Raw genomic sequence first — 69,300 nt, 5'->3', positions numbered from 1 at the left:
TTAGGGCATGTACAACGGCAATAATTACGCCGTCTGTATACCGTATATTTTGCAAAAACGTCCCTGGCAAGCTTGGAGACGGGCGGGGTCGTCGTCTCACGAGGCGACGACTGCGACTCGTGCTCCCAAGCTCACGCGACAGCAGATGCAGCGTTGTACGGGCGTCGTCTCTAGGCTACACGCGCTCGGGATCCAGTTGCGGCCGTGCCTGGTGGCTCAGAGCACCGGAGCTGTCACCGGTGCTCGCCGGCGACGGCGCCATGTGCTCACTGGCGACGGCACCATGAGCATCGGAGCGCGCGATGATGGAACAATGCTAGGGTGTGGCACTGGCAAGGAAGAGCAAGGATGTGTCATTGCGGTGGGGTCCCAACCTTCACGGGTGGCGGCAATGGCTTGGTGGCGACGGATTCCTCCACACCTTCATCTGGCACCATCGATTTATCCTCATTCGACATCAATAGGGATGCACTGTAGCAGCCCGATTTCTCCTCATCTTTAGTGGCTTCGTGCAACCACCTTGCTCTCTTGGATCGATTCTAGTGGCAGCACGACTAGGAAGGGAATGGAGAACCCAAGCAAGGGAGGAGAATCCGTGCTGGAATTATGTGTATAGCTTACCTTGCGTGTATGGCTTTATTTCTGCACATATATTACAGAGTAATGTCATGAGAAGTGAGAATGATTTTGTTAGTGATGTTCTTTTGCAAAAAGTTTATATGCCTGTCTTGCATGAACTAGAGATGAACTGAATAAACACTCGGTTCTCGGTCCTAAAATATATGTGAAAGGGAATTCTTGTTGTTCTAGTAAACAAAATACTTGCACATATTACTTGTTGTGGTCTTATTTCTAGTGTACTGAACACTTGCACATATAAATAGCAACACAATGGTATACAAAATAATATTCATGAATGATCTTGACTACATGCAAGTATTAAACCGTTCGCAGACGACCCCTGTTTGTGGGTTGTACGATCAGTCTCTCTAGCTATTTGTACATCGGATTCAAGGCTCTTGTAGACGGTCTCCCGTCTGTGGGTTGTGCATGCCTTTAGCGTAGAGGTATCACATAAAAGCTTCATAACTTTGAAAACAGAAACCCCAATTTCGTGCACTATATTTCATCAAATCCATTCAACTAGCTGAATCTGTGGACGGCGCTTTTCCTAGCACATAGACATTATGTAAGAGCACGACAAAAAATTTAAAACCCAAGCCCGCTTCCGTGTAGTGTTTCCTTCATAATACCGCTCTAATTCAGTGCCTGCTTCTAAAAAGACAACTTCGTTGTATCATATCTTTAGTTCTCCCTAAAATTTACTTCCTATCACATCGGATATTTAGACACATGCATAGAGTATTAAATATAGACTAAAAATAACTAATTGCACAGATTACGATTAATTTACGAGACGGATTTTTAAAACCTAATTAGTCTATGATTTGACAATATGGTGCTACAGTAACATGTGTTAATAATGGATTAATTAGGCTTAATAAATTCGCCTCGCAGATTACTGAGGACTTCTATAATTTATTTTTATTATACTATCCGAACACTCCCATATGACACCCCGATATGACACCGATATAATGGCCCCCGTTCGGCTTACGGGACCACACCAGAGGTACTTTTGCACGTCTGTCATCCGATTACAAGTAATCATTTTCTTTCACATAATTCTCGCAAGGAGCACCTCATCACAATGCACTATAGTAAGCATTCATGTTCCTTCACAAATCGATACCCGTGTATCTCTAAAAACTCGACGTGCAAAGACAACACTCCGGCAATCTACTGTGATCAAATTCGGAATTGCTATCTGTTGCCGTGTGTTCTTTTGTGGCAAGCACACGGTTTTTTTTTTTTCTGCTTTTCTAGCGATAGAGGGGCTGGGAGCCACTGCTACTGTTTGTATTTTGGAAGGTCGCGCCGGTATCCGATGGGTCGCGTGGCTCCCTCTGTCCCAGAGCTCCGAAAAGGGAGGAAAAAAGAACATCTCCATTTCCCCCACTCGCTCCCTCTCTCCCGCTCGTCAGTGGGAGTGTGCGTGCGGGGCTACAAGCGCCGCTAGGGTTTCCGCGAGCACATCGCCGCCCGGCCGGCGGGCGATCTGTGGGCTCGATCCGGCGCCCGCCCTGACTCAGGTTCGCGGGGCGAGGACATGGAGTCGTCGCTTGCGGAAGCTGCGGGGCTTCGCGCTTGCAGCGCCACGAGCAGCGGGTGGACCGGGACCGGGACCGCTGCCGGGGCCACTCCACCGCCGCCCGCCCGCCACGGCGGCGGACGAGCTCCTCGCGGCTACCACAGGTGTGTGGACCTTGCCTCTCCCTTTCGCTTCGTGGGCCGAGCGAGCGAGCCGGGTGGGTGGGTCAGTCTGTTGCGGGTGTGGAGATCTCGCGGGGGAGCTCCGGTTCCGCTTCTGGTTTTCCGCAGCAGCCATCACGGGTTGATGGATTCCGCGTGATTGGTTTTGATGGCCGGTGTTCGTAGTTCGGTTGTTGGTGTGTGAGAGTGTGGAGCATCGTCGCCGTGGGATTGCATAAGAAATTCTAGTGTCCGGATCTGTGCTCAATTTCACAACACACGATTGGACGTCGTTGGGATTCCACGGGGAGGAATGAGCTTTGCTTTGGGGTTGTTTCCTGGTGCGGTGGGAATCGTCCGCTCACATTGGTTAGCATAGTCTGAGAGAGAATTTCCTTTGATCTGCTAGTGCGTGATTCAGCTCAACTTCTGTGGTTACTTGGCAGAGTCATGTTTGCTTTGGTTTTCATTGGGAAGCATTTTCTCCTGTTCAATGAGGGTGGTAATCGAGTGATTATCATGCATCGATGCTTGTGTGCGGTGTCGCTTTGGTGGGAGATGCATTTATGCATTTGGCAGGTCTTTCTGCACTAGTGTTGTGGGGGCAGCATCAGAACTCGTGATACTTCTGAATTCCTTACAGTAAATGAAAGTGGCATTTTGCCCAATTGGGACCTTGTCTAATCTAGTTGGATCTGACAAATGGGTGCCCCATTCCCAATCAGTTTGTCCAGAAGTCTTCAATTGTTCAAAATTGAACTATTTTGTGTGGGTGTCTTTAAACAAAAAGCAGTGATAACCTAGTCCTGCTGTTTACCAGCTGTATAGCTTCATCAGAATACCAATAATAGATGATGTTAAAACTTCTCTTGGTTCAAGTTCTGGGTCTGCTTCCTGCTAGTTTTGTTCTGAATTGTTGCTTTCTTTGACAGGATATGACAGATATGAGGAGCTGTTACGATAACTTGCTTTCTGTTGCCGCAGCAATTGTAAATAGTGCATATGGTAATTTTCCTGTCTAAAGCCCCCCATCTTCCCGAGACCCTTAATTAAGTCCATTTTTCCCCTTATATATGTCCAATGGCATTTCATGGAAATATTAGTTATTGGCTATGTTTTCTTTTATGTTTATTACTTAGGTTTGCACGTTGTTTTTTTAATATAAAATAGCAATCGCCCATCTCTCTAAAGATCACGCTGAACGTATTTAGAAACATATTTCTCCTAATGATTTACTTAATCAAGCAGGAAATGCAAATCTTAAACACCTTAATTTCACCTAGCTGATATTGTGTTTGTGTAACCTCACTTCATTTGTATTTGTGAAATATTAACGTATAGATGGCGTTATATGCAGAGTTCTCTGGAGCACTTCAAGAAATGGGAACTTGTTGCTTAAAAGAGTTATTACACCAAATAAGGATGGAATAAATGGTAATTATGTCATGTCTTGTTTTTTTTCTTTGTGAACATGCTTGTTTTGGTAATTGATGGCAATGCATGTGCATCATTATAATGCTTATTCTAGATTATGATAGATTATTGTCATTAAACTCATTAGAAGGGCAGGCCTGGTGCAGCGGTGAGAAGCTGTCTCACTGAGTCACCAGGTCGCGGGTTTGAAGCAGCCTCTCCGCAAATTTTGCGGGGGAAGGCTTGCCTCGGTTTTTTCCTTTCCCAGACTCCCACTCATGTGGGAGCCTTCGGCACTAGGTCTGTCCTTTTTTTTATTGTCATTAAACTCATTATCCTGAGGGTTTCAAAGCTATTAACTTGATGTTCAGAAGTCTTATACCAATGCCTGTATGGGGTCTCATGTCTATATAAGTTTTGGAGTCTCTTTTACAAATTTCTAGTCCTTTTGTAAAGTGGTGCAATTACTCTAGAAAAGGCATTTGGGTTTGGATGATACTGTTAATCCTCTTGTGATTGCTTGTCACAAAAAGGAAAAAAAATGCCATGTTACAAAACTTAGTTGAATAACCTCATGGTCTTGGATCTGCCGTTAGGCTCTTCAAGGAGGATGAGAGTGAGTTAACCAAAAATAAAATTGCACTGGACATCTTCACTTCTAGTCACTAGACTGTCTTATTAAGAAAAAAAAGAAGACAAAGAAATATAACAAAGAAATATTTGACTTTGTTTTTCTGTAGTAAAAATTGTATTCTATTAATTGTGATTGTGCCAGCACACACCTAGGACCTTCCATGTTCTAAAATGTAGCTAATAATGGCATAAATGATCCTGTGATTTCAAATAGATGTTCCCCATCTCTTTGTTTTGTAGACTAACTCTTAAATATTAAGTCTTAAGTCACCATAGTGACCATTTGTCTTTATACACAAAACCAACTCTTAAGTCTTACCTTCTATTTTTGCAGACTCTGTGAGGGTGATCATGTAAGACTGTACCTTTTTCTGTACTAGGTAACAGAAACCGACTTTCTATGTCCCAGTTTGTGAATCCTGGTTATTTTTGTGAAATGTTGCCAAAACTTCTTGTTCAAGTTCCAATTTGCATGCTTAATGATATCGATATTACTCTAATGAATACAGAAAATGGCATCGGATTTCCTGGATAACTACATTGTCCTGGCCGTTGGAAGAGTTGGCTTAAGTACTGATTTGATTTCCGAGAGAGCCGAGTTTGTGCAGGAGGTAGATAAAAGAAGCCACCTGATGGATCTTCTTCATGCACAAAGAGATACAGGAAATGTAATAATTCACTATCAGTTTTTTGTTCTCATAGTTTATATTTGTGTATTCATTTTCTTGTATCTTTTCTGTTGTACTAAACTCTCACGCTTGTCCTTGTGGAAACCAAGAGGGGTGCTAGATTGTGATTCTTGCATCTTTTAACTGTATGTTGCATATACTATTGTAGTAGAATAGTAGGAGCTCACATCTTTTAACTGTATGTTGCATATACTATACAAGAAAGCTGTGTTTAGTATCCATTTCTTGATTGCAGATCTATAAGTAGTAAATTGCAATCAGCAATAATGTAAATTGCAAGTATCGGGCACCGCAATTATAGTTCTGAGCGTATGCAATATGCTAGTGTTGAACCATCTAAATATTGATCTTGGTTAGTCCCTATGCTTCTTTCGTTTGCCTATATTTGTTACACCATTTGTAGGTGCTTACTACATCCAATCTATATATTTATCCCTCAAATTTTGAAGCTAGGAAATAAAGCTTCACTTGTGTGTGTGGTTAATGGAGGAGAATGGATAATACTTTATCTATATTCATGACAAGCAGCCAACTCCAACAGTGTATGATGTCATCAAGTTCAATTATTTGGCTTGGTTTTTACTATTCTTCTTGTTGGTTTGTAAATAAATATGAGCATCCTGTCAACTATCGACTGTGTTTGATATTCTGTATTTTGTAAGATAACATTCATAAGATTTTTTTTACTTCAGAAGATAAATATGTCAGATATTTTCTTGTCTGTTCTGCTTGAAGCTAAAACAACAACATTTTGGTGTGTTCGGTATATTAGTCTTTGTCTGTCCATCCATTTTCTCATCTTGATGCTTCAGCTGATCTGGCTTTGCTTGGTTTTGTGCAGCTTCTGTTTCCAACTGCAGATGCTGCACGGCCATTCTCCATGCTTGGCCTTGGTGACATTTTAATACCTGGTTAGTAATAAAAATTTCTCTCCTTGTGCTATGTTATATTCTACTTTGCTGTGATACAGACTTTAACCCTTATTGAATGGTAATATAAGCCTCTGTAGGAGTGTCAAGTGCCAACTTTGTTCTACATGATTAGGTTATCTATACAAAACTGCTATATTGGAACATTGTTAGAATGTCATTTACTGATATTTGGGTAACTGTACTTATCACTCTATCTGTACTACTTGGAGTTTCATAATTGCAATCACCGATAATATAAATTGCAGATATTAGGCACTGCAATTGTAGTTCTTAGCATATGTAATTTTAGATCTAGGCATAATTTAATTTAAGGTTTGTAACATCTTTCATTACATAAATTACATAAATATGTTGGCTACTTAAATTTTGCTTCTATCTGCTGATCATCGTGAATTGCTGCATATCTTTGATCACCGTGTCCTTCGTTTGCTGCAAAGATCTTGACATTCTTATTGTAGCATTTGGTCTTTATGTGGAACAAACAATTTCTGTGCTTTGTGTTTATGAAGACTTGCTCTATTGCTGATTTCATCGCCATGTCTTGGTCTGTGATGATTGTTTGAGGGTGTTTTCCTCCCATTGCTTGAAGGAAAGTTTGAAATACCCACTTAAAAGTGTCCACTGTCTCATCATGCAGGAAAGCACATCCGAAAAAGCAACTTTGCCCATGTCCGGTGATTCCAACAAATGGTGCAAAAGGTAAGTTATATCGGTTGGTCATATATGTCGTGTCAAAACTTACACATTCTCCATAATCTGCATAATATTTCATAGAAGAACAGTCTGTCCAGAACAAGTTTCTCACTCTCTTGTCCTCTTCTAAATCAAACTTGTAAAAGAAAGACAGATCCTCAGTTTGTTTCTTTCTAAAATAATTCAGTACTTATGTCATATCTGATCCTCTAACTTCTCTGTTCAGCCTTGTCCTGTAGTTGCTGATATCTTTCTTTTTCATCGGTATAGCTGTAAGCCCTCCTCTAAGATACGATAGAATAGAAACCATCTTCCTAGTCGGGATATTGTTATCGTTCAGAGTCTTGATAAGTCCTTTTTCCATGTCTGTCATATACTTGTGACCAGAAAATAGTTGATCCCTATCTTCAGGGCATAGCTCATGATTATGCTCCAAATCAAGAGTTTTAACCTTCCATACACCTCCTTCTTCTTTCACCATCATAACACAAGGACAATCTGACTTCTGCTGAACATTTGTTTTCCTTCTTACCGATTTCTTTCCAACATCCTTGTCTACTTCAGCTTCTTCTTGCTCTAAACACTTTGGTTCCTTTTCTTTTCCTTGACGAGTGCATCTCATTGTCACTTTGACTACATCATTATTTCTCTTCTTACTTTGAGTTCTTGTCGTATGTGTTATGACAACTTGAAATCCGGCTAGGAACGCATAGAAGTGGAAGAAATGGTGAGCATCATCCCTACTTTTAAATTCCATCGATAGCTGTGGGGTGTACTTGCTGTTGATTGGTGCATTGTTGCCCTCAGATGCTGCAACCTGCTTATTTTTGATGAATTCTTCAATCTCTTCCTCCGTTAGTTCCTGGCTGCCATTTACATGTTCATTATCATCTGTTACTGTTGATGTAATATCTGAACTTGTTGGTTCTCCTGTTATGATCCTCAAGTCAGTTTCTTCCATTGTTGGTTCGTCATCTTGATTTTCATGCTGCACCTGTAAATATATTAGCAGCAGTCTCAGTTTCTAAGTAATGCGATTTATAATAAAATATATATTTTTTCAGTGTGGACTGAAATAGTTGAAGAGATCATTTTGATGTACCTCATCAATGTCCATGTTATTGAATACATCAGTTTGTCAATGGTATTATTGAATTTCAGATCTATCATCATCAGCTATGCTTGTCGTTGCTCCATCATTATCAGCGACGATTGCCATTTCTCCATCCTGTTTTTGCAAAGATAAGTTTTACTTTGATGCCAGTACATATTTGTATTGCTTATAAATGTAATCAAATTGGCTCAGCTGTCTGTATGTACCTCATACGACAGCCTTGACTCTGATATTGACCAGTCAGTTTGTGGTCCAAAGATTCCATCTAGATCTTCAAGTCTCATATTCTGTTTTATTTGTTTGATAATGAGAATGGTTACCATTTATAATATAACAAAACTAGTCTGACAACCAAATATAATATAGTTTTACCTCGTTCCTGTCATTTCTAAGTATCATCTTTGTTAATGATCCTTGCATCTCTTCATGTTGCTGCACAGTTTATAATGAAGCATTGAAATTAAAGTACTATTATGCTGAAATTACATTGCACATATGTGTGTAATTTACATATGTCTGAATTGTAATTTTTGTGTACTGGTATTATAAAATTTTACCTGCGTATTCCAGTCAGTTTGATCATCTTCCTGAGAGTTCCTTATCTGTTCCATCATAAGTTCAGTGTAGCCTCCCTGCATTGAAATATATTCTAGTTGAAAAACAACCTTATTATGTTGGCATTTTTTGATTCTAAGCAATGATTTTGCTCACCTTTTTATATCTGTAGGCATTTGAAAGGTCACTGGAACAATTTGTGCCTGCAAATATTTGGTAAGGAGCTGACTGCACTTCCTTAATTGCTTCTTGTGATTTCACTGATGTTGGATAATCATCACATCTACTTGTTGTGACATACATATTATTCTACTTCATAAAAAAGCAAGCATGTGAGTACTTACATAGTTTTTCATTGCATCATTGAATTATGTTTCTTACCTCAAGTAGTTGATCAAACTCGACTGGTGATTGTATTAGTTGCATAAGGGAAACAATTGAAACCTGCAAGAAAATGAAGAAGCCATTAGTTCTCATTTATTTATTGTTTGTGTCAACTGTTTTGAATTAGGAGTAATTTTACATCATTGTTGCTTTCTTCTTGGCGAATCATATCCTCATAATTATGAATCTGATATTGTGCCTCTGACATTTCCTGTAGCCTTGTTCTTCTTTCTAGATTCATGTTCTGTTAAAACATCCAGATTTCATATTTTGCCAGTTAGAAGGTTTGTCATAATTACATATTCTATGCATCTAACACACAGTAGGGCTATTGTAAGTAGTTAGAATCAGCTATAAATAGGAAGCATAGTTTGTAGTGTTATTCATGCTACCATCATTGGCTTGCATATTTGTTTTTGAACACAATAAATGTATAGCACTAAAGGAATTACTAACTAAACTTGCAGAAGCTGTGGCGGATGCTAACAAAGCAATTGAACTTGATCCTACGATGCATAAAGCCTACTACCGGAAATGGTTAGTGGCACTCTTCTTTTTTCAATAAAAGTTATACATGAACACTCCCATAATTTCATCTGCTACATTTTTGTCTATGTACTAAGGTTTACTCGTCTATTGAAGGAATGTGAAGAGCGCATCGCTGGTGAGCAAAATAAACTTAGCTAGTGTTAACAAGAAATAACAGTGTGCATGTGGTGACCGAGGGGGGTAAATTGGGAATGCAATGTGGCGCATGCTATTTTCTGATGATATTTGTCCACTTAGCTGCCTTGCCTGAGAAATGTTTGCAGCAGCCTTGTGTACTGGAGAATAATTATGTTTGTTGTGATTGTGTCAGCCCACACCAAAATTTTGTCCTTGTCCTTTCATAGAAAAAAAATTGTCTCTTGTGATTTGTGGTAACACATCTTTCAACTTTGTTACTTGTGATTTGTGCCGACACACATCTCATTTTTGTCCTTGTCATTTGTGCTAACACATGTTGAAGTTTATCAATTGTGATTTGTGGCAACACACACCTCTTTTATGTCTTTGTAACACCCCCTTTCCTCTTTTTATTGTGATTTTTGCCTGCCCAAGCCAAGTTTTTATCCTTGTTTTCCATAAAAAAATTGTTTCTTGTCATGTTAATTGTGAATGTTTTTGCTCTCAGCGGTGAAGCTAGAAGATTGACATGGTCCACTCAGGTGTGTATAGCCTTGGGTAAGTCTTTTTGAGTTAGAGTGAGACGTGCACATTTTTGTACTGACCCTGAGATATCATTCAGCTATATATTAGGTCTTGATTCTGTACATATACTGTAGAATAGTAGGAGCTCTCATATATTTTAACTGTGTGTTGCATATAGTGTACAAGAAGGCTACGTTTAGTATCCATTTCTTCATTGTATATTTATAAGTAGTAAATTGCATACTTCATTTTCAACAATTATGGTGCCCAACATGTGCAATATGTAGTCCTGATGAGAAATAATATTGCTCTAACGTGGTTCAGTTACATGGTAGCCTGCTTACTTTTGGTAGCCTCATCTTGTCTTCAGTAGCTCATGTGTTGTTCTTGTTCCGAGCTTAAATGTAGATCATCAGTTACATGGTAGAACATGTCGTGGGTACAAGCTCATTTGGGATTCTCTTCCAGGTATGGTGTGCTTGGTTGTGGGGGCTCTTCTTTTGTAGGTGCAACATATATTGAATTCGTGGGGCCTGAATTATTTATGATTTGTGGCAACACATTTCAGTATTTTGTCTATCATACTATAGATTTGCTGAGGCACTTATGGATTTGTTGGTGAGGCACTTATGGATTTGCTGGACCATAGCCTTTACAGCCATAAGGGAAGTGTTTCTCTACGACCTCGTGAGGTTTGTAGCTTTTGCTGGAATCTAAAAATGTTGCTTTAGCGACGAGGAAACCTATTTTGTTTGGCTTCCTTTCATCCTTCAACCTAACATATCTAGATGAAGTAATATGTAGATGAAGTAATTGGTGTGATAGGAAGATAATCTCTCTTCTTGCCTCGTCGTCAAATGTTAGATGCATTAGGTACATTAGTCTTCTGATTAGTGTGAACATAGGATAACAGGACCAGGGTAATATATCAGGCACCTGTGATATGGGGTTTTGCATATATAAACCCATGTCTTTATCTAAAAAAATGAACCTGATCCAGTTGGTACTTATTGTCTTTCAGTTATGAAGCAGATGACATGGCTAAAGATTTCATGCCTCTTTATTCACTAAGAGGTAATCACTCTCCATTCTATGTTGATGTTGCTTTTCATACTTGTTTTCTGTTACTAAGGTGTAAGTCAACTTATAGCTAGCACCTTGCCTTGACAAGGGTCAGATAGAGAATATAAATTTATTTATGATTTCTGATTCCTGAATTTGGTTCCTAAGTTCCTTAATTTGCGAATTTGTATTTCTGATTTCTGAATTTGGTTGCAGCAAATACTAGTAATCTTGGATTACATCTTTACGAGGAAGTCGGTGTGCTTACCTTGGGCTGTTGAGGTTAGTGGTTCCCCTTCAATCTGTTGGTTGGTTGCCCCTTTCCTCTGGTCTGCTTGCCCCCACGCAGAGGAGATCTTCATCTTTGATCTGCTGGTTGTTTTCTTCCTTCCCCTGCTCTGATCTGATCTCATCTCGACGCAGAGCAGTGCTTTGCTTGCCCCCACGAAGAGATCTGATCTCCATGGAGGGCAGAGGCTTCCCCCTGTTTGCCCGGCTTGTTTCCCAAGTATATAGATTGCTATTTTTGGGCTTATGTGCTGACATGTCTTTAGTGGGCCTCTCTGTCTTCTTAGTTATTAGGCTCTGGGCTGAACTACTCTTCGCTGATATTAGGCCTCTCTGTCTTCTTAGTTAGTGGGCCTCTCTGGCATATCTTTATTGGGCTAAACAATAATTGTGGGCCTTGTTTGCCTGATGAAATTTGTGTGTTGCGTTATCTTAAAACACACGTTTTTTTCCAGTGTTTCAATTTATGTGTTTTTTAGGCATCTAACAACCATATGCTAACTAGAGCAAAAACATATGGTTTTTCCTATGTTGAAATCTGTGTATTTTACATACAGCCAACAACCATGTGTTGGCTTATGTTAAAACACACGTGTATACAGTAGACAGACTCGATCAAATTTCATAAACAAGCGTACTCCACGATATAGAGTTGGAATGCTATTTATCAGAAAAGTTTATAATACAAGATTAAAAAGGAAGAAAGGGGGGGGGGGGGGGGGGGGGGGGGGGAGGCGGGCGCGAGAAGGAGAGAGAGAGAGAGCAATCCCAAAACTCACCATCCATTTGTCCGTTTCCTGCGTGAGCATGTGCTCGAAACGCCCCCACCTCACTCTCCCCTCTTTAAGTAACCCCACTCCTGACTCCCCCTTCTTCCCCACCAGGCCGCCACCACCACCACCGGCAGCAGCACCTCTGCCGTCCCCGCTTCCTCTCCCACTCGCCGTCACCGAAACCCCACCGCCACCAGCCAACCAGATCAAGGCGACGCAGCCCGGGAGGCGCGATGCTGGAGGAGACGATCCCCGCGATGCTGAGCGCGGTCCACGGGTGGTTCACCCCCGCCGTGCTCTTCGTCGTCCTCAACATCGTCATCGGCACCATCGCGGTCACCTCCAAGGCCGCCGCCGCCTCGGCGACCGGCGGCGACGAGGAGGGCGTCGCCGCCGCTGCGGGCGCGGGATGGGAGACGCAGCACCGGCGGCTGGCCCGCGTGCCGTCCATAGCGTTCGAGCGGCTGCGGTCGTTCAACGGCCGCTTCGCCGCGGCGGCGCCCGAGCCCGCCGAGGCCGGGGTGGTGGATCTCGATCTGGGGTACAAGCAGCACTCCGCGGCGGCGGCGACGGAGAAGGAGGGTCCCGTCGTCGTGGTCGAGCCGGAGCACGAGCCTGAGCCCGAGCACGCGGCGCACATGGAGCGGAGCAGGTCGGAGGCGGCGGCGGCGGCGGAGGCGGAGCTGCCGCGGCTCCCGGCGCGCCTGCACAAGTCGGCCAGCGACAAGTCGGCGTTCGCGCACTTCGGCGCCGAGGAGGTGGAGGAGACCGTGCGCGCGGTTGAGGCGCGGCGCCCGGCCACGACGAGGGAGACCAGCCGCGGCAGGCGGCGGTTCCCCGTGGCAGAGCCGGAGCCGGCGTCCGAGTTCGAGTCCGAGTCCGATTCGTCGTCGTCGGAGGAGGAGGGCATCAGCGGCGGCGAGGTGGACGCGCGCGCGGACGACTTCATCAACCGGTTCCGCCACCAGCTGAAGCTGCAGCGCATCGACTCCTTCATCCGCCACAGGGAGACGGTCCGCCGCGGCCAGGCCCAGGCGGCGGCCCGGGGCGTCTAGTCTCGTGCCAGCCGAGGGAGCGAGATGCTGCAAGAGTCCGTGAAGAGAGGTAGGAATGGATGAAGAGAAGATGCAGAGAAGGCATGCTGGGGGATCGGGAGGGAAGGAGATGGTAATTCCTGCCCGTCTTCTTAGTTTTTTTTTCCCGGTTTGCTGTTTCCTGGTGCGAGCATGTCGTAGCTCCTGCATGCGCTTTTTTGGATACAAGAACCTTGCGCAATGTGGCAATGCCATCGCATCGCATCATATAAGTTCATAATATGCGAATCGATAAAAGGAAACCCGTAGCTGTAAATTATGGCTCTGTTTGCTACCATTTCTGCTCCATGTTCTTTACTGTTTTTCTTTTCTTTTTTTTGATTGAGACTATATGCTCATGCTTGATAGTAACGATGCCATGATCACAGTCACAGGCAGCGATTCTCTTCTCTTTAACGTCTGCTCTGTTTGGAACAGAGGAATGAATGCCGCAGCGAATGTTGGTGCTCTGCTCTTAGCAACACGAACAATGCGTAGTAGCTGGAACAATCCCGCAAATCCGCAATGCTGATTAACCCTGTATTTCTCTGCGAACGGCACTGTTCGATTGCGCTGGAGCGCCACTGGCGATTAAGATAAGACACGGGGCGATTACCGCCTACGTACTAGTCAGCAGGCATGAGCATCAGAGCACAAGCTGATCCCTTTGAGATTCCTCTAGAAACCTGTGTGAGGCGCATGGAGTACGGACAAGCGCCGAGGCCGAGCATCGAATCGGCGATCGCGGGAGCTCTCCAGTTTATTACCGCGGCGGGCACGCGCTGGCATCTGGAGCTGTCCCCCTGCCACGTCGTGTTCGGTCGCTCTCACATGCATGCCCACCGGCCGCGCCGCACGGCCGCATTGCTCGCTGCTGGCGACTGCTGAGTGGTGACACGGCACCACCTGCTCTGCCCCTGCCCGCTCGGTTACGCCCGCCCGTGGCCCGGATAATAATCTGCCATCCTTGCCACCACCTCATGCTCGACCTCCACGTTTGGTGCTGCTCGGCGCACCATTGTATTGCCATCGGTTGTGTGGCGACCCTTGCCGTGGGAGTGGTTGCCGGCGGACACGCTCGGCGGTGAGCACGGCAACGGCGCCGTCTCGAGCAGAGGAACACGGGAAGGGAAGAGACGTTTAGGGAACGAGTCTGTCTACCAAATAACCATGTGTTTTATGTAGTTTCAACACATTAATTTTTTTGCATCGAATTAAGATCCAACAGCCTCCAGCATTCTTCTACCTACAACATTCTTCTACCTCCAGGCAATCACAAGATCACAAGGAACAATTTTTACAATTTTTTTCTAAAAATCCGTCACGTCGACTCCACGTCCCGCGGTTCTCCGACGTATCAATACAGGCCTCGCTCCGCGATGCCGATGCACGCCATCGATGGCGATGGTAGCGTCCATCCCACGTCAGAGTAGTGCAAACTTCATACACGGACGAATCTGGATGAAAAGAGAGAGGGAGTGAGAGGAAAAATTCATGCGTTTTTTTTACTAAAACACATGTGTGTTGTATATCATTTTTGTTAGGGAATTTAGTTTGTTATTTTCGCTGACCACCCGACCACCCTCACAGCAGTCTTAAGGTTCAAGAATTCGTGGGCCTTGGCCCGATAAAACCTTGCGGCCCACGTACCGTCTTACATGCCCTTTCGAGTGAAAGCTCAAATTAACTAACGGTAACTATAAGCAGTCTGTGGCATCCCCTCGCCCTTAAGCAGCATCGTGTCCTCGCGATGTAGACGGAACAGAAGTAGCTGTAGCTCCCATTGCGCCCAGTGTGTTGGGCAGGACTGCCGCTGCACCAGAGCTTCAGACACCACGTGTCGTCCGACCAGTTGACGTCTGGTACCCAACACTCGAGCCGGAGGCAAACTAATAAAAAGAGTCAGCAGATTGAGTTCATCAACTGCCTTTTTCAGTCGAGAACATGGCGTTGGTTTGGTTCATCTTCAGTGCTCGCAATCCTTTCATCCTTCCTATGCAAACATGAGAAGAAGAGCAGGGCACACAGATAGGCTACCTGTCGCTGCATCTCCCTCTGAAAGACAGCTGTTTTGTAGCCTTGCGGGCGGACGGTGGGTGGTTCTTCTATCGCGTTTGTGTCGCCGTGCGTGCGTTTGTTAGATGTGGACGCTGATCTTTGTGTTTGCCCACTAATGTGATGTGCGGTGCACATGCGACCTGACCTTCGGCATCGGATTCTCTCGCCGGAACGAAATGGAACAGGACGAGGATTTTTTTTCCTTTTCTTTTTGACTAAGACAGAGTAGACATGATGCTTTTCTGATGAAGTGGCGCCTTTTCATGACGGCCTTTTTGTTCTGACCAACTACATATCACCGTAACTCTCACTTGGTAACCAGAAATGTACTACCAGATTTTTTTATGTGTAAGGTCCCGTTTGGTTTCTAGGGAATTTTGGAAATCTAGAGAAAAAAGATCTCCGAATTCTAAAATCTTGTCTAAACATATTAGATTTTATTGAATTTTAACATATAGAGATACAGGATCTAATGAAATGTGCTAGACTTTTTAATCGACACTCCAAAAAGCCTATGAGGAACAGAAGTAAAAAAATGCCCACCGTGGATGCACATCCGTGTCCGTGATGCTCGAGAAGACATCCATTGTCCGTCCCCAGATAGCCCGTGGGATGTTTGGTTCGTTGGCTGCGCCTATTCGTCTGGTTCATTTGTGCTTGTTTGGCTTATAAGTCGTACTTTTTCAGTCAACGAATAGTACTTTTCTCTCACACTAAATTAGCAAACAGCACTTTCAGCCATGGCTTATTAGCTAAACAAGATCAAACGAACATAGCGAACATGAAGCAGCCACACAAAAAAAAAGGTAGATGTTTGGTTCATGCCTCAGATGTGGCGATCATACTTTTTTTTAGCACAAAACTCGCCACAAGTGATTGCAACAGCCAACAGGTGACTGAGGTTACGAGTGGGAAGGAGGGTTTTGGGGGATTGGAGGTGTTACTGCTATGTCTATGTATGGGCATAGCCGGGGCGGCGGCCGGACAAGCAGTAGGTGGCGTCGTGGTGGTCTAGCAAGGGGACAGCGGGGCCAACTGGCCGAGGAAGTGGCAGTTGCAGGGAGCGGAGGCAAAGGAAACAACCCCCGCTACCGCTAGCTAGCATGGGCATGGCAGAGGACTGCGGTGGCCAATCCGGCGGCAGATGGGTGGGGGTGAACAACAGCACTAGTACAGCAGGACGACATCCAATGCAAGAATGTCGGCAAGCAAACAACCAAAATCAACCTGGGCCGCGTTTAGTTGCTGGCCGGAATCGGCGCCGTCGGAAAGAGAGCCACTGTAGCGCACTGTAGTGTTTTGTTTTTATTTGATAATAATTGTCCAATCGTTGACTAATTAGGCTCAAAACGTTCGTCTCGCAAAGTACAGCTAAACTGTGCAATTAGTTTTTTATTTCGTCAACATTTAGTACTCCATGCATGTACTATAAGTTTGATGTGACGGGGAATCTTCTTTTTGCATAGTGTCAAAGTTGAGAATTTGGTGGAACTAAACATGGCCCTGGCGATGATGGTGAGGCGGGTGCAGTATCGTCGCAGAGGAACTAGGAGCGTTTAGTTGCTTCTCCTAAACTTTATTCGTTGTCCTATCGAATATTTAATATACGCATAGAATATTAAATATAGACTAATTATAAAACTAATTACATAGTTTGTGACTAATTTATGAGACGAATGTTTTAAACCTAATTAGTCTATGATTTGATAATGTGGTGCTACAGTAAACATGTGCTAATGATGAATTAATTAGCCTTAATAAATTTACCTTGTGGAGTACTGACAAATTCTATAATTTATTTTTTTATTAGTATCCGAACACCACCTACCTCCTAGACACCCACCTTCTAAATTTTAGTCACGTATTCAAACAGCTCCTAAGTCCCTTCGTCCTCATTTCCGTCGCGGTGGCGCTAACTCCGGCGCCTTCGTGAGGTATGTGAGGGTTGGGTCCTCCAGATCTGGTTCTCTAGATATGGAGGATTTGTACAGGAGTCCGCGGTTGTCTGCTGCTTCTGCTGCCTGTGAAGGAGCTTGTGATGGCAGTGGCAACCTCTTTTGTTGAAGGAGAAGGGATAGCTTCTGGTGTGGCGAGTGGACCTGGGTCTCTTCTACGGCGCTCTCCGGCGACGTGCCATGGTCCTGACCCAGGTGGGCGTGGGGTGTGTCCCCGGCCCATGGACGATAACTGACAATTTTTTCCTGTTCTTGGTAACGGGATTCTCTGTTGCGGCTCCTTTTAAAGCCAAGGCGAGATGGCGCTCCTCCTGGTCTATGTTTGGTGTCGCTCGTCACCTTGCTCCGTCCTTGGCTCCGGCGATGGTGCTCGGCGATGTGCGACGACTGCGGCAAGCACAACGACCTCCTTGGACTTTGTCGTCATTTTCTTTTCGTCCTGTTCGTTTGCGTACTTTTTCAATCAACCAACATTATTTTTCTCTTACACTAAATCAGCCAACGATACTTTCAGTCATGCGCCCTGTTCGTTTGGTCGTAAATAATCGCAAATTTACAGCCAGAACAGTATTTTTCTCTCACACCAAACCAGCCAGCAGTAATAATCCACGATCGTATACGATCGTTTCAGCTCCAGACAAATAGGCTGATGCTTATCAGCCAAGCGAACAGAGCATTCTCTCAATGCGTGTGTGCTGGGACAGCTGTCCCTTCTCAGCCTGTTCGCTTGTTGGTTTCAGCCAGCCCAAATCAGCCAGCCAACAGTATTTTTCTCTCACAACAAACCAGCACCAGCCAGCCCAAACCAGCCCAGAAACCAACCAACGAACAGACCGTCTGTATCCTTCTAGTACCTGCCTATATTTGTATGTATGCGTGTGTACGTGTTCTCCATAAGTCTTAATACAGGTATGTTTAATAAAAAAAAACCAAAATCAAAATACGAGCTGGGAGTTGAACTCGAGCTGTCCGAATCGTTCTTTGACCGTAAAATCCTTTCGGCCTTTTTTGCCAGGAATTGAGAGGGATGAGAAATGATTTAATAATAAAATGAGAAGAACTTTCTATATATTGGTTTTAATTTATGGGATCTAAACAAGCCCTTCAAGATATTACTCCTCCTATATCTTGTAAGGTTTACAAGGTACGTGATTCAAATATTATAAATCTTTGCTCGACAATTTAGCCAAAAATAACTATTATAATACGAATTCGATAGAATTAGAGTTATAATCAAATGTACTACCCAATGATCATAAAATCATAAATAAACAATATAATATATGAGTTATTACTCCTCCGATCTTGTAAGGTTTACAAGGTATGCAAATATATTAAGATTAAAATATTATACCCTTTCAAAAAAAAGAATAAAATATTATAACCCTTTGGTCAACAATTTCTATTATAAAACAAACTCGATACAGTTAGATTTATAATCAAGTATACTACCTAATAATCATAAATCATAAACAATATAATATATAGAATGAATGAATTGTTAAAACGTAACCTGGGAGACTGTACTATGCCATACTGCATTACAAACTAAACCAAAGATAGTATTGAAGTACCTCCCTATTCTAACATAATATTGAGTCAAGCATTTTAAGTTTGATCAAATTTATTAAAAGAATATCTCTATCTATCATATTTATACAACAGTGTTAATCACTAATGCATGCGTGGTTTAACATAGAAAGAATCAAGCTCATCGGTAGGATATGAAAGACTACCTTTTGATTTCATAAATATCAGATATTTGTATATAACTTAATCAAACTTGAAGTGTTTAATTAAAATTAAAATTATAATTGTGTTCTATACTTCTACTCCGAAAGGTACTGGATTCCACATCATCATGGCCTCGCACCAGGGTTGGAGCCGATGTACAACAAAGAGTCCAAGATTCATCATTGTGCCTGGTCGAAAGAGCTACTCCACTTCTGACTGGTTGCTGCTGTTCCATTTGTGGCTCTGGTTGGTGCTACGCAGCTGCAGCCTGGAAGCAGCAAGCACGGCCGAGCAGCAAGCATTGTCCTTGATCTGCTATATTCTATGGCGCCACCCGACATGTTCTTAGAAGAGGGAGGAAGCCGAGCATTTATTTTTTTTTTCTTTTGAAAAAGGAAGGGTTCTACGATAAGATCCTCTAAGTACATTGGAAGTGAATAACAAATGTTTATGAACCATATGGATCAGACCTTTTCATAATATGAACCCAGCCTTTTTTTAAAACTGTTTTTCAGTAAAGGCCAGATACGCCTTTTAGCTTGCTAATGATGCGCTGATGCAAAGCGGTCGTTGCCATCTCACTTTCAGGTCCTGAGTTCACAAAGATTTTCAGAATACATAAACATAGACTAAGGGTTGTTTGGTTCCACTCTTAAAGTTTAGTGACCCCTCTAAAGTTTAATGACCTTATGTTTGGTTATAGTGACTAAAGACCACTAAAGCAGCTGACCTATGTACACTTTAGTTACTTTTAGTTACCTCTTGGTGATTAAAAACCACTGAACTTTAGTAGTCCCTAAACTTTAGCGGAGGTATTTGACATTTTAGTAGCTAAATAAAAGTGACTAAAGTTTAATCACTAAATTTTAGGAGAGGTGAACCGAACAGCCCTGAGACGATCAGTTTTGATCTGAGGCCCTGTTTAGTTCCACTCCAAAATACTAAATTTTTCAAGATTCTCCGTCACATCGAATCTTTAGATGCATGCATGAAGCATTAAATATAAATAAAAAATAAAACTAATTATACAGTTTAGACGAAATTGACGAGACGAATCTTTTAAGCCTAATTAGACTATGATTGAACACTAATTACCAAATAACAATGAAAGTGCTACAGTGGTATTTCGTCAAAAATTTTGTCATCTAAACGGTACCTGAAACCGGCATGGTTCGGCCATCGGCACGTGCGGGATGTCCTGCAACGCAAACCTGTTCGCTTGTTGATTTCTGAGTTAATAAATCTAATTGATGCTAATTAATTGTGAGAGAAAAATACTCGGCCTGTTCGCTGGTTGGTTTTTGGGCTGGTTTGAACTGGCTGGTGCTGGTTTGCTGTGAGAGGAAAACACTATTAACTGATTAATTTAGGCTGACTGAAATCAACGAGCGAACAGGTTGACTATGTCATAATTAATAAGCTGTGACCGAGACGAACGAGGGAGACTGGATAGGAGCAGCGGTTACAGTGCAGCGCAGGGCTAGGTGCCACTAGTCTCCCCTGCCTTGCCTGCCTGCCGGTGTCTTCAAAGCAGAGCAGCAGACGGCCACTCTTTCCTGGCTTCCTGCCGCTGCACCAATAGAGTACGAGTACCTCGTGCTTGGAATAGTCGAAGTGACGGACGATGGATGGGGATGGGGATGGGCACGTCCGCGTCCTTTGTTGCATTCAAGATAAGTTGGGTCCAGTTTAGTTCCCCAAATATTTTGCAAAATTTTTCACATTCCCCGTCACATCGAATCTTTGGACGTATGCATGAAGCATTAAATATAAATAAAAAATAAAACTAATTACACAGTTTAGACGAAATCCACGAGACGAATCTTTTAAGCCTAATTAGACTATGATTGGACACTATTTGCCAAATAACAACGAAACTGCTACAGTGCTTCATTTTGCAAAATGAAATCATCTAAACAGGCCCTTGATTCTCGTAAATTTTCTGTATGTATAAAAAAAAATCTGTGTTTCAAAGGGGCTTTAAAATAGATTTCCTACTTCAAACTTTTTGAAGGCGAGTATTTCAATGAATCAGTGATGGTGGATTATCGGTGTCGACGATGGTTAGGGCGGCAAAAGTTTTGAGGGCAACGATGGAGACCCCATTTTTTTCGTAGGAGGTCATATTCCCTTGTTGCCTTATCTATGAATAAAAATCTAGTCTGCTTTCTATGACAGATGACGACAGATCTTTTGCGTGCTGTTCTTTCTAGAAAATGTTGGCTGTGCTCGCTGCAGCTGAAACCGCAGCTTTTTTTTTTTGGCTGCTCCGACAGTAACTCATGAGAGGAGTTTCTGCATCTGTAGCTGCAGATAAGCTGCGGCCAGCACGGCCAAGTAAGGCTCGTTCCCTTTGGTTAGGATTGAAGCTAGATAATATTCCAACTAATCAATGTAATATAAAAAAAAACTCGACAGGGGGTTAAGACTGTCCCCACAACATTACAAATAAGAAGAAGGACCTTCTCACCCGGCCGAAAAAACCCCCGAACCCCGCCTCCACCCTTACACGGTGGCTTTCCGTCGTCCAAGTGAGAATTGGACCGGTGCCCCAGTGCTTTGGTTAGGGGGTGGGTCACCTAACCATTTGAGCTAGGCGCCCTTCGGCAATCAATGTAATATAAATAAGCCTAATCATTCTGAACCGTTCCAAAGTTTACGAATGAGCCTAAAATACTAAAATAGACAGTCGGCCTATTCGCTGGTTGATTTCTGGGCTGATAAGCTCGGCTGATGCTGGTTCGTTGTGAGAGGAAAACACTGTTGACTGGCTGAAACCAACAAGCGAACATGCTGAGTGATACTTTGGTCTTTGGTGGATGCACTCTTCCGTTACGTTTGAACCCTCTTGCGGGCTCTCTGTCATCTCTCGCCTCGGCCTGTAGTTATTATATTGTGATAGAGACCTTTTGGTCTTATTATAGGAGAGAATTCCTTATTTGACACTGGGAAAATGAGTCGTTCCTTTCTTGGCCTTGAAATTTTCTTCGTTCCCTATTTGACACTCACTTCAACTTTCGTTCCTAATTTGACACTGCCGTAAAATCCGTTAGCTAACGGTGTTAACTGGCCGTTAAAAAGACGTTTTTGCCCCTAGAAAAAAAAGACGAAGCAAATTTGAGAGGAAAAAAAAACCTGCACCCGCCTCTGATGCATGCGCCCAGCTACAAAAAAAAGGCGTATGTTTTTTTTTCCTCTCAAATTTGCTTCGCCGCTTTTTTTCTAGGGGCAAAAACGTCTTTTTAACGGCCAGTTAACACCGTTAGCTAACGGATTTGACGGCAGTGTCAAATTATGAACGAAAGTTGAAGTGAGTGTCAAATAGGGAACGAAGAAAATTTCAGGGCCAAGAAAGGAACGACTCATTTTCCCAGTGTCAAATAAGGAATTCTCCCTTATTATAATGCCATGTTCGTTTGAAATTATCAGCCCGGCCTGTTAGTCATAGTACAGTATTTTTCTCTAACAATAAAATAGTATTAGCCAATTTATTAGCCGCAAAAACTATGGAACGCAAAAATCTTTACTTGATTTTATACACTTGCTTCTCGGTCATCTCTCTCTGATACTTTTTGGTCCGTGAGGCTCGTTGGGCTTGCCATGATAGGAACAAGCCCGTTCATTTTCTTTCCTGTCTGAAACCATGGGCCGGCCCATCACTCGGATCCAAAGCCCACTAAAACCCCTGCGGGTTGGGATTGATGGCCATCGCCGCGGACGGATCCATCTGGCTCCGGTCGTCACAAGTCAGTCAGTGCATCGCGGCGGCGACAAGGAGACGAGACGACGAGGCAGGCAGAGCGGGCGGCGACTACAGCGGCTGCAGATCTCGCGGAATGGTGAGCCCTCGACTGCCTTCTCCTGCGTAGAGCTTCGGAGCCCGCTGTGCTGACCCAGGGGATTCGTGTCGCAGGCGGCGAAGGCGATCTCGAGCCCCGTGCCGGTGGAGTGGTACCCGACGCTGGCCGTCGTCATGGTATCCGTAGGTCTCATGTTCACCGCCTCCTTCTTCATGTGAGTGCCCCTTCGTCCGCCATCTGTTACTGCCCCTTGTACCTTGCGATTTGGCGGATCAGTCCTGGTGCCCTGATCTGATCTGATGCGTTTAGCCGCACTCGCCTGGTGCCCTGATTTGATGTGTTTAGCCGTTGAGTTTTATCGGTAGGATGTCGAATTGACCTGTCCGCTCGTTCGGATTGGAGATCTCGTCTGTTGCCCTGATCTGATGTGTTTAGCTGCCGAGTTTTAGTGGTAGCATCCCTGTCCCTGTTCTATGCCGCTAGGGGAAAACTCTATTCATGGCGGGGCAGTCATGGATTACTATTAGTCGCCATGGATGTTCTGGAATGTTGGATGACAGTAACACAGGGGTTGGTGCTTACTGTTTTCATGAATTGGAGTGTGGGTTTAGGTTTGATGAGAGCATTCTTGTCTGTGGGATTTTGGGGTGATTTTGAAGTTGCAGCAGCGACCAGTGGAATGTGATGCAATTGAGTCCTTGCTATCGTGTAGGTCATTTTGGAGTTTGTTAGCATTTAACTCTATGCTGTGTGTTGCAGGGGGATTTCCTTTTTGACCTGTTAATTTTTTTATACTGGGCTTGTAAGTTGTTTGCTGAAATAGAACATGCACCATATAGCTTTTTAACTTGAGTTAACTATTTACTGGAGAAAAGCACACATACCTTGCCTGACTAGGCATACACAAACTGCTGCCTGGTTTGCTGGTTTCATGGACCTTGATTAACCTCAGTGTCAGTGGTGCTGACTCTGACCAACTGTTCAACAAACTTTTTGTGAATGCAACTGACTATTTGTTTCTTTCTTTTTTATGTGTGAATTCAATAATTCATTGCCTAACCGAATTATCATTTCCAGTCTAACAGTTGTACTAACAAATTTATAAAGATAATGTCTAGCACTTTCAGTACAAGAAGGCTCTATTGATTAAAGTCCCGAATTTAATCTTGTGGTTGCTTTCAGTTACATGAAGATCTCCTTGTATATTATTGTACTTGTTTAAAATCCCAAATTTAATCTTATGGTGTTTTCTTTGGTCAAATATCACATGCTGGCATACACATCCTATATTGTGCACTTCTGCTTTGATTTTGGTCTTTGATTTACATTTCAATTTCATTGCAATGTATTTCCATCAATTTGTGCTCAAGTGCCTACAGTTTTGAGCCCTGAAATCCTGGTCAAGATTGCAGTAACCTAGTAGCAAGTTGCAGGTTCTTTTGTCCAATATGCGCTTGTTATGGTGGTTGTAGTGCATATGACAATGGAAGGGTGGAAGCAGATGGTAGGGGTCAAACGGCATGGCGAGGTCAAACCTAGTTGCAACGAAACTTTCTTCCCCATCTCCTTACATCAGGCCTTATATAGAGCAGGTCCCCAATACATTTGCCCTTAATTTGAGCTACTACCAACCTAGTAAACCGAAACCAAATCTCCTAACAAACCAATCTTCCATGTAATTCGATCTCCTAACTACCAAGCACTCCAATCCTCAAACAAACTAATTCGAAGATAACTCATGGCGGCGATCCTGCTGCTTCTCTGGCTTTCTTGTGATGCTTCTGTTGAGTGCAGCGCTATATGCCACTAAAGGAAATAACCAGGCATACTCCCTCCGTCCCTAAATAATTGTCGTTTTTTGTTTCCAGTGCCGTAAGTTTGACTAGATTTATAGAAAATGTGTGCAACATTTGTATATCCAAATAAATTTATTATGAAAATAGATTCAACGATCTATCTAATGATATTAATTATGTAGTAAATATTAATATATTTTTTATATAAAATTAGTCAAGTTATTTCTTGGGAAGCGAGAACGACTAGTTATTTAGGGACGGAGGGAGTATGTTATAGGAATTGGCATTTTACTGCTAGCATTTACTGATCTGTTTGGAAATTGTTTGCCAATATGGAATCTGGTTATCTGCCCCTGGACATAACAAATTGTTCCAAAGAAGCAATGGCATGAATTATAAGGGGGTGTTTAGATGCTTTTGGAATGGCAAAACTTTTGCCCCTAATCTTTTGCTGCAAAACTTTTGCCATTCAAACTTTTGGCATTTGGTGTTTAGATGCATGGTAAAACTTAAGCCATATGCAGACACAGCACGCTGCCCCTAAGACGTTTTTTGCCTAGTTTTGGGCCTCTTGGGTCCCAAATGCCCAAAGTTTTGCAGCCCAAGTTTTGCTGTTTTTGCCTATGGTGTTTATATCCATTTTGCCAAAAGATGGGATAAAACAGTAAAAGTTTTGGCCAAAATGGGGAACTAAACAGGCCCTAAATACCATGAGATGAATGCAGAACAAAGCCATATGCTTCAAATTCCATAGATAGACTAGTAGAGCTGTAGTAGAGCTTTAATGAGAGCAAAGTATCCACAATTTGTTGCTAATGTTTTTTCTGTTTCAGTTATGAAGCAACTTCATCCAGGCGGAGCCGTAGCGTGCCAAAGGAGATCGCAACGGCAGCTGTTGCTTCTGTTTTCCTGGTATAAACCTTATGCAGAACATTTTGGTTCTACAATTCTGCAGAAGTGTTGGGTCTCTATTCCATCCTTAGCTTTTGGTTGTTTTATACAATTCAGAAAGGTGATCAATTCATGCCTAAGTTATCTTTGATTGTTCCACAGGGCTTTGGGTCTCTGTTCGTGCTCCTTGCAAGTGGTGTTTATGTCTGATGACTGGCTATGGGCCGTGTGCTTGTGTTCTGCATCCCTAGTTGTAGACTTGTAGGATATGCCAGATCCTCAAAGTTCGTGTTGTCCTAACGAATATGGAGCCTTTGAACTTATTCTAGAACAATGTATGAGAGCAACCGAGTTAAGCAATGTTCAGACGTTTTCTTCCAGGTCTGCATTATATCATTCAATCTAAATCCCAGTTGCCTGAATTTCTATGTATTACAGCTCAATATTGCTGCTTATTTATTATGTATTACAACATATTTTGCTGTTTTATGCCTTGCATTGTGACTGAAGAATGATCTGGATAGGACATGTGCTATAAGCATTGAACATACGATGCTATGACACGATGATTTCGTCCAAAGACAAATCCAATCAGTACTCAAACACTGCCCACAACCAGTCCAAGGTGGCCGGTTCCGAAATATTCTCGGTAATGCCCACGTCTTTCCATTGTTTTCTTTTTTCTGTCAAAAGGGAGTATGTGAATGAAGAGCAATTTTGAACTGCGAAGAATGTACTCCCGTCCGTCCTAAAATAAAAGTCGTTCTTGCTTTCTGAGGAGTCAAATACTTTTAACTTTGACCAAGTATATATAAGAAAATATTAATTAATATTTATAGTACATAATAAATATCATTAGATAGATTATTGGAATCTATTTTTATAATAAATTTATTTGAAGATATAAATATTGTTAATATTTTCTATAAATCTAGCTAAACTTAAGTTTGACATGCACGAATATCATAGCAATATTTATTTTGGACGGAGGGAGTACGTGCCTATAAATATACTGCTCCGCGTCCAAAGCAATATATTTCCCATGAATCCATGATGTAGCTGTAGACTGGATAAGGAAAGAAAGGAGAACATCATCTTAAGGCCCCGTTCGGTTTGCTGAAACTTGGCTGAAAATCACTATTCTGGCTGAAATGTTGTGAGAGAAAAACACTGTTCCAACTGAAAAAAGAAGCCGAATAAACCAGATTTAAGATAAGCCGAACGGGGCCCCCAGCTCAGAACCAAATTATGTTGCTATAAGAGCATCTACATTTGTAACGAAGACAGTATCTTAGAACTAAAACGACTTACAATTTGTAGGTACTTAGAAAATCAAAACGACTTATAATTTGTAACGAAGAGAGTGTCTCAGAACACATCTCCTAGACCGATAATTTCTCAGACCTAAAAACTTGATGTTCTGAGATTTTTAGAACATATTAGTGCTCAACAAAAATTACATATGTACCTTTATTTATTAAAGGTAAATTATGCTAATGAAGGAATAAACCTCTCCCATTAAAAGAAATGCATATAGGCATGCAGATCACAATCTCAAACTAATATGGCCAAACCTATTATTCAACAAAACTAAAACATCATGTTTCTATGACACTTTTTGAATCTTAAAACACCATTTTTTTTAAATTGAGGGAGTAACTTTTAAGAGATCTTCTAAAGCTCTCTCTCCCCTAAAGAAAAGAGAGAATCTTATCTCCACTATCCCTAAAGAAATATAAAAAGAAAAATTTTAAGAAAATTTACTACAACAATTTTCTCCTCTATATCAATTCTATAACAAATTGTTTCAAACAGTCCATGACTTATAGTTTAATTTTATCGTCCAACTTGAACAATCCAACCAACTAACTAATAAAAAAGCTATTAGCTAACTCTGCAAACTACCGGGGTAAGAGTAACTTCAAGAGATTAGCAAAATATAAGATAACAAAATCTATGATTTAGCCACTCTTTGAAACTGTCATCTCGTAGTCTTCAATATCGGGTCGACTGTGTTGCCAATTTGGCAATTTGCCATCTACCGCCAAGTTCCATCCAGTCACACGGCAAGGAGTCTCGCCAAAATCCATCACATAGCGCCGTTGGCCTGCCACAGTCCGTCGCAGTCGCGGGGCACGAGGCCGTCCTGGTCACCCGTGGCCACCTTCCAAGGACTACTCTACGTGGTGGTGGGCACTTGGGCCAGCCGTTGGCCAAGGCAAAGCAGGGCAGCCAGCCATCTGTTCCTAGCCAGCGTGCAGCCAGCCGTACTAGAACCTTGAGGAATAGAAAAAAAAAGAGGTCGAGATCGCAGCATCCAAAGCAACAAACTGTTTTCTCTGATAAACAAATACACCAAAGCCAAGATCCGAAGAACACCACATCTGACAGACCAAACACTACGGAAAAAAAACGTCATCACAGACACGCCTTTAGAGACATTACAGACACGTTTCAGCGCGTCTGGCATAACACGTCTGTAATAGGGTCTTATTACAGACGCGCGGAAAGTACTTCTGTAATAAGCTCGCACTACAGAGACGCGTGTACCAACACGCGACTGTGATATTCAAACACGCGACTGTGATTACGTTTAACACAGACTGACGAGACTAAACACACGTCTGTAGCAACCCTATCACAGACGCATATAGTCAAAACGCGTCTGTAACAACCCCTCATCACAGACGCGTGTACAGACGCGGATAGCCAACACGCGTCTGTGATAATGAATTGAAAAACAAAAAAAATATATAAATTCCAACGCCAGGTTCTTATATATACATCCAATATTAGGCAGATAACACTGTTTTTTTTATACTGATAGGCTTAATGTACATGGATAGAGCAGCTAATTTAAGTTTTGCTTGCTACACATTCACACTACTGTGATCTAGATAGATCATCGAGAGCAGCAAACCCTTTGCTTGCTATCTGGTTTTCGGCACCCTGATGAAAAAAGGCATATCAGCTCATGTGTGCTATAATACTAGCAAGCACATAACATAAAGTACCAAGGAATATATCATATTATTGGACCAGTAAAGTGGCTTAGAACAGATATAACATAACTAAGATCAATAACATAAGGAAATTGCAATGTACTTAAGAGTGTTTCACATAATACTATGACACTGATCCAAACACTACGAGTCTAACAGCAAGCTCAGTTCTACAGTTAGTGTCACATAATACTATGACACTGATCCAAACACTAATAAGTCCAAGTTCTGTTCTCAAAAAAAGGAAGACACATAACTGCTTGTAACCAGTTCTACAGTTAGTGTCACATTTACAGCAGCTAACTCAAGTTATTCATGGATTTTTATCAAACATATCAAAACCATCTCAAGAATGAAGTATTTCCAGAGAATACTGGAGTGTTTACCTGGTTAAACAGAAGCCCTCCAGCAAGCAGCAAGCCTGACGTGAGAGTGCAAGTCTGAAGAACAACTACTTGGGGCACCTGAAATTTGATCACAATAGCAACATATGCACTATTAACCTCAAGGCTTGTACTTGCACTACTTTTTAGGAGCAACAGAATATATCATATTATTGAACCAGCTTGTTCACAACTCAGAGCAACTTAGCAAAAATGGGGTACCCTGAACCAGCTTTGCTTTCTAAAAATTTGGTTGCCCTTCATTTTTAGTTATAGGAAATAACTGAATAGCTACAAACATTACTATGAACCAGTTACCAGTACATGATCCAGACCCAGGTCTAAACATGAGCAAATTAAATATGTCACTGGTAAAACAAGAAAGGAAGCCTAAGGAGTGGAGTTTAGAACACACTTTTGATATTTCAAGTCCAAATTAAATATGTCACTGGTAAAACCTCTAGTGATACTTTCCATGTACATACTTGATATCTTACCTTAGAAATCTATCTTCGAACTAGAGTCAATAGTAATCCTCTTGGCAGAAACAGTTCACTTGGATTGTCAACCCATCAATAGTAACACAGCTAACTAAACCTGCAAAAAAGGTAGAGAATTAAAAGGCAAGTGACCTGCTTGTTAAAAGAAGAGTTATCACTGTATTTAAGCTATGATGGTGCAGTAGTAAATATGATGCCCAACTAGATGGCCAACCTAAATTTTTTCATATGCTTCCAGGAATCAAATTACTAAAGTAAAATTACTCAAGTATCTAGTTGAAGAACACCAGCATAATAACATATTACTCCATGTTGGGGGAACTTAGCGCAGCAACAGACTCATTCTTAGGGTTCTTCTCCTTGAACTCCTTGCAGAATTCCTCCCTGCATACACATCCACCAAAAATAGATCGAACCAGTCCAAGATCCTCCTTGCAGTCAAATTACATGCTACCAAAATCTCTGTGTTGGATGGTAATCAAAGTATGAAACCAGAGAAGAATAAAGTAACATATAGAGACTTAGAAAGACACTAACCTGTCAGGTAGTCCTGAATATAGGCCAAAATCCCAAGAAAGACACTTCTCAAAATAACTAACTGCTGAAGTGAACTACAAGAAAGTGAGAACTTAAATATGCTCATTTCAACATACCTATGACTACAAATCATTCAGTTCATATATAAGTGGACTATATAAAAACACAAGGCTGTGCAGTACACTAATACTGAGACAGTAGAACACAAAGAGATATACCACAGAGACATGACCTGCTGCAGCTTAGCATCTCTATATACATTCTCTTCTTTGCACTCACAGAAGATAACTACAACACATAGATGAAAATTTTTGAACCTGGAGAGCACAGAATGACCTACCTGGCTGCAGCATCTGTTAGTCGCTGAATTCTCACTCTTGGTAATAGGAGAATTCTTACTCTTATCGAGAGAGGATGACACTAGGAGTTTGGGGCAATTTTCTCGTCTATTTCTCACACAAGCTCACACAAATGCCATACCAACCTGAGGGGTTGGGGTTACATATTTATAGGCTGCTAGCCAGCCAAGCATATGCCAAGATGCTAGTCTAAGATGCTAGTTTAAGATGCTAATATGCTGTCCTAGCTAAGATGCTGTCCTCTAGTCTAAGATGCTGTCCTCTAAGATGCTGTCCTCTAGTCTAAGATGCTGTCCTAAAAATAGAAAAACAGCCACAAGGACCATGTGAGCAACAACCAGCCCCACAAAGACCAGCCACACATGACTTATCCATCATTCTCCCCTAAGTCTTGTGCGTCGTCTTGTGGGAGAGTTGAACCATCCCGGTCCTGGAGCAGAGCTCAAGGAACTTGATCCTCCCAAGGGGCTTGGTGAGAAGGTCCGCAAGCTGGTCCTTGGTGTTGATGTAGTTTGCCTTGATGCTCCCTTCCTCCAAACAGCCTCGGATGAAGTGGTACCTCACCCGGATGTGCTTGCTGTGTTCGTGGAACACGGGGTTCTTTGCCAGGGCCAGAGCGGACTTGCTGTCCACCCTGAGCTCCACCGCTCTAGTGTCTCTGCCGAGGAGATCACCAAGCAGTCGAGCGAGCCAGAGCGCCTGAGTCGAAGCGGTGGAGGCCGCTATGTACTCGGCCTCGCAGCTGGACAGGGCCACCACCTGCTGCTTGACCGACTGCCAGCTAATGAGGCACTTGCCGAGGAAGAAGAGGATCCTGCTCGTGCTCTTGCTGGTGTCGATGTCGCCGGCGTGGTCGCTGTCGCTGTACCCGACGAAGTGTGCCGCCCCAGGACACATCGGGTAGTAGAGGTCGTGGTCGAGAGTCCCCGCAACGTAGCGGATGATCCTCTTCACAGCCTGCTGGTGCTCCGTCGTCGGTCGCTGCATGAACCGACTAACGTAGCCGACGGAGAATGCCAAGTCCGGCCGTGTGTGGGCGAGGTAGCGAAGGCTCCCCACAAGGCGCCGGTACTGTGTAGCATCCACCTCCTCCGTCGTGCTGTCGCGGCTCAGCTTCAGCCTCTCCTCCATCGGAGTGAGAGCTGGGTTGCAGTCGGTGAGCCCAGCTAGCTCAACGACGCGCTTGGCGTAGGCGGTCTGTCGAAGCGTGATCCCGGAGTCATCCTGGTGCACCTCGATTCCCAGGTAGAAGGAGAGAGGCCCCAGGTCACTCATCTGGAAGGTGGCCTTCATCTCTTCCTTGAATGCCGCCACCTCCGCATCCTTGGTGCCGGTGATCACCAAGTCATCGACGTAGACACCCACCAGCAGGGCATTTCCTCCATTGCCCCGTCGGTAGATGGCCGCCTCGTGCGGGCTTTGCTCGAAGCCCATCCCCTTTAGCGTGGAATCCAACTTGGCATTCCACGCCCTCGGTGCCTGCCGCAGGCCATAGAGAGCCTTGCGCAGGCGGAGCACCTTGCCCTCCTTGCCGGGGATCGCAAATCCCGGCGGCTGGTGCACGTAGACCTCCTCCTTCAAGTCGTCGTTAAGGAACGCCGACTTGACGTCCATGTGGTGAACACGCCAGCCCTCCTGGGCAGCTAGCGCATGGAGGAGTCGCACGGACTCCATCCGTGCCACGGGAGCAAAAGCGTCGTCGAAGTCGACCCCCTCCTGCTGCACGAAACCTCGTGCCACCAAGTGAGCCTTGTGCTTGACGATGGCGCCGGCTTCATCCCTCTTCAACTTGTACACCCACTTAAGGGTGATCGCGCGGTGACCACGAGGAAGGTCAGCAAGCTCCCAGGTGCGGTTCTTCTCAACCGCATCCATCTCCAACTGCATCGCGGCGCGCCATGCCGCGTGTCTCTCGGCCTCTGCGAACGACCGAGGCTCGCCGTCGTCACACGCAAGGTGCAACTACGCCTCCAGGTCCTCCAGGTCGTGAGGCACCAGTCCCGGCACCAACTGGTCGCCGAGAAGGTTCTCCATCGTACGGTACCGCAACGGCTCGCCGTCGTGGTACGCGTCGATGCGCTCCTCGTCGTGAGAGAGCGGAGTAGCGAGCTCAACCGGGCTGTGCTCGACACGAGCTGGTGTTGGAGTAGTCGTGCCCGGAGAGGTGCCTGTCTGTGCTGGAGTGCGTGGCGTTGCCGGCTGTGGTGAAGCCGGCGAAGAACTCATCGCGGCCGAGGTCCTGGCTGGAGAGCGTGGAGCTGTCGGAGTAGCAGGCGCCGGGGTCGGTGGAGGCTCGGGGACTGGGGTAGACGCGCTCGCCGAAGAAGAGCTGCCTACTCCCCCAGCTCCCTCGAAGTGGACGTACTCGACAGTGAAATCGTCGTACGTCGGAGCCGAGCCATCGTCCACCGCCTTGTCCCACGCCCATCCTCGCCCTTCATCGAACACAACATCGCGCGCCGTGCGCACACGCTGTGTCTTCGGGTCAAGGATGCGGTAGGCCTTCGAGCCCTCCGCGTAGCCGATGAACACTCCCGGAGTGCTCCTGTCGTCGAGCTTGCTGATGTGGCCAAGCTCCTTGGCGAACGCGAGGCAGCCGAAGACCCACAAGTGGGAGACCGCCGGCTTGCGCCCATGCCAAGCCTCGTACGGCGTCCTGCCGTCGAGCGCCTTGGTAGGCGAGCGGTTGAGGATGTAGACGGCCGTCACCACCGCCTCTCCCCAGAAGACAGCCGGCATCCCCCTCTACTTGAGGAGGGCCCGAGCCATCCCCACAACCGTCTAGTTGCGCCGCTCGACGACGCCGTTCTGCTGCGGGCTGTACGGCGCGGAGTAGTGGCGCTGAATGCCCTCGTCAGCGCAGTACGACGCGAATTCAGCCGCCATGAATTCGCCGCCGTTGTCGGTGCGCAGCACGCGCAGCTTGCGGCCGCACTCCGCCTCCGCAGCAGCCTGCGCACGTCTGATGGCGTCTACAGCCTCTCCCTTGCTGCCGAGGATCATCACCCACATGTAGCGGGAGAGGTCGTCGACGAGCAGCAGGAAGTAGCGTTGTCCTCCTGGTGTGGCCGGTGTCACCGGGCCACACAAGTCCCCGTGCACGAGCTCGAGCCTCTCCTTGGCTCGAAAGCTCGCCCGCTGGGGAAAGGGGAGTCGCCTCTGCTTCGTCAACACGCAGACGTCGCAGAGCTGCTCCACATGGTCGAGGCACGGCAGGCCTCGTACCATCTCCGTGGCACTGAGCCGCTTCAGGGCCTCAAAGTGAAGGTGCCCGAAACGCTCGTGCCACTGCCACGCCTCGTCGTCCCGACGAGCAGCGAGACAGAGGGGTTGTGCCACCTGCACGTTAAGGACGTAGAGTCGATTTGCGCTTCTAGATACCTTGGCAAGAAGGCGACGACGACGATCCCAAATCCTCATGACTCCGTCCTCAACCACCACACGTGAACCGTTCTCATCCAGCTGTCCCAAGCTGATGATGGAGTTCCTCAATGCGGGGATGTAGTAGACTCCGGTGAGCAGCCTGTGCTCACCAGACACGGTGGTGAAGATGACGGAGCCAACGCCCTTAATCTCCACGCCGGAGGCATCCCCAAACTTGACGGAGCCTCGAACGCTAGAGTCAAGCTCGATGAAGAACTCCTGTCGACCGGTCATGTGATGGGTGGCGCCGGTGTCGAGGCACCACCCGTCAGTCTTGTCGTTGCCGGAGCTGTCGCCGAGGAGGGCGTGTGCTTTTGGCTCATCGAGGTGGAGGAGAGCCGCTGCGGCCGGTGCCGCTGGAGGTAGCTCGATGCTGGCATGTGCCATGAACAGAGCCGGCTCCTCCTCCTCCGCCTGTGCGACGTGGGCCTGGCCGCGTCGTGGCTGTCGACAGTCCTTGGCCCAATGGCCAAGCTGGCCGCAGTTGCGGCAGGTGTCGTCTCGTGCCGGCTTGTGCCTGCCGGCGGCGCCGCCCTGGGCGCCTCCGTGGGCATCACCCTCGGCATGTCCTCGCGCCCCGGCCTGGGCGTCTTTGCGCGCCTTGCGCGGCTTGCCACGCTTGCGGCCGCCTGTCGCGGAAGAAGGCTCCCCCTTCCTCCGGTCACCCTGGCTGGCAAGCCACTGCTCCCGAGTGAGAAGGAGCTTCCCGCCAGTGGTGATGGGCCCCGAGAGGGACTGTGGCTCATCACTGTCGATGACCTTGAGGCGACCTATCGCCTCCTCGATCGACATCGTGGAGAGATCCAGCAGCGACTCAATCGAGCGAGCCATCTGCTTGTACTTCTCGGGGACGCAGCGGAAGAGCTTTTCGACAGCTCTCTCCTCGCCGTAGGTGTCGTCGCCGAACTGCACCATCTTCTGCAACAGAGTGTTGAGACGGAGAGCAAAGTCATCAACGTCCTCACCTGGCTTGAAGGCCAGGTTCTCCCACTCCTTGCGAAGTGCCTGCAGCGTGGACTTGCGGGCGCGGTCGCTGCCGATGCGTGCCGCAGCGATGGCGTCCCAAGCCTCCTTGGCAGTCCGCTTGCTGGTAAGCGAGAACTGCATCTCGGGCGAGACTGCAGCGATGAGAGCATCCAGCGCCCATCGATCTAGGTCGTAGTCGACGTCGCCGTACCGGACTGCCTCCAACATGTGCCGCACCTGGAGCTTTACCCTCATCACCGCAGCCCACTCGACGTAGTTGGTCTTGGTGAGGGTAGGCCACCCACCGCTGGGACCGACGTCCCTGACAACAGCCTGGAGCCCGTGGTAACCACGGTACCGATCCGGGGAGAGAGAGCCACGCTGCCTGTGAAGGCCGTGCTCTCCATCGACCCGTCGGTACCGATCCGGGGAGAGAGAGCCACGCTGCCTGTGAAAGCCGCGCTCTCCATCGACCCGTCCGCCACCGTTGCCGTGCGTGCCTCCTCCAGGAGCGCCGCCGCCGTGCGCGCCTCCTCCAGGAGCGCCACCGGCGCGTCCGCGCCTGTCTGGGCTGCCGCCGCGCTCATGGGCGTGCGCGGCTGCCCCAAGAGCGCCACCGCCATGCGCGCCTCCTCTAGGAGCGCCGCCAGCGCGTCCGCGCCTGTCTGGGCTGCCGCCACGCTCGTGGACGTGTGCGGCTGCCCACTGCGCCGCCCGCGCTCACGCTGCGTCCCTCTCTAGCAGCTCGAGGTCCGCGTCGGCGGTGTCATTAGCGGAAATGGAGCTGCCGATGCTGCCGCGCAGAGCCTCGACCTCCGCCGTCGCCGCACGCGCTGCATTCGCTGCCGCCGCTGCTTCCGCCTCCGCTCTGCCTGCTGCCAGCTCCGCTGCTGCTAGCCTCGACGCCCTTGCCGCCGCCGCAGCGGTCTCTGCCGCCGCTCGCTCGCGTTCCTCTGCCGCGGCAAGTTTGGCCTCCTGCCGACGCCGCGTGCTCGAGGCGACCGAGCGCTGAGACTGCCCTACGGACATGACGCGCTACCGGGGGGCTGCTGCGTGGGGAGAGGGCTGCTTCAGATGAGCTGGGAGAGGAGTGAACAGGAGCGGCCGGAGGAGCTGCTGCTGCCAACGGCTGGGGCTGTTGTGGGGCTGGGAGAGAAGATGAGCAAGAGATGCTCAGGCTACAGGATAATACGGCTCTGATACCACTTGTTAGTCGCTGAATTCTCACTCTTGGTAGTAGGAGAATTCTTACTCTCATCGAGAGAGGATGACACTAGGAGTTTAGGGCAATTTTCTCGTCTATTTCTCACACAAGCTCACACAAATGTCATACCAACCTGAGGGGTTGGGGTTACATATTTATAGGCTGCTAGCCAGCTAAGCATATGCCAAGATGCTAGTCTAAGATGCTAGTCTAAGATGCTAATATGCTGTCCTAGCTAAGATACTGTCCTCTAGTCTAAGATGCTGTCCTCTAAGATGCTGTCCTCTAGTCTAAGATACTGTCCTAAAAACAGAAAAACAGCCACAAGGACCATGTGAGCAACAACCAGCCCCACAAAGACCAGCCACACATGACTTATCCATCAGCATCGTCGATTCAGATTTCAGAAACTTTGGTGTTGCATCTATACCTTCAGAGCAGCTCCATTTGATGAGGTAAGGATAATCTAGCAGAGGGCAAAGCCATTGGAAAGGATATTGGATCATCAGTTTCCATTGCAGATACATGTAGCAAGATACAAAGCTAATGCGAGATCACTAAACCATAGACCCAATTGACATGGGTGATAACAAAAATCAAAGTTAGTAGGCATAATACATGTGCACACTTGTGATTACATCAGATCTGAATACAAATAGCTAAATAGCTCAAGTTAGGGTTCCGGTGCTCAATTTTGCACAGCAGGAAGGGAAGAGAAGGAGCGGGCATACCTGGTGTGGTGCGTTCCCGTCACCGGCAACGGGCCCGAAGAAGACATGGGAAGCTCGGCGTAGGGCGGCGGCGGTACCTGACGGACGGGCGCCGCCTCCTGCCTCTCCTCGCCCGCCGGCGGCAACCACGCCGAGGCTAACATGGTGTCCTTCCGTGTGGGGGAGAGAGGCGCCGCCGGCCGGATCTGGAGGACGGAGGCGGCGCCATCCAGTCTTGCACGGGGAGCCGGCGCCGTTTTCCAGGGGAGGAGTTGCGGAGGGGAAGGGAGAGGAGTTGAGGAGGGAGGCGCCGTCTGCCAGTCTGGCGGAGGGAGGCGCCGCCGTCTTCCGAGGGGAGGAGTTGCAGAGGGGAAGGGAGAGGAGGGGGACGGGAGTCGGGGGCTCGGTGGCTCGGTGGCTTAGGGCGGACGGGAGCGGACGCGAAGTGTTCGGTGCTCTGCTGGAATGAATAAAAATTTCGGATCCGTGGGATTGCACCAGTGGCGCGCATTGGCTCGCCGCGTCCATAGGTAAGCGATTCACGTTACAGACCCGTCCCAACTGCAACTACGGCGCGTTTTTCCAACTAGCGTATGTAGCAAGGGCTTGTCTGGAACGGAGAAACAAAACATACAAATGAAAAAAAATACAGAAACAAAGAGTAAAACAGATAATTGAAAAACACAGGAATTTTATTGGAGTTGTGTTTGAAACACAGGAATTGAAATATCTCAAAAATTTGAGGAAGCTAGAAATAAATCTAATTGCTTATACTAATGCACAGTGGTTCCACATGCTAGTTATTAAATGTACAAATATTGTGGTCTGTTGTGATCCACTCATTTCTTGTATTTTTTAATGCCTCGTCGGTGGAATCATGAAAGGTGGCTCTGGGGGCTCAGGTAGGTACCGCTAACGAGGCTCCTAGATCGCTATTAGCAAGTGATGAGGCCATCCTTCACGTGTAGGAAAATTTTCTCAGGGATTCAAGTGGATGTTTCCTTTCCTTCATTTTGCGTAGGAAACGAAGCCTTTCCAGAGGAAAGGGACGCCCAGTTCCTGCAATCCAAACACATGGTGACGCAAGCAAAATGGAGGAATCTTGTTCCTTTGAAATTCCTATGGCAAAACTCCAATCCAAACAGGCCCCAAACGTTTATTATAGACGCGTGTTGATCTTGCTATACCGGTGACCCCTGCTGACGACTTACTACAGACGCGCGTCGGGAAGACGCGTCTGTAAACTCGTACTACAGACGTGCGTTTGTGCTGACGTCTGTAGGTGCGCTGGTGGATATGTGGTTTTTTTTACATAGTGAAACTCTCACTAGCCCTTCGCTGATGCTAGATCGAACATCGTTAAGATAGTGAGAGGCCTAAGAGACATTATTCCAAAGTATTATCATCACCATCACCTCGACAATAACACCAGAAACTAAAACCTAGATCAACAAGGATTCACAAATCTAACCAAGAATTACAAAAAGAAGAAAAGGATCGTGTCCCTGCTCCTCTATCCAACGACGAGATCGTCGGTTAGGAGAGAGATGGGGGGCCAAGCGGTGGCCTAGAGGGCGGTGGCCAAATAGTATCTCAAGTGCATAGTAAAAACTATGTATTTAGAAAAGTCAAAACATCTTATAATTTAGAAATGATGGAGTACATCCATATTTTTGTATCAACTGAATATAAATATCCAAACTTGAATGCTGTTTTGTTGAATGTGAAATCGGACAACGTGGAATATCCATCCATATTCAATTTCCATCCCTATGCATTGGGTTGGTTGATATCAGCAAACAAGTCACAACCACTCATAGTGCTCGCCCCCCTCACATTGATCATTTGGTCTACTCCGCGGCTCCGCGCAGGGGACTTTCTTCTTGATTGCTTTCACGGCGGCTTGTCCATCTTTTCCAGGTGCGCGGCATCTCTCCAAGCTTTAGGTCTTCTCCAGGTTAGTCTTAAACCTTGCTTTCCGAGTGTTTTAGAATCTTGTTGCTTGAAAAAAATAATTTTGCACTGAAGTATGTACGCTATTCAGATCCAAAAAATAGTTTCGTTCGTACTCTAAAAGGACATGTTCATAGTTAGCTGTTGGCTCTGATAGTATTGGGCTGCTAGTTTCTTTCCCATTCTTCGCTTTCTAGATCAAAGCACCAAATTATTCAATGCCTACAAACACATTTCAGATTCACGCCAAAATTTAGTGCTAAGCATCTAAGATGAGTAGCAGCTGCACTGCAGCGGAGTACTGCACTTCAAATTTTCCCCTAGGTATTCGTTTAATCACCAGATGATGGATTTGTTTTTTCAGCGATACTTAATTGGAGCTAGTACATACACAACTGAAGTTGCATAGCTTCATGTTGAGGTATTTGTACACACAAAAAGATAGGTAGGGATTCTATAGAAGAGATATCATTCAGAGCCCTTTATAACTCTCACATCTGCTAGACTTACTCTCTGTGTAACAATTTATCAGGACAAGTTGTCTTAGTTGTCGGTCGTGTATTTTGACACAACTTACTTCGTCTACTTTTATTCAGCTTTCTTGGTTTCGCAAAATCATTGATAAAGAATATTTACGACTCACTGAAGGCACCCGTGAAAAGTCCTAATAGCTAGAGAGTGGGTGAATTGTCTATAAAAAATTCTACAACAACACTTAAGCAATGTGGTTAGTTAAATAAACGGCGAAGCGAGTGTTGCGCTAGCCTACTAAAAATACAAGCCACATATCACAATTCTAGTTGCTAGTCTTTATCCACACAATGGCTATGTCACTACACTAAGTTAGTGAGCTCTCAAAGACTAACTAAAGAGCCTCACTAACCACTAGACCCGACGCAAGCTAACTCTCAAAACTAATTATACTAAAGAGCTTAGCTTACACACTAGGAATGTAAATACAAGAGGGGATGGTGATGATTATACCGACGTGTCGAAGAGTGAGCCAGTCACAATGAATACCAAGAAATCCTCGTACAATGATGACACACGATTTTTTACTGAGGTTCACTTACTTGTCGGCAAGCTAGTCCTCGTTGTGACGATTCACTCATTTGGAGGTTCACGTACTAATTTGTATCACACGCCAACCTTGCAATCGGCTGCCGCATAACCAACACAAGATGAGGATCACACAAGCCACGAACAATCCACTAGAGTACCTTTTGGCTTTCTGCCGGGAAAAGGTCAAGAACCCCTCACAATCACCACGATCGGAGCCAGAGACAAGCACCTTCCTCCGCTCAACGATCCTCGCTGCTCCAAGCCGTCTAGGTGGCGGCAACCACCAAGAGTAACAAGCGAATCCTGCAGCAAAACATGAACACCAAGTGCCTCTAGATGCAATCACTCAAGCAATGCACTTGGATTATCTCCCAATCTCACAAAGACGATGAATCAATAATGGAGATGAGCGAAAGGACTTTGGCTAAGCTCACAAGGTTGCTGTGTCAATGCAAATGATCAAGAGAGTGAGCTTGAGCCGACCAAACATCTTTTATAGAGGCTCCATCGAAATAGAGCCGTTGGGCTCACTCAGCAGCCCAACTCGCGCTGACCGGACGCACCCGGTCCAGCGTCCGGTCGCGGGATCTTCGCCATGTATTCCGCCTTCAAATACGCGTCGCCCGATCTCCAACAGTCAAATCGCTCCCGCGCTCGCGTTAATGAAGGACCGGATGCGCCGATCCATTGACCGACGCGCCAGCCCCACGTCAGATGCTCACAGCGCCGCGTGCCTCCAACTGATGACCGAACTCGCCGATCAGCTCAGCCTCCCAACGTCAGGTCATTTCTAGAGAGTTCCCTGAGCGGCAAAATGCTGACCAGACGCGTCAGGTCCACCATGACCTGACTCAGACTCAGGGCAGCGTCCGGTCCTGCCTTCGCCTCTACAAGCCAAGTCTCGCGCTCGCCGTCAGCATACGTCACCTGTGGTCGGACGCAAGCCCTGCGCGTCCGGTCACAATCACTATGCTGCGTCCGGTCACAGACCAGACACCCTCGAGCAAGCCACCTTCGTTTGCAAATGACCAGACTCACCAACGCTGCGTCCGGTCACACCGAAACCGGCATCCGGTCACTATTTTTTAGAGAAAAAACACCTCCTTCACTTCACAAACTTTTTCACCCTTGCTTAAATGTGCCAACTACCAAGTGTTTCAACTTGTGCACATGTGTTAGCATATTTTCACAAATATTTTCAGGGGTGTTAACACTCCACTAGATCATAAATGTATATGCAATGAGTTAGAGCATCCAGTGGCACTTTGATAACTGTATTTCGATACGAGTTTCACCCCTCTTAATAGTACGGCTATCGATCCTAAATGTGATCACACTCGCTAAGTGTCTCGATCACCAAACCAAAAAACTTCTATAGATATCACCTTTGCCTTGAGCTTTTTATTTTTCTCTTTCTTATTTTTCAAGTCCAAGCACTTGATCATCACCATGGTCACACCATCATCATGATCTTCACCACTGCTTCATCACTTAGAATAGTGCTACCTATCTCATGGTCACTTTGATAAACTAGGTTAGCACTAAGGGTTTCATCAATTCGCCAAAACTAAACTAGAGTTTTCACCCTATACACGGGGAAACCAAACAGATGTTAGTTATCATGTGAAACTGCTTTTGCAGTCAGGATTTTGTTTAAAAAGAAATGGACAATGAGTTTAGCAGCTGTGATATACTCGGGAGTACTTTCTCCGTCCCCCCCAAAAATTGCAATGGTAGGATTGGACACGGAACCCAATGTACATGTGAAATTACCTAAATACCCCTATAAAGTTATGCCCCACCAAACTGTGCAGCAGTGCAGATTTCCTTCTCGCAGACAGAAGCATTTGGATGGAGCGCTCCGGAAGCCACGCGTGAGCATTGCAGGCTTGCAGCCCATGGCCCGTTTTTTTTCCTGGGTGAACGTCCTTGTTTTTTTCTTTTTTATTTAAATGAAAAATGAAAAGACGCTGCTACGCTGGGTTCTGACCAAGTAGACCCCACTAGCTGATACCCAGACTGTGCTATAAGTGTGCGTTTAATTTGGGAAAAAAAAATTGAACTCTAAGATTGCAATATTCTTGGGACGGAAAGAGTATGGAAGTTCAGGACCACGTAATCTACCCCTAGAATATTTGAGAAACATCACAAACAACTTCTCTGATGAGCGGCTACTTGGTGAAGGTGGTTTTGGCAGGGTGTATAAGGTAAGATTAAATCACATAGTTCGGACCTGTCAAATATATGTCACCAGACTATGCAGAAAATCATGCTTCTTTTAATAAGAGAGTTTAAACAGGGAGTGCTACCAAATGGTGAAACGATTGCTGTGAAGAAACTTAATTCGTCAATGCCTGAAGTTACGGATAAACAATTTAAGAATGAAGCATACCATCTTATGAGGCTTAAACACCCAAATATAGCGCTACTTGTTGGCTGGTGTTCTGAAACAGATAATAAATATGTTGAATACAATGGGAAATACATTTGGGCTGAGAAGTGGGAAAGATTGCTTTGTTTGTAGTACATGCCTAAAGGAAGCCTTCGTGAGTATCTTTCAGGTATAACAATTCAATATGGGCGTATCTTATTCATTTTTTTTATTACTTGAGACTGTAGTTTTTGTGGTTTCAGTATGCCCAGTTTCTTACAAATGCAGATGAATCTTCCCGACTTAATTGGGAGACACGGTACAACATAATCGAGGGTATTTGTTATGGTTTACATTATCTCCATGAAGCAAGGCACCTTAATGGCACTATTATTCACATGGATATGAAAACCTGCAAACATATTGCTTGACAACAATATGGTGCCTAAAATTGTGGATTTTGGCATGTCAAGATTCTTCGGTGAGGGGAAAACTTGGACTTGCACAATAAGTCATGTTGGAACATTGTGAGTCAGATGACTCTTGATATAGCTCGTTGTTTTGGAGATTGCTAAAATGATTTTTTTTTACAGTTGTCCCAAGGCTTCAAAGTTAACGCACCCATGTTGCAATGCAGGGTTACATGGCACCAGAATACATAAACAGAGGTTTAATCTCAACGAAGGCCTACATATTCAGTTTGGGGGTAATAATCATAGAGATAATGACGGGAGAGAGGGACTATCCAGATGAGCCCGGAATATCTTCCCAGGAATTTACTAAGCTTGTAAGAAAATTAATTTCAGCTTTCAAGGCTTCTTTGGAGAGTTGATGTTACTCTTTTTCCTCTGTAGTAATTCTATATTTTCTGTGCTTTTTTTTAGATATTTCAGCTGTAGCTCTGCTATATCATATAAGATATATTTTGTGATTTTACGGGTACTAAATAATTGGAGAGATAGGCTGCAAAAATCGCTGAGATATACATCACTAAAAATTGATTACCAGCAAAATAAGAAGATGCATTCAGATAGGTCTGGACTGCTTGAAACTTGATCGGAGGAAAAGACCAACAGTAAGCCAAGTTATCAAGATGCTTCACGGAACAGAAAGTGCATATCTTAGCGGCAGGAAAGAGGTTGTCACAGATAAACGAGGCGCGATCATATTTTGTTTTCTATTATACACGGATAACTGATTAACCATCGATTACTATCTGTAATTTCATTTCTCTGAAAAACTTGTTAGGTATGTATACAACTACACTGGGCGAGCACGTCAAAAGCACCATTAGAGAAGGAATGCCAATCATCAAGAAGGATAAGATCACTCCGCCTCATTAGAGCAAGTCCAACGATAGAGTGAAGTGTTTGCCATTAGCTAAGGTGTAATATCCAAGCTATAAATAGAAATTTATTATTTGTAAGAAACTTTTTTTTATTGTTATTTCTACCCATGGCTCACCTTCTCTTTCCTAATCCTCCTCACATTCACTTAATGTACGGACCCACCACTGTATCAGCTTGTTGGTTGCATGAGAGCCAAACTTTCTTCTCTTCTCCACATCAGCATTTACTTGGCTATAAGCCAATTATTGTACTCTTAGCTTCTGCATTGGTTGCAGTGGTGACTGAGGCTAGGACCTTTGTTTCCTCTGCGAAAGCCTCAGCTTATCTGGACATGTAGACATCGGGAATGTTTGGTTTCCTTGCCAGCTAGTGTAGTGCCTTGCCCAGCAATAAGTTTGAACACTAACTGCGTTTGGATCCTTTGCCCGCTGCCTCATCGCCTATGAAAGCAAGGTTTTTGCTTGCTAGCTTGGGCGAGCCAAATTGGCTCTTCTGACCTGGCAAGGCTAGGCCTTGCTCAGCGAGTTGAGGCAAGCAAGCCAGACAAGAGAACCAAGTTGGCTCTTCGCCCTCCCGATTGCCGAGTGGGAGGCGCACAAGGCCGTGTGCCTCATACACCTAAGACTAAGAGCATCTCCAACAGTTTTAGAAAAAAGAGCATCTTCAGCCGCTCTCAATACCGTTCATCAAGTCATTTATTTCTCCAACAACTCTCTATCTTTCTCTCTTTTTTATATCAATATTTCCTCTGTCTCCCCTCTAGTAAAAGGGAAGTTGCATCTTCGCCAGTAAACTGGGACCTACCCAACACTCACCTCACCTTCCCACTAAGGTTCGTCGTTGTCGATGCGGGACCCACGGGATACACTGCAAGGAAGAGAGGAGATCTAGTTTGATTAGGATTCCTCCCATGTAATCCTAGTAGTAATACTACCATGTAATCCTACTAGGACTCTACATTGTAAACCAACTAGGACTCTGGCCTCCTGACTATATAAAGGAGGGCAAGGCTCCTTAGATAGGGGAGTTAGAGACAACACTTTACAATCAATACAACGCAAAGGCTAACGCTGACTGGACGTAGGGCTATTACTCGATCAAAGATCGAGGGTCCGAACCAGGATAAATCGACTGTCTCTTGTGTTTATCGTCGAGTTCTGCATACGCTGAAGCCCAAACAATACTGCCCCAGAGACCCCCCGTGGCAGGCTATCGGTGGTGAAACATCGACAGCTGACGCGCCAGGTAGGGGCTTTCGGCGACTGTGCATCCGAGAGCTCGATGGACCTCGACAACATGATCTTCTCGATGGGATCAACCTTCATCTTCGGTTCATGGATCTACGAGGCGGACGACGATGGCAAGCTCCAAAGCCGTCTCCTCGAAGATTCGAATCACCATGAAGACCATTCTATTTCGGCGACTACGACAGATCAACTTGCTGGAAGATTCGCGCAGCTTGTGATATCTGATCCAACTCAGATTTCGCGGATTTCCGCATCCGACTCAAACTCAGGCTTCGCATCCGAGATGGAATCTCTACCGAGTTCTTTCGAGAAACCGAGTTCTTTTCCGAAAGGGCTCCGGAGCACGGCCTCAGCCTATCAAGAATACAACTCGGAGTACACTCAGAGTCTTTTCAAGAAGTCGGGTCCTTTTTCGTTCGGACTCCACAATATGGCAATGTCTTATCAAACACACCCCAAAGGATCCCTCGATCCGGTGCTTAGAATGCCACTAAAAGGAGCTCAGGAAGGTCTCGTACTAACTATAACATCTCAAGACTACATCGTCCACTGGCCAGGTTCTGTTCCTGAGGACAGCGGTACCCAACTAGTCGGCACGACGACGACAACAATTCTACCCTACCAAGGAGACTCGATCTGTGACCTTGAAGCCTCTACTAAAATCATCAACAACTCCGATAGTGTGGAAACCAACACCGATAACAGAACAATTCACGCACAAGAAGTATTCATGGTTCGCCGTCCTCGATCACCATTGGTCCCCCCAGAAGCACCCGACATCAGGTCATCGGATGAATCTGAGTCCAACATATCACCCTTTATCCAGGGGCACGATGGTGAGACCGAGAATCACAGGCAAGCCAGAGAAAGAAGAAACAAATTGAAACAAGGACGCCAACGCCGTGCTAGGCAGCCCAAGGAAGCTTGGATCAAATATGAGTTAGATCTGGCTGAGTACGATAGAAGAAAATCAGAACAAGAAGTCGAAGAAAGACGCACGGCGAATACACCCTACAATAGGATCCGAGAAGCACTAGAAGAACTCGGAGCGACATTACTTCCTAGTGAAAAACAGGAACAGCTCTGGGACCTTCTCCGGTCAGCAGCCCTAAGGACGCACGATGGAAGGACCCGCTCAAGACTACCTGCCAGGTCAACATCTCATAGGAAGGAAGATCAAAATCAAAGGAGGTCCGCTTTCGAGAGACTTGGACCAAGTGGGAGTCACAATAGAGAAAGTAGAAGGGACCATAGTCAAAACTACCAAATCGAACAACCAAGGAAGATCAGAAGCGAAGCACCCATTCAGACATCCCCACGGAACTACTCTCACCAAAACGACAGTTGGCAGGAAGGAGGTGCCGAATCAGAATACAAAGAAGCCAGAACGCATGATAGATTCCCCTGTTTTGCGAACAGACTTGCTTCAATATGACTACCTCACAAGTTCAAGCCGTCCAACCACTCTAAATATGATGGCAAGACCGAACCAAGGCAGTGGCTCAGGATTTACTCGTAGTCGATTGAACTAGCCGGAGGAGACGATGACATCAAGACCTTGTTCTTTCCCATGGCCCTAGAAACCATGCCCTCCAATGGTTCGACAAATTAAATCTAGGGTCAATCAGAAATTGGGAGAACTTGCAAAGAGTTTTCTGTGAAAATTTCATGGGTATCATTACGCACCCCATCACCCACACAGAATTAAAAGGACTCAAGCAAAAAGGGGGCGAAAGTCTCAGAGATTACTATCGACGATTTGGCGAACTACGTGCTCAAGTACATGACATCACCGAACGAGAAGTAATCGAAGCTTTCTCTCACGGAATCATGGCTAGGTGGCAATTTTAGGACTTCTGCAAAGAAAATCCGAGAAACAATAAAGAATTCAAACGTATAGTAGAAAAGATGATTACTGCAGAGGAGAAGACACGAGAAAGGTTCCCGGATAGAAACAACCGAGACAACCCGGACAAGCAAAATCATCGAAACATCGACAGCTGGCGCATACAAGTTGATAACTGAAGATGGAAAAGAAGTCAACAATACATGGCACATCAGCCAACTAAGAAGATTCTACGCATGAAAACAACTCAAGGGAGAATATATATACAAGCCACAAGAGATCAACATTCATGATCAATAAAGATGGTGTTCCTCGACAACATATGTCTTATTATGGCTTTCCCCAAGTTGTTTCCAATGAGCATACCGGCCGAGAGCAAAAGAGCTGAAAAGATGCTTGAGCCCGTCGATAAGGGTAGCTAATAAGCTAACACCCGAACCAAAAAGCAAAATGGCTGAAAATACGCCTGACCATATCGGCCGAGAGCAAAAGAGCTGAAAAGATGCTTGAGCCCGCCGATGAGGGTAGCTAACAAGCTAACACCCGAACCAAAAAAGCAAAATGGCTGAAAATACGCCTGAGCATACTGGCCGAGAGCAAAAGAGCTGAAAAGATGCTTGAGCCCGCCGATGAGGGTAGCTAACAAGCTAACACCCGAACCAAAAAGCAAAATGGCTGAAAATACGTCTGAGCATACCGGCTGAGAGCAAAAGAGCTGAAAAGATACTTGAGCCCACCGATGAGGGTAGCTAACAAGCTAACACCCAAACCAAAAAAGCAAAATGGCTGAAAATACGCTGAGCATACCAGCCGAGAGCAAAAGAGCTGAAAAGATGCTTGAGCCCGCCGATGAGGGTAGCTAATAAGCTAACACCCGATCCAAAAAAGCAAAATGGCTGAAATTACACCTGAGCATACCGGCTGAGAGCAAAAGAGTTGAAAAGATGCTTGAGCCCGCCGATGAGGGTAGCTAGTAAGCTAATACCCAAACCAATCCTAAGATGTTTCTACAACCAGACGAAAGCCAGACAAGCACTCAACAAATCAAGAAAGTTTGTCAAGACAACGATCTATAAAAACCAAGTTGTTTACACGGCGTAGATGAAAGCTAGACAAGCACTCGACAAATCAAGAAAGTTTGCCAAGACAACGATCTACAAATACCGAGTTATTTACACAGCGCAGACAAAAGCATGACAAGCACTTGACAAAATCAAAGACATCCAGGCAAAGTGTAACACCTCGGGTGTTAGCCTTGCATAACTTGACTTGCATAACATGAGCATGATCATCACGCATTCATAAACAAGCATTTACAATTGAAACATCTGATTGAAACATTTGCAACATTTACTTGTTATCGCATGTTTCATTATCATATGCAACCTTTCTCGTTATTTCATGTCTCCATGTGTATCTGCAAATGATCATGAATGAAAACATGTACTTGGTAGAAGTGAGTCACAAAAACATGTAACCACACTTGGGTTAGCAATTAGAACATTGTCATGAAAGTCACTTTTCTAAATTAAGCCTTTAAGGCATGTTTCATGTGATTGCACTAACTAGCTCTATGAGTGACTACTACATAAAATGATTGAATGACCTTGCAAATTGCTTAAACATGCTTAGGATATCATTATGAACAACTTTGGTATTTAGGGCTAGGGCTAATTTGGTCATTTAGTCATGGTTTGAGTATGTATCACAATTTCAAAGTGACATGTTTGACTAAAGTTGAACTAGGTGCTAGAGACCTTGCATGGAGGAGTTCACTAAAGCAATGTTGTAGTGTTTGACATAAGGAACAACTTTTATTTTTGGGTCATTGCATGATTCAGCTCCTAACATGTGTGAAATTGGATCACAAAAATCAGAAAAATCAACAATTCAACACTTAAGAAAATTTTCCAAGTCGTGGGTCACTGACCGACTGACAGGCTCACTTTGGGGGTGATTTTACTCAGTTTCAGTTGCGAATTAGCACGAGATCATTGAACAACAATTGTAGCTGGTACTTAGGACTACGAAAGTCATTTAGATCATTTACGAATTGGAGCCACGGATTAGCAGTAAAATCAACGTGAAAACCCGCTGTCAGGCTACTCCTATCGCATCTGAACTAACTGAATCGACCGGCACAGTGGCCGACCGGCTTCAGACACCGCGCGCCACGTGGAGGTCGCCATGGCCGCGCGTCGCCAGCGCCCTGACCGCGTCGGCCACGACGCGCCTGAGCGCGGCATTATCACGCCAGCACCCGCCCGCTCCCGTCTGCGCCCTCAGTTTCGCTTTCCCGCTCCTCCTTCGCCGTCCGCAGCACCCACAAGCGCAGCCGCCGAGCTCCCGCAGCGCCACCGTCATCATTGACGGCACAAGCCGCGCCTAGCCGCTTCTCCATCACCGCAGCTGCATCACCGTCTCCCCAGCAACCCCGTGCCTCCTCCCGTGCTCGCTGACAGAGCTCGGTAAGCCCCAACGCCATGCAAGTGCTCGCCGGAGCTTCCCCGCCGCGCCCGTCACCGTGGCTGGGGCACGTCCCTCCACCATAGACCGCGTAGCCGTGCGCATTAGGTTCGCCTGAGCCTAGGGATACTCGTCCGCGCCCCTTTGTGCCTCGCCGTGGCCTCTACCGGCGTACCGCCGTAGTCCAGCCCCGCCGCTCCACCATGGCCGCCGCCATCATCTCTAGAGTCGACAATAGGGCCGGCCAACTGGTTCATTAGACGCGCCAGGTCGAGTAGGTTGCTCGGTGAAGATGTCACCGCCGGCGAAGCTCGCCGTCGATGAGCCGTAGCCACGCAATGCCAAGCAGCGCCGCTGCTCTGTTTCGTCTCGATGACATGTGGGTCCAACTAACGTGTGGGTCCCACCGGTCAGCGACAGCAGTGTTGAGGGCTAGTTCAAAAATTCCAGATTCAAGTGTGATTTGTGATTTTTGTATCTTCAGTTTGGTAGCTCCTAAATTTGTGAAATAAATTTTGTAGTGTTCCTTAGGAAGTGTAGTATTTAGGAAAAATATGTTCTTGACTTGTACAGTAGAAATTTTTGGATATTTAAATAGGGATTTGAAATGTGCTTTTAAATGCATTCAAATTTGTTTATTTTATATCTAGAGTTCCTGTGATCCAAAAATTATGAAATTTTTGTGGTAAGCTAGTCTTAGCATATATAAGCTCTGGTAAAAATTTGAGGACCAGTGCATGGGTAGATTTATAGTTATAGATTTTTCTTTTATGGATAGTCAATCCTTGCATGAATTTTCATAAATTAATTATGAGTCCAAAATTCATGAAATTTGTTGGAGGTAATCCTAGTACCATATGGATGTTAAGAAAAATAGGAAATCTGTTGCTTGACACTTTTCAATAGGATTTTCCATTTATGCTATTTCAAGCCTTGCTTCCTTGTCATTTTTGTATAGAATGTTCTACATGGTAAAATGACATGAAATTTTTATAGTAGTCCTTTGACAGAATTAGTAAGGCACTGTAAATTTTTGAGAATTTATGAAGTGTATCTGATATATGTTTATTATTTAACCTAGATATCTAAATAAAATAATAAAGACAATTAAATAAATAGTTTGGGCTTCACCATTATATTATCTTAAATGTATTTGGTATGCTTAAACTGTTGGTAGATTCTATGTTTTCAAATTTTGAATGATTACATAAAGTAGAAGTATTATTACTTTATATTGCACATTAAATAGTTTCCGGACTGATTCTAGAGTTTGATGAGTTGCATGTTGAAACTGATGTGTACTGTAAAAATGGTTAATAACAAAGTTGTAGAGAATTTGATAAGCTTTCCAAAAAGTCCAGGATCACTGGATTTGGGTTTGTAGAACTCCAGTTATGAGTGAAACAAGTAGCTGCTATTTTATGGTATAATCGATGCATTATGGAAGTAGATAATTAAATAACCGAGAAGAGATATGGACCTACTCAATAAACATGATGCACTTGTTAACATATATGCATTCGTAATACTTATGCCATACTCATGCATCTAGGATCGGAGGAAGAGATCATGTTACTGGAATTCGAAGAAGCAGAGGAAGGGAACCAGCAGGAGGATCTGCAAGCCACAGCTCCCGAAGGCGTGGAGCAGAACCCTGAAGAGCTTCCGGAGTGTCCTGACCACCGCCCTACTTCCTTTCTACGAGGCAAGCCCCGGAGCATTATAAGTCTCCCAGTAATTTGCAAATGTTTACTTACGTAATTATGGTTGATGCATTAGGTTATAAGAGTTGAATGAAACCACTTGATGCATGTACATTCCTTGTCCAGATATTACACCTTTAACCGGTATAGGTCCAGGATCGAATAAATGCTTAGCCATGCTTAGACCGGTAGAAGTCGGGTGATATCCTGTCACCTGCGAGATGTAGGTGGATACCGGAGCACGGTTGGCTATATCTACCATCGTGGAACTAAACCATGAGGTAAAAGTAAATCAAGACTGGACGGGAGGTCGATAGAGAAGCAACAAGACATGGAGGTCTTGGGTGTGGATCTATCCCCGTCTGTGTCGATCAAGGACCGTACCGTTGTTGGAACTTTTGACAAGATTGAACGCATGCCTCTCACTTAGCTGGCCGGATAACTCGTTCCGACCATGAGGCCGAGTAATTCAACTCAGGCCAGGAATCGTTCTGTTGTGTGCTCCTTCCGGGGAACGATCAGACTGAGCCCAAGGTAAGCTTGGCCTGAGCATCCTGGCATCTGGTGTTCCAGACTGTGCGGCACAGTACAGACCCGCGAAATGTGTACCGGAGTTGTACCAAAGGTGACCTAAGGCTATCGTGGCTGGTAGACCTGGGTTTGTGTTAGGAATAAATTCCCAGCTGGTTGAAATCGATTCGAATCGCCGTCTCTCCCGGATAGTGAGAAACTTGACTAGCTCCAACATCGTAGTAACTGTGTATGAAACATGATGGTTCGGATGAAAATGGAATTACAATACCTACTATGGTTACTATTGTATGCTTCTAAATGATATACCACATGTTTGGCACAGGATAGTTGCTAATCTAGAAATGGATAGTTATAATTAACTTGATAAAGGAATCATAATTGTACAACGGGTCAATTGCCTTTTTATGCAAAATGTTGTCAAGTTACGTCCACTTATACAGCCTTACATAATCCTTGGAATCATTTTATTTCTGGTTCATGACGGGTAAGTCTAGCTGGGTACCTTCTCGTACTCAGGGTTTATTTTCCCATTATTGCAGATGGCACTGTGTATCATGGGTATTGCAAGAGTTGCTTCTATCCCGTCGTGGATGAAGAGTAGCCTTGGGCAGGCTTCTTTAATAATTCCTATCTTTGCTTTTGTGGACCGTGATCTGGTTTGGCACTGTATCAAACTATGTTGGAAAACTTTATCTTCGAACTTAATTGCTTCCGCTTTATTTATCAAACTTGGTTTGTAATAACTTTTATTCGTACTCTGATGATGAAAAGTATCTGTGAACTTTATGTAATATGTGGCATGTATGTTGAATCCTGTACGATCTTGGTTGTTGTAAATCGTTTATCGAGACCCGTCGTGGTACTCGATGGACTATCGGGTTTATATGGGTTCAAGTATAATAGTGCGACCGCTTGCGGATTGCCATTGTACTTGTATTCTTATAAATTAGTCGGTTCTGCGACAGCTGGCATCAGAGCAAGATTCAACGTTAATTGTCACAAGTGTATTTAAAACAAAAGTTTTTGTTTTCCAAAAACCCTTCTCTAGCAACTAAGGTTATATAATAAGTATTTGAAATCTAAAGTGTGCCAGTGATCACTTTCCTTATGCCCAAATTAGGGACTATTAGGTGGCTATTTAAGTACTAACATGGGGGTTTTTTACTTCGTCGTCCATACGGCGTGCTATAGTATGGATGCCATTCACTTGAGTGGTAATGTATGGATCAAATGCCTCTACGCCAAGGTAAGATGAGTGTATGACCGCAAGATGGTGAGCATGCGGTCGGGAAGAGTTAGCTTTGGTACGGCTATGTATACATGCTTGCATGTGTATATGGTACGTATTTAATTGTGGGTTAAATTATTATCGGGTAGATTGATACGGAAGTATATGTATGGGTATACATATATGAAAGTATTTACAATTACATTCTGCATATTTCATTATGGGTTTAGGGCTGAAATGAAATTTTTATGCAGGAACACTAACAACGAAACGTGTAGCTCGACTAGTTACGCTATTTATGAGAGAACGTATGTATGCCACCGTGTCTACCGTTAGAAACAAATTTTTTCCTAAGTTTGTGAGGACATACGGCACGAGCATGCATCATGTTAAATTACCATTCACATGATTACATTGTTCCTCCCCTTATAAAATTCTTACTCGGTTATGTAACTCTTATCCATTATGGCATTGTCTCACCAAGGGGGTACATGTTAATGTGCAGATGGCACGCACCAAGCAGACCGCTTGCAAGTCCACCGGAGGCAGAGCTCCTAGCCGTCAGCTTGCTCCACATACCCGTCAACGTCACACGTTCCTTGGAGAGTTTGGGATGCCTACACTCTTGTGGAGAGTGCTCAGCTACGTAGGCTATCCTGATGGAATGGAACCCTGCTACTTCTGGGCCGAATGAGCGGTTGAGAGAAGGTCCTCTTAGTTACTGTGGAGGCCATTGTTCATCCCCGAGGTGATGATTCTGAGTGGACAGGCTGGTGTTATGAGTCAACTGGCAGGACTGCTGAAGAAGCAGCTGGCAGGGCAGCCTTTGGGATCCTGAGGGATATCATGATCGTTTTCCCTCAGGAGCTGGCAGCCGCTTGGTTGGAGTCTTTCCGAGGGGCAACCCCTCCACTGACTCATGGCAGCAGGCAAGAGGAAGATCTTTGGAGATTGGTGTAGCAGAAGGGCAGAACAGCGATAACCCTTCCATGAGCGCCATGTTCGCAATGATGAGAGTGTTAGATGGAGTTGAAGGTAGCCTCAGACGTGTGTCTGGTGCTCTTGGTAATGCCCACGAGGATCGACGTCAGCTTCAGAGGGAGCACGACGCTAAGATTGAGAGGCTCACTGAAGATATGACTCGGTTAACTCACCAGCGAAATGCAGCCTGGACCAGGGAAGATGTCCTGAGAGCTCGACAGTTTGAGCTAGTGCAGCAGCTGGCCAATGCGGAAGAATACAACGATAATTGAACTCTAAGATTGCAATATTCTTGGACGGAAAGAGTGGGTATTCAGGAACCACGTAATCTACCCCTAGAATATTTGAGAAACATCACACAACTTCTCTGATGAGCGGCTACTTGGTGAAGGTGGTTTTGGCAGGGTGTATAAGGTAAGATTAAATCACATAGTTCGGACCTGTCAAATATATGTCACCAGACTATGCAGAAAATCATGCTTCTTTAATAAGAGAGTTTAAACAGGGAGTGCTACCAAATGGTGAAACGATTGCTGTGAAGAAACTTAATTCGTCAATGCCTGAAGTTACGGATAAACAATTTAAGAATGAAGCATACCATCTTATGAGGCTTAAACACCCAAATATAGCGCTACTTGTTGGCTGGTGTTCTGAAACAGATAATAAATATGTTGAATACAATGGGAAATACATTTGGGCTGAGAAGTGGGAAAGATTGCTTTGTTTGTAGTACATGCCTAAAGGAAGCCTTCGTGAGTATCTTTCAGGTATAACAATTCAATATGGGCGTATCTTATTCATTTTTTTTATTACTTGAGACTGTAGTTTTTGTGGTTTCAGTATGCCCAGTTTCTTACAAATGCAGATGAATCTTCCCGACTTAATTGGGAGACACGGTACAACATAATCGAGGGTATTTGTTATGGTTTACATTATCTCCATGAAGCAAGGCACCTTAATGGCACTATTATTCACATGGATATGAAAACCTGCAAACATATTGCTTGACAACAATATGGTGCCTAAAATTGTGGATTTTGGCATGTCAAGATTCTTCGGTGAGGGGAAAACTTGGACTTGCACAATAAGTCATGTTGGAACATTGTGAGTCAGATGACTCTTGATATAGCTCGTTGTTTTGGAGATTGCTAAAATGATTTTTTTTTACAGTTGTCCCAAGGCTTCAAAGTTAACGCACCCATGTTGCAATGCAGGGTTACATGGCACCAGAATACATAAACAGAGGTTTAATCTCAACGAAGGCCTACATATTCAGTTTGGGGGTAATAATCATAGAGATAATGACGGGAGAGAGGGACTATCCAGATGAGCCCGGAATATCTTCCCAGGAATTTACTAAGCTTGTAAGAAAATTAATTTCAGCTTTCAAGGCTTCTTTGGAGAGTTGATGTTACTCTTTTTCCTCTGTAGTAATTCTATATTTTCTGTGCTTTTTTTTAGATATTTCAGCTGTAGCTCTGCTATATCATATAAGATATATTTTGTGATTTTACGGGTACTAAATAATTGGAGAGATAGGCCTGCAAAAATCGCTGAGATATACATCACTAAAAATTGATTACCAGCAAAATAAGAAGATGCATTCAGATAGGTCTGGACTGCTTGAAACTTGATCGGAGGAAAAGACCAACAGTAAGCCAAGTTATCAAGATGCTTCACGGAACAGAAAGTGCATATCTTAGCGGCAGGAAAGAGGTTGTCACAGATAAACGAGGCGCGATCATATTTTGTTTTCTATTATACACGGATAACTGATTAACCATCGATTACTATCTGTAATTTCATTTCTCTGAAAAACTTGTTAGGTATGTATACAACTACACTGGGCGAGCACGTCAAAAGCACCATTAGAGAAGGAATGCCAATCATCAAGAAGGATAAGATCACTCCGCCTCATTAGAGCAAGTCCAACGATAGAGTGAAGTGTTTGCCATTAGCTAAGGTGTAATATCCAAGCTATAAATAGAAATTTATTATTTGTAAGAAACATTTTTTTTATTGTTATTTCTACCCATGGCTCACCTTCTCTTTCCTAATCCTCCTCACATTCACTTAATGTACGGACCCACCACTGTATCAGCTTGTTGGTTGCATGAGAGCCAAACTTTCTTCTCTTCTCCACATCAGCATTTACTTGGCTATAAGCCAATTATTGTACTCTTAGCTTCTGCATTGGTTGCAGTGGTGACTGAGGCTAGGACCTTTGTTTCCTCTGCGAAAGCCTCAGCTTATCTGGACATGTAGACATCGGGAATGTTTGGTTTCCTTGCCAGCTAGTGTAGTGCCTTGCCCAGCAATAAGTTTGAACACTAACTGCGTTTGGATCCTTTGCCCGCTGCCTCATCGCCTATGAAAGCAAGGTTTTTGCTTGCTAGCTTGGGCGAGCCAAATTGGCTCTTCTGACCTGGCAAGGCTAGGCCTTGCTCAGCGAGTTGAGGCAAGCAAGCCAGACAAGAGAACCAAGTTGGCTCTTCGCCCTCCCGATTGCCGAGTGGGAGGCGCACAAGGCCGTGTGCCTCATACACCTAAGACTAAGAGCATCTCCAACAGTTTTAGAAAAAGAGCATCTTCAGCCGCTCTCAATACCGTTCATCAAGTCATTTATTTCTCCAACAACTCTCTATCTTTCTCTCTTTTTTATATCAATATTTCCTCTGTCTCCCCTCTAGTAAAAGGGAAGTTGCATCTTCGCCAGTAAACTGGGAACCTACCCAACACTCACCTCACCTTCCCACTAAGGTTCGTCGTTGTCGATGCGGGACCCACGGGATACACTGCAAGGAAGAGAGGAGATCTAGTTTGATTAGGATTCCTCCCATGTAATCCTAGTAGTAATACTACCATGTAATCCTACTAGGACTCTACATTGTAAACCAACTAGGACTCTGGCCTCCTGACTATATAAAGGAGGGCAAGGCTCCTTAGATAGGGGAGTTAGAGACAACACTTTACAATCAATACAACGCAAAGGCTAACGCTGACTGGACGTAGGGCTATTACTCGATCAAAGATCGAGGGTCCGAACCAGGATAAATCGACTGTCTCTTGTGTTTATCGTCGAGTTCTGCATACGCTGAAGCCCAAACAATACTGCCCCAGAGACCCCCGTGGCAGGCTATCGGTGGTGAAACATCGACAGCTGACGCGCCAGGTAGGGGCTTTCGGCGACTGTGCATCCGAGAGCTCGATGGACCTCGACAACATGATCTTCTCGATGGGATCAACCTTCATCTTCGGTTCATGGATCTACGAGGCGGACGACGATGGCAAGCTCCAAAGCCGTCTCCTCGAAGATTCGAATCACCATGAAGACCATTCTATTTCGGCGACTACGACAGATCAACTTGCTGGAAGATTCGCGCAGCTTGTGATATCTGATCCAACTCAGATTTCGCGGATTTCCGCATCCGACTCAAACTCAGGCTTCGCATCCGAGATGGAATCTCTACCGAGTTCTTTCGAGAAACCGAGTTCTTTTCCGAAAGGGCTCCGGAGCACGGCCTCAGCCTATCAAGAATACAACTCGGAGTACACTCAGAGTCTTTTCAAGAAGTCGGGTCCTTTTTCGTTCGGACTCCACAATATGGCAATGTCTTATCAAACACACCCCAAAGGATCCCTCGATCCGGTGCTTAGAATGCCACTAAAAGGAGCTCAGGAAGGTCTCGTACTAACTATAACATCTCAAGACTACATCGTCCACTGGCCAGGTTCTGTTCCTGAGGACAGCGGTACCCAACTAGTCGGCACGACGACGACAACAATTCTACCCTACCAAGGAGACTCGATCTGTGACCTTGAAGCCTCTACTAAAATCATCAACAACTCCGATAGTGTGGAAACCAACACCGATAACAGAACAATTCACGCACAAGAAGTATTCATGGTTCGCCGTCCTCGATCACCATTGGTCCCCCCAGAAGCACCCGACATCAGGTCATCGGATGAATCTGAGTCCAACATATCACCCTTTATCCAGGGGCACGATGGTGAGACCGAGAATCACAGGCAAGCCAGAGAAAGAAGAAACAAATTGAAACAAGGACGCCAACGCCGTGCTAGGCAGCCCAAGGAAGCTTGGATCAAATATGAGTTAGATCTGGCTGAGTACGATAGAAGAAAATCAGAACAAGAAGTCGAAGAAAGACGCACGGCGAATACACCCTACAATAGGATCCGAGAAGCACTAGAAGAACTCGGAGCGACATTACTTCCTAGTGAAAAACAGGAACAGCTCTGGGACCTTCTCCGGTCAGCAGCCCTAAGGACGCACGATGGAAGGACCCGCTCAAGACTACCTGCCAGGTCAACATCTCATAGGAAGGAAGATCAAAATCAAAGGAGGTCCGCTTTCGAGAGACTTGGACCAAGTGGGAGTCACAATAGAGAAAGTAGAAGGGACCATAGTCAAAACTACCAAATCGAACAACCAAGGAAGATCAGAAGCGAAGCACCCATTCAGACATCCCCACGGAACTACTCTCACCAAAACGACAGTTGGCAGGAAGGAGGTGCCGAATCAGAATACAAAGAAGCCAGAACGCATGATAGATTCCCCTGTTTTGCGAACAGACTTGCTTCAATATGACTACCTCACAAGTTCAAGCCGTCCAACCACTCTAAATATGATGGCAAGACCGAACCAAGGCAGTGGCTCAGGATTTACTCGTAGTCGATTGAACTAGCCGGAGGAGACGATGACATCAAGACCTTGTTCTTTCCCATGGCCCTAGAAACCATGCCCTCCAATGGTTCGACAAATTAAATCTAGGGTCAATCAGAAATTGGGAGAACTTGCAAAGAGTTTTCTGTGAAAATTTCATGGGTATCATTACGCACCCCATCACCCACACAGAATTAAAAGGACTCAAGCAAAAAGGGGGCGAAAGTCTCAGAGATTACTATCGACGATTTGGCGAACTACGTGCTCAAGTACATGACATCACCGAACGAGAAGTAATCGAAGCTTTCTCTCACGGAATCATGGCTAGGTGGCAATTTTAGGACTTCTGCAAAGAAAATCCGAGAAACAATAAAGAATTTCAAACGTATAGTAGAAAAGATGATTACTGCAGAGGAGAAGACACGAGAAAGGTTCCCGGATAGAAACAACCGAGACAACCCGGACAAGCAAAATCATCGAAACATCGACAGCTGGCGCATACAAGTTGATAACTGAAGATGGAAAAGAAGTCAACAATACATGGCACATCAGCCAACTAAGAAGATTCTACGCATGAAAACAACTCAAGGGAGAATATATATACAAGCCACAAGAGATCAACATTCATGATCAATAAAGATGGTGTTCCTCGACAACATATGTCTTATTATGGCTTTCCCCAAGTTGTTTCCAATGAGCATACCGGCCGAGAGCAAAAGAGCTGAAAAGATGCTTGAGCCCGTCGATAAGGGTAGCTAATAAGCTAACACCCGAACCAAAAAGCAAAATGGCTGAAAATACGCCTGACCATATCGGCCGAGAGCAAAAGAGCTGAAAAGATGCTTGAGCCCGCCGATGAGGGTAGCTAACAAGCTAACACCCGAACCAAAAAAGCAAAATGGCTGAAAATACGCCTGAGCATACTGGCCGAGAGCAAAAGAGCTGAAAAGATGCTTGAGCCCGCCGATGAGGGTAGCTAACAAGCTAACACCCGAACCAAAAAGCAAAATGGCTGAAAATACGTCTGAGCATACCGGCTGAGAGCAAAAGAGCTGAAAAGATACTTGAGCCCACCGATGAGGGTAGCTAACAAGCTAACACCCAAACCAAAAAAGCAAAATGGCTGAAAATACGCTGAGCATACCAGCCGAGAGCAAAAGAGCTGAAAAGATGCTTGAGCCCGCCGATGAGGGTAGCTAATAAGCTAACACCCGATCCAAAAAAGCAAAATGGCTGAAATTACACCTGAGCATACCGGCTGAGAGCAAAAGAGTTGAAAAGATGCTTGAGCCCGCCGATGAGGGTAGCTAGTAAGCTAATACCCAAACCAATCCTAAGATGTTTCTACAACCAGACGAAAGCCAGACAAGCACTCAACAAATCAAGAAAGTTTGTCAAGACAACGATCTATAAAAACCAAGTTGTTTACACGGCGTAGATGAAAGCTAGACAAGCACTCGACAAATCAAGAAAGTTTGCCAAGACAACGATCTACAAATACCGAGTTATTTACACAGCGCAGACAAAAGCATGACAAGCACTTGACAAAATCAAAGACATCCAGGCAAAGTGTAACACCTCGGGTGTTAGCCTTGCATAACTTGACTTGCATAACATGAGCATGATCATCACGCATTCATAAACAAGCATTTACAATTGAAACATCTGATTGAAACATTTGCAACATTTACTTGTTATCGCATGTTTCATTATCATATGCAACCTTTCTCGTTATTTCATGTCTCCATGTGTATCTGCAAATGATCATGAATGAAAACATGTACTTGGTAGAAGTGAGTCACAAAAACATGTAACCACACTTGGGTTAGCAATTAGAACATTGTCATGAAAGTCACTTTTCTAAATTAAGCCTTTAAGGCATGTTTCATGTGATTGCACTAACTAGCTCTATGAGTGACTACTACATAAAATGATTGAATGACCTTGCAAATTGCTTAAACATGCTTAGGATATCATTATGAACAACTTTGGTATTTAGGGCTAGGGCTAATTTGGTCATTTAGTCATGGTTTGAGTATGTATCACAATTTCAAAGTGACATGTTTGACTAAAGTTGAACTAGGTGCTAGAGACCTTGCATGGAGGAGTTCACTAAAGCAATGTTGTAGTGTTTGACATAAGGAACAACTTTTATTTTTGGGTCATTGCATGATTCAGCTCCTAACATGTGTGAAATTGGATCACAAAAATCAGAAAAATCAACAATTCAACACTTAAGAAAATTTTCCAAGTCGTGGGTCACTGACCGACTGACAGGCTCACTTTGGGGGTGATTTTACTCAGTTTCAGTTGCGAATTAGCACGAGATCATTGAACAACAATTGTAGCTGGTACTTAGGACTACGAAAGTCATTTAGATCATTTACGAATTGGAGCCACGGATTAGCAGTAAAATCAACGTGAAAACCCGCTGTCAGGCTACTCCTATCGCATCTGAACTAACTGAATCGACCGGCACAGTGGCCGACCGGCTTCAGACACCGCGCGCCACGTGGAGGTCGCCATGGCCGCGCGTCGCCAGCGCCCTGACCGCGTCGGCCACGACGCGCCTGAGCGCGGCATTATCACGCCAGCACCCGCCCGCTCCCGTCTGCGCCCTCAGTTTCGCTTTCCCGCTCCTCCTTCGCCGTCCGCAGCACCCACAAGCGCAGCCGCCGAGCTCCCGCAGCGCCACCGTCATCATTGACGGCACAAGCCGCGCCTAGCCGCTTCTCCATCACCGCAGCTGCATCACCGTCTCCCCAGCAACCCCGTGCCTCCTCCCGTGCTCGCTGACAGAGCTCGGTAAGCCCCAACGCCATGCAAGTGCTCGCCGGAGCTTCCCCGCCGCGCCCGTCACCGTGGCTGGGGCACGTCCCTCCACCATAGACCGCGTAGCCGTGCGCATTAGGTTCGCCTGAGCCTAGGGATACTCGTCCGCGCCCCTTTGTGCCTCGCCGTGGCCTCTACCGGCGTACCGCCGTAGTCCAGCCCCGCCGCTCCACCATGGCCGCCGCCATCATCTCTAGAGTCGACAATAGGGCCGGCCAACTGGTTCATTAGACGCGCCAGGTCGAGTAGGTTGCTCGGTGAAGATGTCACCGCCGGCGAAGCTCGCCGTCGATGAGCCGTAGCCACGCAATGCCAAGCAGCGCCGCTGCTCTGTTTCGTCTCGATGACATGTGGGTCCAACTAACGTGTGGGTCCCACCGGTCAGCGACAGCAGTGTTGAGGGCTAGTTCAAAAATTCCAGATTCAAGTGTGATTTGTGATTTTTGTATCTTCAGTTTGGTAGCTCCTAAATTTGTGAAATAAATTTTGTAGTGTTCCTTAGGAAGTGTAGTATTTAGGAAAAATATGTTCTTGACTTGTACAGTAGAAATTTTTGGATATTTAAATAGGGATTTGAAATGTGCTTTTAAATGCATTCAAATTTGTTTATTTTATATCTAGAGTTCCTGTGATCCAAAAATTATGAAATTTTTGTGGTAAGCTAGTCTTAGCATATATAAGCTCTGGTAAAAATTTGAGGACCAGTGCATGGGTAGATTTATAGTTATAGATTTTTCTTTTATGGATAGTCAATCCTTGCATGAATTTTCATAAATTAATTATGAGTCCAAAATTCATGAAATTTGTTGGAGGTAATCCTAGTACCATATGGATGTTAAGAAAAATAGGAAATCTGTTGCTTGACACTTTTCAATAGGATTTTCCATTTATGCTATTTCAAGCCTTGCTTCCTTGTCATTTTTGTATAGAATGTTCTACATGGTAAAATGACATGAAATTTTTATAGTAGTCCTTTGACAGAATTAGTAAGGCACTGTAAATTTTTGAGAATTTATGAAGTGTATCTGATATATGTTTATTATTTAACCTAGATATCTAAATAAAATAATAAAGACAATTAAATAAATAGTTTGGGCTTCACCATTATATTATCTTAAATGTATTTGGTATGCTTAAACTGTTGGTAGATTCTATGTTTTCAAATTTTGAATGATTACATAAAGTAGAAGTATTATTACTTTATATTGCACATTAAATAGTTTCCGGACTGATTCTAGAGTTTGATGAGTTGCATGTTGAAACTGATGTGTACTGTAAAAATGGTTAATAACAAAGTTGTAGAGAATTTGATAAGCTTTCCAAAAAGTCCAGGATCACTGGATTTGGGTTTGTAGAACTCCAGTTATGAGTGAAACAAGTAGCTGCTATTTTATGGTATAATCGATGCATTATGGAAGTAGATAATTAAATAACCGAGAAGAGATATGGACCTACTCAATAAACATGATGCACTTGTTAACATATATGCATTCGTAATACTTATGCCATACTCATGCATCTAGGATCGGAGGAAGAGATCATGTTACTGGAATTCGAAGAAGCAGAGGAAGGGAACCAGCAGGAGGATCTGCAAGCCACAGCTCCCGAAGGCGTGGAGCAGAACCCTGAAGAGCTTCCGGAGTGTCCTGACCACCGCCCTACTTCCTTTCTACGAGGCAAGCCCCGGAGCATTATAAGTCTCCCAGTAATTTGCAAATGTTTACTTACGTAATTATGGTTGATGCATTAGGTTATAAGAGTTGAATGAAACCACTTGATGCATGTACATTCCTTGTCCAGATATTACACCTTTAACCGGTATAGGTCCAGGATCGAATAAATGCTTAGCCATGCTTAGACCGGTAGAAGTCGGGTGATATCCTGTCACCTGCGAGATGTAGGTGGATACCGGAGCACGGTTGGCTATATCTACCATCGTGGAACTAAACCATGAGGTAAAAGTAAATCAAGACTGGACGGGAGGTCGATAGAGAAGCAACAAGACATGGAGGTCTTGGGTGTGGATCTATCCCCGTCTGTGTCGATCAAGGACCGTACCGTTGTTGGAACTTTTGACAAGATTGAACGCATGCCTCTCACTTAGCTGGCCGGATAACTCGTTCCGACCATGAGGCCGAGTAATTCAACTCAGGCCAGGAATCGTTCTGTTGTGTGCTCCTTCCGGGGAACGATCAGACTGAGCCCAAGGTAAGCTTGGCCTGAGCATCCTGGCATCTGGTGTTCCAGACTGTGCGGCACAGTACAGACCCGCGAAATGTGTACCGGAGTTGTACCAAAGGTGACCTAAGGCTATCGTGGCTGGTAGACCTGGGTTTGTGTTAGGAATAAATTCCCAGCTGGTTGAAATCGATTCGAATCGCCGTCTCTCCCGGATAGTGAGAAACTTGACTAGCTCCAACATCGTAGTAACTGTGTATGAAACATGATGGTTCGGATGAAAATGGAATTACAATACCTACTATGGTTACTATTGTATGCTTCTAAATGATATACCACATGTTTGGCACAGGATAGTTGCTAATCTAGAAATGGATAGTTATAATTAACTTGATAAAGGAATCATAATTGTACAACGGGTCAATTGCCTTTTTATGCAAAATGTTGTCAAGTTACGTCCACTTATACAGCCTTACATAATCCTTGGAATCATTTTATTTCTGGTTCATGACGGGTAAGTCTAGCTGGGTACCTTCTCGTACTCAGGGTTTATTTTCCCATTATTGCAGATGGCACTGTGTATCATGGGTATTGCAAGAGTTGCTTCTATCCCGTCGTGGATGAAGAGTAAGCCTTGGGCAGGCTTCTTTAATAATTCCTATCTTTGCTTTTGTGGACCGTGATCTGGTTTGGCACTGTATCAAACTATGTTGGAAAACTTTATCTTCGAACTTAATTGCTTCCGCTTTATTTATCAAACTTGGTTTGTAATAACTTTTATTCGTACTCTGATGATGAAAAGTATCTGTGAACTTTATGTAATATGTGGCATGTATGTTGAATCCTGTACGATCTTGGTTGTTGTAAATCGTTTATCGAGACCCGTCGTGGTACTCGATGGACTATCGGGTTTATATGGGTTCAAGTATAATAGTGCGACCGCTTGCGGATTGCCATTGTACTTGTATTCTTATAAATTAGTCGGTTCTGCGACAGCTGGCATCAGAGCAAGATTCAACGTTAATTGTCACAAGTGTATTTAAAACAAAAGTTTTTGTTTTCCAAAAACCCTTCTCTAGCAACTAAAGGTTATATAATAAGTATTTGAAATCTAAAGTGTGCCAGTGATCACTTTCCTTATGCCCAAATTAGGGACTATTAGGTGGCTATTTAAGTACTAACATGGGGGTTTTTTACTTCGTCGTCCATACGGCGTGCTATAGTATGGATGCCATTCACTTGAGTGGTAATGTATGGATCAAATGCCTCTACGCCAAGGTAAGATGAGTGTATGACCGCAAGATGTGAGCATGCGGTCGGGAAGAGTTAGCTTTGGTACGGCTATGTATACATGCTTGCATGTGTATATGGTACGTATTTAATTGTGGGTTAAATTATTATCGGGTAGATTGATACGGAAGTATATGTATGGGTATACATATATGAAAGTATTTACAATTACATTCTGCATATTTCATTATGGGTTTAGGGCTGAAATGAAATTTTATGCAGGAACACTAACAACGAAACGTGTAGCTCGACTAGTTACGCTATTTATGAGAGAACGTATGTATGCCACCGTGTCTACCGTTAGAAACAAATTTTTCCTAAGTTTGTGAGGACATACGGCACGAGCATGCATCATGTTAAATTACCATTCACATGATTACATTGTTCCTCCCCTTATAAAATTCTTACTCGGTTATGTAACTCTTATCCATTATGGCATTGTCTCACCAAGGGGTACATGTTAATGGTGCAGATGGCACGCACCAAGCAGACCGCTTGCAAGTCCACCGGAGGCAGAGCTCCTAGCCGTCAGCTTGCTCCACATACCCGTCAACGTCACACGTTCCTTGGAGAGTTTGGGATGCCTACACTCTTGTGGAGAGTGCTCAGCTACGTAGGCTATCCTGATGGAATGGAACCCTGCTACTTCTGGGCGAATGAGCGGTTGAGAGAAGGTCTCTTAGTTACTGTGGAGGCCATTGTTCATCCCCGAGGTGATGATTCTGAGTGGACAGGCTGGTGTTATGAGTCAACTGGCAGGACTGCTGAAGAAGCAGCTGGCAGGGCAGCCTTTGGGATCCTGAGGGATATCATGGATCGTTTTCCTCAGGAGCTGGCAGCCGCTTTGGTTGGAGTCTTTCCGAGGGGCAACCCCTCCACTGACTCATGGCAGCAGGCAAGAGGAAGATCTTTGGAGATTGGTGTAGCAGAAGGGCAGAACAGCGATAACCCTTCCATGAGCGCCATGTTCGCAATGATGAGAGTGTTAGATGGAGTTGAAGGTAGCCTCAGACGTGTGTCTGGTGCTCTTGGTAATGCCCACGAGGATCGACGTCAGCTTCAGAGGGAGCACGACGCTAAGATTGAGAGGCTCACTGAAGATATGACTCGGTTAACTCACCAGCGAAATGCAGCCTGGACCAGGGAAGATGTCCTGAGAGCTCGACAGTTTGAGCTAGTGCAGCAGCTGGCCAATGCGGAAGAATACAACGATAATCTACATGAAGAGGTTCATCTACTGAACAATCAGCTCCACCCTTATGTCCCACCTGGAGCCGCAGAAATGGATCTAGAAGGGTACGAGGAAGAAGAAGAAGAAGTGGAGCCTGAAGAAGAAGTAGAACCTGAGGAAGGAGATGATCCTACGTCCGACCTAGATAGTGATCATGATGAGGATTAGATCGCTTAACACTTAGTGGAAGGACTAATGTATCACTTTTATTCATGTAATGGACCTGTAGTTCGAATTTGGCATTAGTAACCAGACTATCATGTAATGTTGATTAAGCGCACGTTTGGTTGAACATCAATATTATTCCAGTCCTTTGTTGGTGATCACGATTTAAATTTGCATGCGTTATGAGCACGATAAGTGGTCAAATTGGGGATGTCATGTTGCGAGAATGAATTATTATGCCTCTATTTTTATTGTGATTTTGAGAATTTTCTCCAGTAATTTCAGTTTGGCATGAGTACATAATTCCTCTGCAATCTCTTGACCTCAACCAATAATCGCTTATTGTTGCAACTTCACAGATGACGCGCACCCGTGCAGGAGCTAGTAGCAGCTAGGATGGCAACCATGATGACTTGCCACCCCCACCGCCGCCGTCTGCTCAGGAATTCTTTACCCAGTTCCTAGGGAGCCAGAGGACAATGGAAGAAGCTTTGCGCCTTATCGCGCAAAACACTGCTCGTGGCCACCCACATCAACCAGGGGCCGAGCCAAATCAGCACAGTACATTCAAGGAGTTTCTGGACACGAAGCCTCTGATCTTCAAGGTGGCTGAGGAACCACTGCAGGCCGATGAGTGGCTGAATACCATTGAGCAGAAATTCCGTCTATTGAGGGTCACGGAGCATCTGAAAGCAGAGTATGCTTCTCATCAATTGCAAGGACCAGCAAGGATCTGGTGGACACATTTCCTGTCATCCTTGCCTGCTAACGCACGAATGACCTGGGAACAATTCAAGCTGGCTTTTAGGGGACACCATATTCCGCCGAGCCTAATGCGCATGAAAGCAGCCTAATTTATGAGGCTCACTCAAGGAACAAAGTCACTCACAGAATATATGCACGCATTCAACAACTTGTCAAGATATGTTGCCAGTTTCGTGGATACCGAGGAGAAAAAGATAGAGAGTTTCAAGCGAGGTTTGGGTACCAAACTGATGAAGACCATGGCAAATTCTCGATGTGCCACGTACAATGAGTTTATTAGTGATGCCTTGACCCAAGAAAACCACAACAACATGCATGCAGTTGCTAAAGGTCGCAAGAGGGCATATGAGGCCGGTGCATCCGGATCTTTCCAGTCAAAAGCACCTATCACAGCTAGGCCACAATTCCGTCCACCTGCACCCAAGTTTAGGCCTCCACCACCAAAAGCTCAGAATAATAGGCCACAGAAACCATTCCGTAAGGCGTTCACTATTGCCTTACCAAAAGGAAATGGCAATCAGGACAGCTCCACTGGATTCAGAAGTAATCAACCATGTTTCAACTGCAACCAACTGGGTCATTGGTCCAAGGAATGCCCCCACCCCAAGAGGAATGGCAACCTAAATCAGAACAATTAGAGGCAGGTGAATGCCAGGGCACGTCAGGGACAAGTGCATTATACCGCTGTGGAGGAAGTGCCTACCGGAGAAGTTGTCATGGCTGGTATGTTTCTCGTCAACAAGCATCCCGCTGTTGTTTTATTTGATTCAGGAGCTTCTCATTTATTTATGAGTCAAGCATTTGCATCTAGACATGATCAAGAAATAATAGAAGTAAGCAAAGGGGGTTTTAACATAAGTTCAGCAGGGGGAACTGTTGCTACCAAAAAGATAGTAAAAAATGTACTCATCTCGATACATGGGAGGGAGTACACAACAGATTTGATAATATTGCCGGGGTTGTCGATAAGTGTAATCTTAGGCATGAATTGGATGAAGTATCATGGTGCTCTTATTGACACTAGCACCCGTACTATCATGTTGAGAGAACCCACGGGAGGGAATGCTTTTCTAGTCCCACTCTCCCGCGATTTCAAACCCCAACATTTAGCCTGTGCTATCCAAACCACCACAATATGTGATATCCCCGTGGTTTGTGAGTTTCCGGATGTATTTCCAGAGGAATTACCAGGTCTACCACCGGATAGGGATGTGGAATTTAAGATTGAATTAGTGCCAGGTACCGCACCCATATCCAGAAGGCCCTATAGAATACCACCCAATGAGTTAGCAGAACTTAAGGTTCAATTGCAAGATCTATTGGACAAAGGTCTTATCCAACCCAGCTCATCTCCGTGGGGATGTCCAGCCTTGTTTGTGAAAAAGAAGAATAAGTCACTGAGAATGTGTGTAGATTACAGACCACTCAATGCTGTGACCATCAAGAACAAATATTCGTTGCCCCGCATCGACATCTTGTTCGATCAGCTAGCAAAGGCAAAGGTATTCTCCAAAATTGACTTAAGATCAGGCTACCATCAGATAAAGATCAGACCGGAGGATATACCTAAAACTGCTTTCTCTACCAGGTACGGCTTATACGAGTATTTGGTTATGTCTTTCGGACTAACAAATGCTCCAGCCTATTTCATGTACCTGATGAACTCGGTATTCATGCCCGAACTTGATAAGTTCGTGGTCGTGTTTATCGACGACATATTGATTTATTCAGAAAATGAGACAGATCATGAAGAGCATCTGAGGATTGTCCTATCCAGACTGAGGGAGCATAAGCTATATGCCAAGTTTAGCAAATGTGAATTTTGGATGAGCAAAGTACCTTTCTTAGGTCACATTTTATCAAGAGATGGAATCTCAGTAGACCCATCCAAAGTACAAGAGGTCATGAATTGGAAAGCCCCAACTTCGGTTCATGAAGTTCGGAGTTTTCTAGGGTTAGCAGGGTACTATCGTCGGTTTATTCCAGATTTCTCAAAGATAGCTAAGCCTATGACCAGACTACTTCAGAAAGATGAGAAGTACAAATGGACACCAGAATGCGAAACATCTTTTCACACCCTCAGAACTTTGTTGACTACAGCACCTGTGTTAGCACAACCAGACATTGAAAAGCCGTTTGATGTATTTTGTGATGCATCAGGAATAGGTTTGGGATGTGTACTTATGTAAGAAGGGAGAGTAATTGCATATGCCTCTCGGCAATTGAGAAAACATGAAGTCAACTACCCTACACATGATTTGGAACTTGCAGCCGTTGTCCATGCATTAAAGATATGGAGACATTACTTGTTGGGCAATGTATGTCATATCTATACTGACCACAAAAGTCTCAAGTATATCTTTACCCAGCCAGAACTGAACATGAGACAACGAAGATGGTTAGAATTGATTAAGGACTACAATCTAGAAGTGCATTACCATCCGGGTAAAGCTAATGTAGTAGCCGATGCACTTAGTCGGAAGTCCCATTGCAACACTATGGAAGCATTGTTGGAAGATGGATTCAACTTGTTACATCCTGCTGTACTACACAATATCACAATCAGTTGTTCACTTGAGGGCAAAATCATAGAGCTACAGCAGACAGATGTAGGAATAAGTCACATCAAGAGAAAAATGCAAGAGCAAGAAACCAAACATTTTAGATTGGACGAAAGAGGTGTATTATGGTTTGAGGACCGACTAGTGGTACCAAAAGACCGTGAGCTAAGGAATCAAATTTTAGAAGAAGCTCACTCATCCAAATTGTCTATCCATCTGGGTAGTAGTAAAATATATCAAGATTTAAGAACCCATTTTTGGTGGACTAAGATGAAGAAAGAGATCGTAGCCTATGTTGCTAGGTGTGATAACTGCAGTAGAGTAAAAGCTATCCATATGAAAACTGCTGGATTACTTCAGCCATTGCCTATTCCAGGATGGAAATGGGAGGAAATCAGCATGGATTTTATCACAGGCCTTCCA

At 44.8% G+C, this 69,300-nt stretch overlaps 1 protein-coding gene, 1 long non-coding RNA gene and 3 pseudogenes across 3 annotated transcripts; 4 read left to right on the top strand and 1 right to left on the bottom strand.

Moving 5' to 3' along the window:
• Positions 1-12,130: 12,130 nt before the first annotated feature.
• On the top strand, positions 12,131-13,411 carry LOC136522187 (pathogen-associated molecular patterns-induced protein A70-like). Its single transcript, XM_066515977.1, has one exon. The coding sequence runs from the start codon at positions 12,274-12,276 to the stop codon at positions 13,093-13,095; it is 822 nt and encodes a 273-aa protein (XP_066372074.1). The 5' UTR covers positions 12,131-12,273; the 3' UTR covers positions 13,096-13,411.
• Positions 13,412-22,503: 9,092 nt separating this feature from the next.
• On the top strand, positions 22,504-25,748 carry LOC136522485 (uncharacterized; annotated as a pseudogene).
• A 2,308-nt stretch (positions 25,749-28,056) lies between these two features.
• Positions 28,057-30,117, bottom strand: LOC136523071 (uncharacterized). Of its 2 annotated transcripts, XR_010776084.1 has the most exons (5): positions 29,770-30,117; positions 29,539-29,616; positions 29,230-29,329; positions 28,736-28,813; positions 28,057-28,296 (listed from the first exon to the last, which is right to left on the bottom strand). It is a non-coding gene; the product is annotated as an uncharacterized lncRNA (long non-coding RNA). The 2 variants fall into 2 exon arrangements; XR_010776083.1 differs by having other exon boundaries at positions 29,539-30,117.
• An 11,122-nt stretch (positions 30,118-41,239) lies between these two features.
• LOC136524252 (cysteine-rich receptor-like protein kinase 44) lies at positions 41,240-43,160 on the top strand (annotated as a pseudogene).
• An 8,341-nt stretch (positions 43,161-51,501) lies between these two features.
• Positions 51,502-54,580, top strand: LOC136524251 (cysteine-rich receptor-like protein kinase 40; annotated as a pseudogene).
• Positions 54,581-69,300: the final 14,720 nt, after the last annotated feature.

This window comes from Miscanthus floridulus, chromosome 18, assembly GCF_019320115.1.
Source record: "Miscanthus floridulus cultivar M001 chromosome 18, ASM1932011v1, whole genome shotgun sequence".
NCBI classification, from domain to species: Eukaryota; Viridiplantae; Streptophyta; class Magnoliopsida; order Poales; family Poaceae; genus Miscanthus; species Miscanthus floridulus.
This window is presented reverse-complemented; position numbering and strand designations above follow the sequence as displayed.

Bases quoted from the DNA above. Each gene is read 5' to 3' on its own strand.
- LOC136522187 (XM_066515977.1), top strand. From the start codon at position 12,274: ATGCTGGAGGAGACGATCCCCGCGATGCTGAGCGCGGTCCACGGGTGG.